Genomic DNA, 68,060 nt, shown 5'->3' with positions numbered 1-68,060 from the left:
GGAGAAAACGAAGTGCTTTGGACTGTGGATGGATGTAACCTTCCAACCCCGGCAATGCCTCTTCCAAACTTTGCGCTCATGTTCGCAAGACTTGCTGATGCCGCTGATTGCTTCGACAACACGAAGACGAAACCAGTCGATCAACGAACGCAACATTTAGCTCGTATTCATAAATCGATGGCTGGTTACCATGGACTGGTCGCTGGTGAAGGTCGATTCGATACGGCGCTCATGGCAGCCTATGGTGGACAAATCGTGGGAAAGATTGGAGCAGACGCCTGTTATGGCGTCGCTGTCCGCGCACCAAACGACGCTGACATGACTGAGGCAAGTCACGGCGCTATTGGCATCGCTGTCAAGGTTGAAGATGGCAATCTCGATGTCCTGTATGCTGCCGTCATAGAGATTCTAGAGCGACTGAAGATTGGCACGAGTCAAGTGAGACAGTCATTGGACGGTTGGCGATTTCCGAAGATCGTCAACACTGCTGGGGCTGTTACGGGTGGTTACAAGCATTGCTTCAAGGTGCGAAATGTGGCGTAGCAGCAGCTGACTTAGGAGCGTGTCGGCAAGGCAACGTCTTTGCAGTCTGCTCGGAAGGTGCTCGTTTTCACATGCCTTGAGTCCAATAGAGTGAACCGACAGGCTTTCGCGGTTCTTTATCGCACAAACAAGCTCTTCATGTCCACGGACGCAATTGGAGGCTACTTTTAGGTAGGGTGAAGTCTATTTCTATCGAGCTTTGTTTGGTTCATCTATACGTACATAAGAATTCCTCTATTCCCCTGACCTGAGTCTAGAAACCTGTAACCATTACAAACCGAGATGAGCGTGGGTAGAACCCTTCAATTCCTTGCCGTAGAGCTGATTGGTTCAACACTGAACCATTCCAGTAGCCGCTTTGTGAATGGTACCATGATGCCAAGGAATTCTTTTAGTTTCATGTCCAATCCACCCCAGCTAATCATTTTCAAAAGTACAAAGGCCACTTCTTTGCAGAAATTGGCCGTAGTGGATTCAAGCTCCTTGGAAGCAGGTTTTTCGAACCACTTTACGATCTCCTGGCGCTTTCTTTGCCGAAGCAATCGTGCTTCTTCTCTGATGGGCGACAGCAATTCCCTGAAGCTCGCCTTTATTGTATCCTCGTCGCCCTCCAGGCCGGTCATCTCGCGGAATTCGACAAGTGTCTTGACACATCCCAACCATCTGTCTAGAGCAATCTTGTGCTTATCGTAGGAGCCTCCAAGGTTTTCACGGAGGCCCTGAGCATCATTGATGACTATGGTGTCGATAAGCCCGGTCATCCGCTTGATAGCAGTAAGGCTGTGGCATCCCGGGTTGCGCGGCGATAAAAGATCATGAAGACATATGCTCAGCTCATTTCGGTCAGCCTTAAGCTGAGTCACCAATAGGTTCATATTTGTGTCAGCATTGCTCTGAACCGACCGCTCACTATGAGTTCCTGTTCTTGTGCGGCGCGGAGTCGTGCGGCATGGAGTTGTCAATCGCAGGGTCTCCCTAGCCGATCCTTTTCTTCCACTCCGTGCAGAACGTGGCACTGTTTTTCCCTTGTCTAGCGGTTGACTTCGTGTTCTACTGGTCGTCTTGGATGGCTCAGTATGCTGGGGTTTTCGTGCGGGTATCACAACCGCGACAGCAGTCTGCTTCTTCTGCCGTTTTGCTGAAGTATGCCGTACATCATGGGATTTTCTTGATCTTTGTGACTGTGGTTTACAAGCAGCATCAAGTTGTACAGCGTGTTTGAATCCAACCGGGGGCTTGGCTGGGTCTTCGAAACCCAACACATTGAGCTCATCGGAGCTTTCAGAGCTATATGACGAAGCCAAGATGGTACTGTGAGTACGCTTAGCCGATTTCACACGGATTGCCTCTATGAAGCTAGAAAAATCTGTTGATGACTTCATGACTTCTTTTTGGGGAGTCTTTCCTTCACGACGGTCATATTCGGCCTTCCGACAAGCGCGCTGGACAGTCCAAGCAGACACTAGCAGCCTTATTCTGCAATGAATGATGTTAGAATCTATAAACGATGATAGCTTAGATTAACATACTTGCGTGCATCACTTGGATGTTCGTAGATCAGGTGCCTTAGATACTTGTCCTCTGCAACCTGAGCATGCCCCTTGATTTTGGAAGGTGTGGTTGTTGTATCGAGAGAAAGAACGAAGTATAGCTCTCTTCCGTTGTTCCAGATTTTCGGACCGTAGCCGACGAGACAGTCTCTTGCGATTTCGTCGAGACAGATGTCCCGTCGTCTAAGTGCCTCGCGTATGGCCTTCCTTGAGTTGTATGTCGCCGCGATCGCATTGGCTTTCAAGTTTGTCGCTTCCCACAAGTCGTCAAGTTCAGGTATTGAAAATTTCGGCTTGCCTGGTTTGTTCGGGTTCTTGATTTCTTTCTCCAGTCCCAGGCGGGATAAGTATAATCCAGCCTTGGTCGTTCCATTGGTGCACTCCTCGATCAGAGAATCACCTGCCGACATTATATAGTTGTAGCAATATCTTGTTGCTTCTAGTTTCATATGTTAGTCAGATAACGCTTTCTCCGCTTGTGCACAGACTGGCAGTTACCACCAAGATAGAGGAAGATCTACCTTTCGTTTCCACCGCTTCTATTGACGCCAAGTTGTATTGAGAACAACATAGATCAGGAAGACAAAACAGGTACTGTATGGTAAAACATTGATTGGGGTAAGTTCTAGCGTGTGCTGCAAGGCTGATGTACAAAAAAGAAGTTATCTCCAATGACTTATAAGGACATAACGAAAGCCCCAGGCTGTAACGCCTTGCATGCCAAGAAGGGCCGTTAGGTATTTACACCGAAAGGCCCGGAGGCACCCTGACGAGGTGGTCGAGGCATACACAAACCTTAGAGGTTTCTCACTCTCTAGTCGTATGACCCACTTCCCCAGTCACTTCCAATGATCGGTGTAAGCGGTGCTGCCATAGCTACTCCCAGGGCAAGCTTGTACCACACATCCTAGCACGAACCCTTTTGCTTCGAGTCTTGAGCCGTTTAGGTGGAGGAAGTGGGTACTTAGCTGAGAGGTCTAATCTCGGGGAACGCTGCCTACCAAAGAGATACGGGAAACACATTACGGTCAAGAGGTCCTCCAAATCCACATACTGCGGAGCGATACTGATTGAAATGACGTTGAGCTGCAACAAAGTGGCCGTGCACTGCGCATCAGACCCAAGCCTGGTCTAAGAACCTCTTCCCCCTGCCACGTGGAGTCCCTGTCGTTCCTTGCAGTGTTTCCCATCTTCGCTTGACAGTCGATGAATCTACGGAAGTTCGGCTGCTCTATATGCATGTTGGCTACGCCGTGCGGGTGTGCTCAGGACGCTGCGGCATTCCCATGCCTTCGGTATGATTTGACAAACCGTCGGGACTCGCTGTATCCTGAGTAGACACTTCAAGTTGGGAACTGTGGATGATTCTTGCACCAGAGCAAGGAGTAAGCTACCTAGATACTTCGCAGAAGCTACCTCAAAAGCGAGTTAGGAAAGTAAGGTAGAACAGGCAGCAATGTGGGCAAGGCTGACTCCTTGGAAGAAGGAAAAAGCAAAGAAAATACGAGTCGTTAGCTCACGTACACGGTGCCACCCGAGCGCGGTAGCATGGCATGTCGAAATGAGACTGCAGGTGTGATGGAAGGGGAATCACGGGCATCCCTCAATCACACACTAGCTAATGAAATTGCGGGATAAGACGGCCGTTGCGACCACCGGTGAGACTCTGGAGTTGCTCCCTGAGACTGCATGTGGCTGAGACGATCACCACCAAGCTAACCATACCAGCTCTAGAGGCAACCACGCCGCAATCCTTCACCCTGACCCAGCCGGTCGATCAACCAACAATATCTGACGGCCCCTTTCCTTCGGCATGTTTTGCAACTCGGGTCGGCTTATTGAATAACACCCTGTTGGCGGCACATATTGCCGGGGCCGAGCAGAGATAGTGAAATCAGGAACGAGACTGCTCAATTTGGTGGCGTCGCAAGCGACCTGAGGATCCAAGACAGGAAGTTTTCGATTCGATCTCCGATGGAAATGAGGAGGTGAGCAAGCTTCATACCTCAGAGAATGCAGTAGATTCCAGTTGTGGGAGGCAATAATTGAGAAGTACGTTTACTTGCGCAGCCATGAATGTTCGTCCATCGAAGAAGATAGATAAGCTGCTATGACGAATTACTATTTATGGATATTCAGAAGGGTACTCTCAAGCCTACCACATCATCGAGCATACTATGATAAAGGTGTCTGATTGCCATTTGATGCGTCTGTCTCGTCAAACGAAGATGACCAATATCGCGAACACAAACATCGCGAACCCGAATATCGCGAACCCGACTGTTGTGAGTTTAACGCATAGATGGGCAAGCGAACGTGGTCGTTCGGAAGTTTCGTCTTTGCGGCCAGCCTGCGCCTGGCTAGTTGCGTTGGTTGTTTTCGGGGCAGGCTTCAGCTCCATCTTCTTATATGCACGGAAGATAATCCAGCAATAGACCAACATCTTAATTCTGTGGACGATATGTCAGCCGATGAAGCTTCTGGCTCGTCAATTACTAACAAGTTGCGATCGTTCTTGTTCCCGTATCTGAGGTGATTGGGATAATTGCCGTCCTTCGTGTCGATGGAAGTCACGAACGGCGTCCCGTCGCGGCCATTAGTCCAGATACCAGGGCCCCATTCCTTTAGACACGCTTCTATGTCCTCATCTTTGAAGCCTGGGGGCGAGTTTGCTATCTTTCGCTCGTTGTCAGCGAGTAAATCTGAAGTCTTTGCAAATTCTCCGCTTACCGTTTCTTTCAAATCTATATGTGATTTGTACTTGACCGCGATCTGGTCCACAACAGCTTGCGTAGCGTCGTGGAAGTCTCCAACTATGCCCGGGAACTTCGGGCGACCGCGATTGGTATCTGGTCTGGTTGAGCTTTTTCTAAAACCCAAACCGTTAGTGTAGGAAAACGCTCGAGCTTCGGGTGTGGTGGAATCGAGCAGTTGGCGCTCGAATTCCGACTTCGGACCGGTGTGCATCTCGGTTGGAGTTTGAGGAGATCTTTGATTTATAAAATGTAATTACTGTCTGACAGCAATGTCTTGACAAGTGTATAGAGCGCAGGCCTACTCAGTGTCCTGAAAAGGTGAATCGGGTCACACTGAGTCGCTCTAGCGACGCTGGTCTTCTGTTCAGGCCCAGAGTTTTCCCGATGTTGCGATCAGTCCACTTTGTGCGATGTTTCAACCAACCGAGCGTTTTGTCTTTACCGAACTCTCATTTGTAAGACATTTTAGACATTTAGATCATGAGGCGCACAAGGAAGAGAATCCTTACAGAGGCCAGAAGGCCAAAGTTGGGTGCAACTTAGAAACAACGACCTTCTTCGTATGTGGCAGCGTCGTACACGCAGAGGTCCTTATTGGCATGTCTCAGATGAACAAAGGAAGCCTCCAGATTGCACCATAGCAACAAGCCTGATGTCTCGGTAAGACACCACCAGCATGGTCCAGCTCATACTAGTCCTCGCCTGTTCAGAAACACTGGCGCTAGATCTTGCTGCCAAAGTAAGTTCCCATATAATGGCGCAGCGCCAGTCTCGGATACGTGCATTATTCCTCTTCTCTCCGCTGGTCGGTTTTGCGATGCGACGATAGTGAGAGGATGCGTGGAAAGCTGTGGAGGCTGGCGATGATGAGCACAAACGCGTGACGTCATGAACAGCCCCCCAGATCTAGTGAAGCTGTGACAAGAGTTTAGTCTTCGCAATGTATTCAAAATCAAACTTGTAAACAAGAGTACTGTGAGTACCCTCGAACTGAATCTTCCAAATTAAACAAACTGCCTTGAACGTCTGACTTCCTGTCAACGTCCATAACACGAAAAACAAAAGAAATATAGATTTTTGGACACTCTCTCAATCGCTCACCTTGCTCTGAAACATTCCATCTCTATACCATGGACTCAACCAGATCGCCCTCCTCTTGTTTGACTTTAATTCTTTTCTGCTTCGTGGTCACCTCCGTATCCCTCTCCTCGGCATTGTCTTTGGAGTTGAAGCGTGCGTTTATTCCAGCCATATCCCCAGACATGTGCCTCGGTCGCTTCCGAACACTTGCCGCTGGAATATTGAGGTACGGCGAGCCTTGAATAGCCTTGTTTGGAATGCCTAGTGGCTTCACATCGCCGTTGACAGGGCCAGGCTCGTAGTGTTTTGGGGGCGTGCGGCGCTCGAACTTGATGCGGCCGTTGCCGATAGAATCTTCCTGTTTCCGGACCGGTCGTGCCGAATAGGTGCCAACCTTACTGCCGATCGGGTAGCCTCTAGGGTCGATGACTCGTTCGTTCGTGGAAGGTGAGGGCGTGACCGGAATTGCACCACTCAGTGAGATCTTAGCGCTATCCTCAACCTCTTTTGCGTGCGCTCGTTCGGCTTCTTTCTTCACCCGTCGTTGAGAAGTCTGTTCCCCGCACGACGAGGCTGCACCACAAAACTCGTACCCTTCTGTCTTTCCACCACGTAGTGGCCCTTTGGCGTATGTGGTACAGGCAGTGTCTAGATAAGCCGGCCGGCCCCTATTAGGCCTGCTCGCCTTGATATTGCCGAGATTGTCAAAGTCGTATGGCCAAAACGTCTTCAATTCTTTCTCGTCGTAGAACTTCGAACTGTAAATAGCGTAACATGCTCGATCGTCTAGGTACACGTATTTTGGCGGTTCTCTTCTGCCTCGGAAGATTGGACTCGGGACGTCTCCCGCGAACAACTTCCAGGTTGGATGGCCTCTGACAGTCGTCTTGGAACGATCAATAAAGCTTTTGGTTGAATCACCATCACCATGGCCATTCACCCAGAGCACTCGCATTCTCTTCCCGTCTGAGATCATTGTGGGTGAGCTACCAGGTACAGTAGCTACCAAATCTCCAGCTTTGATGGCCATGTTGGTGCACGGATGGTGACTTGAAGAAAGAGATAATGCTGGTGCGTGGGCTTTCGCGCATCTGCACTCCTCGACTTACCGATTCTTACCCCAGAGATGACATGCACAGTCGGAGGAAAGTGAAGTAGAAGGAATGAACATTCGTGAGTAGACTTGATAGACTGGATGGAGAACTGATGAAAAGGAGTCAACGGATGGAAGGAGATAGTGGAGTGGAACAAAGGAAGAGTAGTGTAGTGAGACAGCCTGACTAAATAGACTACAAGGTGCCATACCGATAGCGGGGATGAGAGTCGGTGGCCACGTGGAGGTGAGGAGTACCCCATACTCACTGCCACGAGGCTGGAGAAGGATAGCAATACGTATCGATCGAGCAAGTACACCCTAAAGGTATACACCTACACAACTCTGCAAGAATTATTCTATGACCCATAGTAGATACCTTTAGGGTGCCATTTGATTTATATGGTGCACGTTATCCAAACAAGCCTCCTTGCATGGCGATAGTATGCCGCGATCGGATACCGGATCCGATTTCATTGTCCAATCCACAGCAGGTGAACATTGTGTACCCTCAAAACTGTGCCAGTCACTCCCAGTAAATCGTCAGTGAAATAGAGCAAGTCTGCCGGCAAATCGTAAAGGTCGTTGATGGTGGTGGTGGTCGAGTCGGACCTTCTGGCGGATTGATGTCAACGATGTTGCGCGGACCAATCAAAAACGCCAAGAAAAGGGTAGGTCATCCAGATTGAACTTCACGACCGCCACCACTTGCATCGCCAATAACCCACGCTCGCCGGACACCCGAGCATCAATTGCGCTCGACAACACACATACAGCAATCACGATGCTCGCACGACACGCACCTGCCTCGTCGACGCTCAGCGCGGCCGCCCACCGAGCGCTGCCCGCAGCTTCGGCAGCTACCCGCCTTTCGACTGCCGCCCCCCAGAACCGCACACAGAAGAGGACGCTCGCGACAGTACAGGATGCGCCACCAAAGAGGACGTACGGTGGCCTGAGGGACCAGGACAGGATCTTCCAGAACTTGTACGGACACCACGGTGCGGACTTGAAGAGCGCGCAGAAGTACGGTGACTGGCACAAGACGAAGGAGATCCTTCTCAAGGGTCATGAATGGGTGTGTAGAGGCATATGTACAGGGCACATGAATCAAGGCTGACGGATACAGATCATTTCTGAGATCAAGGCTTCCGGTCTCCGTGGCCGAGGTGGTGCTGGTTTCCCCTCTGGTCTGAAATGGGTATGCTATGCTATCGAATCAAATTCAATGAGACGGCTACTGACTTGCAAAGTCATTCATGAACTTCAAGGACTGGGACAAGGACACCAAGCCCCGTTACTTGGTCGTCAACGCCGATGAGGGAGAGCCCGGAACCTGCAAGGACCGCGAGATTATGCGCAAGGACCCCCACAAGCTCATTGAGGGCTGTCTCGTTGCTGGCCGTGCCATGAACGCTACCGCCGCCTACATCTACATCCGAGGAGAGTTCTACCACGAGGCTACTGTACTCCAGCGCGCTATCCAGGAGGCATACCAGGCCGGCCTGATCGGCAAGAACGCCTGCGGCTCTGGATACGACTTCGATGTCTACATCCACCGAGGAATGGGCGCCTACGTCTGTGGTGAAGAGACCTCGCTCATCGAGTCGCTAGAGGGCAAGCCCGGAAAGCCCCGCTTGAAGCCCCCGTTCCCCGCTGCCGTCGGTCTGTTCGGATGCCCTTCCACTGTCGCCAACGTCGAGACCATTGCCGTCGCACCCACAATTTGCCGCCGAGGAGGTAGCTGGTTCGCAGGCTTCGGTCGTGAGCGCAACCAGGGTACCAAGCTCTTCGCCATCTCCGGTCACGTCAACCACCCTTGCACTGTCGAGGAGGAGATGTCCATTCCTCTTCGCGAGCTCATCGACAAGCACTGCGGTGGTGTCAAGGGCGGCTGGGACAACCTCAAGGCTGTCATTCCCGGTGGCTCTTCGACCCCCATCCTTCCCAAGCACATCTGCGACGACCAGCTGATGGACTTTGACGCGCTCAAGGACTCGCAGTCTGGTTTCGGTACCGCTGCCGTTATCGTCATGGACAAGTCGACCGACGTTGTCCGCGCCATTACCCGTCTTGCCAAGTTCTACCACCACGAGTCTTGCGGCCAGTGCACACCTTGCCGTGAGGGATCAAAGTGGACCCATCAGATCATGGACCGCTTCTACAAGGGCCAGGCCCGCGAGCGTGAGATCGACATGCTCCAGGAGTTGACCAAGCAGGTTGAGGGCCACACCATCTGCGCGTTGGGCGAGGCTTTCGCATGGCCTCTCCAGGGTCTCATCAGGCATTTCAGGCCTGAGCTTGAGGCCAGGATAAAGGACTACGGCCTGAAGAACGGTGGTGAGGCGTTGGCGGGTGGATGGGCACACGATGCCGCCAAGAAGGGTCTTCTCGTCTCCCCTGGCCAGTAGAGAAGGAGCCGGGAGATTTGTACTATGCATATTTTCTGTGTTTGAGTTTTGATTTCGGCGTGCAATTACTTGAAGAGCTGAGCTGTAAATAGTTTCTCGGCGCAAATAAAGCAAGATTGAAATTGACCGCACATGTTGTCCCCCTGCGTGAAAGATCCTGCTACTCCGAAAACGCCTTGCAAAGTAAAGTACTAGAAACAGTGTCATTCGTGTTGTAAAAATCAAGTCCCCATGCAGATCTGGATAAACTCCTCCCTCGAGATGGCGTTATCATTGTCCATGTCAAACTCCTCAATCATAGCCACCAGCTCATCATGCGAAAGCGCCTCGCCCAACTCTCTCGCAACACGCGTGAGATCCTGCAGGGTAATCGTCCCCTTCCCACCCTCATCGAAGAGTTCAAATGCCCTAAGAATTTCGTCCCTCGGATCGCGACTCAATATCCTCTGTGCCATGAGCGTCTGGAAAGCCTGGAAACTCAACAACTGGCGACCAGGCGCGTACTGTTGCTGCTGTCTCGAACTCTGCTTAGCATTCTGCTGCTGCGACGTTCCGTGTTGCTGCAGTATTCCCAGGATCTCTTGTTTCGGGAGATCAAAGCCCAGTGCTTTCATGGCGACTTTCAGCTCGTGGTAGTCGATGTAGCCGTCCTTGTCTAGGTCGAAGAGGTTGAAGGCTTCGCCGATTTCCTCTCTTTGCTCTTCTGTGAGTTCGGCGAGGGAGGCGGCGCCGCTGGCCTCCATGCGCTGTGCTGTTTCGCGGGCGGAGCGCTCGCGTTCTAAGCGCTCAGACTCGATGCGTTGGGCGTTCTTGGGGTTGGGTGGAAAGGCGGGAGTGTTGCTGAAGGTGGCTTGTGGTTGTGCTTGTTGTGGTGGTGCAGTGCGACCAAGGCCGTAGCGGGGGCCGGGGCCGAGAGGATTGGAGGATGTAGCCATTAGAGTGTCTTTCGGGGTGGTTGAGCGATGTGGTGTTGCAGGGTTGGTGGGGTGCGCGAAGTAGTGTTGAGCGCGTTTTGGTGGGAGACAGATGGACTCGAGAAAGCTTCTGCCAATTCACGAGCGCTAGGATAGTAGCGTCTGTGGTCGCGTTAACACGGTCGTCGCTGTTGGTAACTCTCGGTTCGGAGGATACGAGGATGTGCAGTTGTTTGGGACGCGAGGCGCGTTTGGGCGTGGAAGCTTAGCTGCAGCTCTAGCGCGATTTTGGTTCTGGTGGGGAATTGTGATGGGTAGGGCTGAGAGCAGGGCTAGGAATACGATTACGATGTCTCCCATGCATTCAATAAGACTGACTGTTATTGCACTATCGCTATAGAGAATTTCGATTGCGTATCATCGTAGTCTTTCAACGAAGAGAACTCGTAGGACTTGCTTCCCCGACCTGTATCGGTAGACAGAAGACTGGGACAATTTCGCTGTATCTATTAAAACTGCCAATAAAACATCAGCCAAGGCCTTCCGTCTGCAGGCAATATGCGCGATGCACGCGGGCCACCAGACCTTCGTTTTGATCGGACTTCTGACTATCACATGATGAGTGACGTGGTAACGAGCGTCAGTCCAGGGAGCGTGGCTTGCAAACAGTCTCACCAGTCACAAAATCAACGTACTCTTTGTCTCACACACCTCGTTTTTCCTCAAGCCCGTAGTCATCCATCTATGGCTAGACCAGTCTTTTACCAGTAGAGCGACTCGAGTCGGCTGTGTAGGAGCGTTCTTGGTGGCGAAGTGCCCTCTAACCGCCAGGCAGCCGTAGGTAGCACCAGGTGTCTCTCAGGCATCTCTACACACAAGTCGCGCCCAAAAAACGTGTCGTATGATTCGTCAATCCCTATCTTGCTTTGTCATATGTGCAGCGGCCGCAACCGTATCAAGGAGCGTGTGCTGGGAAGTGGGTGCGGAAGAGATACACGTGACGCCCCGGCGATGGCTTAGCGCAATTTTGACGTGCCTTCCTCCTAAGTGCAACCTCACCTTTGCTTGTCCCTCCAAACTCTCGCGCCCGTCGCTCTTTCCCTTCCATGACGGCCATTTCACTACTTAATCAGAGCCGTGTCTGACCTCTTCTTACTAATTCCACTCTTTACTCTTTTGCTCGCTCGCAGCAAACCCCACCGCGCCTTGTCCGATCCGCCTATTCCTTGGCGCGTTTTCCGCGAAGCTCTCATCAACACCTGCCTCTCCGAGAGCTCCTGCACTTCGATTCTATCAACCACCACCCGTCCATACGACTGTACGGCGCATTGCTAGTCGCCTAGTAATCGATACACGCGCAACCCGTCGGACAAATTCAAAATGTCCTTCGGCGGTGGTTTCGGGGGCTTCGGCTCCAACAACAACAACCAGTCCACTGGCTTTGGTGGATTTGGTTCATCTAACAACAACACATCGACTGGTATGTACACACTCTTGCGTGAATTTCTGGATCCCTTTGCGCGCGACCGCTCCGATGTGCCCTGCGACATCGCCACGGCCTCCTCGACGAACCGTGTCTAACTTGCCCTCCGCCTCAGGCTTTGGCTCAAACGCGAATACCGGTACGAGCATATTCGGTGGCGGCGCAAACAACACGGGCAGCACAATGTTCGGGGGCGGTAACAACGCCAGCTCGAGCTCGCCTTTCGGGGGCTCAGGTATGTGGAACGATTGCGCTTCACTATCGCGTCGCTAGTTGGACCACTCTGCCTTGGTCGAAGTCGCTTTCAACGTCTTGTTGAGGTCGCCCACGACGACACGCTCCTAGGCGCTCTTTTGCGACGGCACTCAAATTTGCGCGGATCCATGATTTTTAGTTTACCCCGATCTGGAACTAACTTTTACCTTCAGGTGGCTTCGGTGCCAGCAACACAAACAACAACGCTTTCGGCTCGAAACCCTTTGGCGCTTCGACAACGGGCGGTGGCCTCTTTGGCGGCGGCGGCGGCGCTACAGGTGGCAGCACGTTTGGTGGCTTTGGATCAACGAACAACAACACTACTACCTCAGCCTTCGGGTCCAGCACTGCAAACACTGGAGGCGGTCTCTTTGGCCAGAGCAAGCCGGCGACGGGCTTCGGCGCGTCGACAACAACTGGTGGAGGTCTGTTTGGAGGCGGCAGCACCGGCGGTGCATTCGGTTCTACCAGCACGAACACCACAACCGGTGGCTTCGGTAGCGGCACTGGCAGCGCTTTTGGCGGAGGCAACAACCCACCACCCAACAATGGAACCGCCAACACTCCGTTCCAGCCATTCCAGGAGAAGGACGGTACAGGCAATGCCCAATCGCAGTACCAGACCATCACCTTCCAGCAACCGTACACGAACTACTCCCTCGAGGAGTTGCGCGTAGCCGACTACAACCAGGGCAGGCGGTATGGTAACCAAAATGGACAAGCTGGAGCGTTCGGACAGAGCACCGGCTTTGGCGGTTTTGGTGCTAACAACAACACCACCACCCCCGCATCTACAGGCTTTGGCGCATCCAACAACACTGGTGGAAGTCTCTTCGGTGGTGGTAACACAAACACTGCTGCTACAGGAGGATTCGGTCAGAGCACAGGTTCCGCGTTCGGGGCGAACAACAACACCTCTGGCGGAGGACTCTTCGGCCAGGCCAAGCCTGCAACTGGCGGGCTTTTTGGCTCGAACAACAACACCACAACTGGTACTACTGGTGGTCTGTTCGGAGGTGGTGCTGCTGCAACGAACAACACCACAGGTGGATTTGGCTCTGGAGGTGGAGGCTTCGGCTCATCTACGACTGGTGGTGGCGGTCTGTTTGGTCAGAACAAGCCTGCTACAGGCGGTGGTCTTTTCGGAGGCGGTGCCGCGACCACCAACACCTCAACACCATTCGGAGGTGGTGCAACTAACACCGGCAGCGCATTCGGCCAGTCAAACACTGGTGGTGGTGGTCTCTTCGGTCAAAACAACAACCAGACGTCCTCTACCCCAGCCTTCGGTGCCAACAACACATCGACAAACACTGGTGGTGGTCTCTTTGGCGGTGGCGGCGCTACAGGTGGAGGCTTCGGGCAAAACAACACATCCACGACTCAAAACACGACCTCTGGCGGTCTATTTGGCGGTGGTGGTGGATTTGGCCAAAACAACAACAACCAACAAAAGCCTGGTGGCCTCTTTGGCGGCGCAAGCACTGGTACCGGTACCACAGGTGGCGGCCTCTTCGGCGGAGCAAACCAGAGTCAGCCGGCTACTGGCGGTCTGTTCGGTGGCTCTACTGCCAACAACACAAACAACAATACTGGAGGCGGCTTGTTTGGCCAGAAGCCTGCTACTGGCGGTGGTTCCCTGTTTGGCGGCGGCAACAACACCAACACTGGAGCGACTGGCGGAGGCTTATTCGGTGGCCTTGGTAACAACAACAACCAGCAAAACACAGGAAGTGGTGGTCTCTTCGGCGGTGGCCAGAACAACAACCAACAGAAGCCTGGCGGCCTGTTTGGCGGCTCCACGAACAACAGCACTGGAGGCGGTCTCTTCGGTGGTGGACTTGGCCAATCGAACAACGGCCAATCGAACATGGGCAGCTCTATGCTCTTCCCGCAACAACAGCAGCAGCAGCAACCTAGCCTCAACAACAGCCTGTTCGGTGCCTCTGGAAGCTCTTTGTTGAACACATCCATGAACACCAACCCCTACGGCAACGACGCCCTCTTCGCTGGTCTTTCTACTCCAACTCAGAGCCCTGGCCCGCTTGCCACGCCCTTGTCCAGCAGCCAGAAGAACAAGAAGAACGCCATCCTGCCTCAGCACAAGCTCAACCCCGCCGCATCGACGCGCCTACTTACTCCGCAGAATAAGAGCCGCGGTTACGGATTCAGTTACTCCACATACGGCAGTCCAGCTGGCGGAGCAAGCCAAAACGGCGGCCAAGCCCTTGGTGGTAGCCTCTTTGCAGGCAGCCTTTCACGATCCCTGGGCAAGAGCTTGTCTACGAGTAATCTTCGCAACAGCTTCACTCCCGAAACCAGTATACTGGCACCGGGTGCGTTCTCTAACACTGGACGCAACTTCGGCAACGGCAGTCTCAAGCGACTCAACATCAACCGTAACATCACCAACAGGGCGCCATTGTTTGATGAGCCCGCGCAGAAGCGTGTCAGCTTTGTGGGTGGTGACAGCCCGAACGGAGAGACCAACGGAGAGACCGCACTGGTCGTTCGACAAGACGAGGAAGATGCCTCACCCCGGGCTAACGGCAACAACGCTGGTAACGAAGCGCCTCGCCCGGCCATGCAGCAGGTCAATGGAAATGAACTTGCCCGCGTGTCCGAGGACCATGTGCTCTCATCCAAGTCTGACGCATCCGTCAACATCCAACCTGGACAGGACCCCAAGCCAGGAGAGTACTGGTCTAGCCCCTCAATGGATCAGCTGAAGAAGATGAGCAAGCAGGAGCTCAGGAGCGTACCCGACTTCATCGTCGGTCGCCACAACATCGGACAGATTAAATTCCACCACGGCAAGCCTGTTGATCTGTCTGAAGTTGATCTCGATAAGCTGTTCGGTGACATTGTCCAGCTCAGTGCACGCAATGCTACCGTGTATGGAGAGAGCTGCACTTGTCTGCCAAAGCCACCGCTAGGCACTGCTCTGAACCAGCCTTCCGAGATTGTTCTTGCTAACTCCTGGCCTCGCAACAGGGCCGGCAAGAAGGATGTCAAGCATCTCGAGCGTCTCAAGCGTGTGGCCGGAACCACCTTCATCGCGTATAACCAGTCTACTGGCGAATGGACCTTCTCCGTCCCTCACTTCTCATCCTACGGTCTTGACTACGACGACTACAGCGACGAAGAAGATGACGATGCGTCAAGCGATCTCAGCGATGTTCCTGACACCCCAGCTGGCCAGCAACACCGCTCGAGCCAGATGACAAGCACACCCCAAGATGACTCTTTCGACAGCCCTACTCAGACCCAGTCTAGCCCTGACGACACCTTTGACTTCAAGAAGGGAATGCGTGGTAGTCGCGCTAGCGTGCCTGGTGGCTTCGGTGACGACTCGGCGTATATGGACGAGGAAGAGATGGACGACGCACAGGGCCAGTCTTTTTTAGGGCGGCGCTCCGTGGGTTCGCTTGATGGGCAGCAGGATGCTGACTACGATGAAGAAAGCGAATCGGAATTGGCACACGACCAGAACATGGCGGATTCTGTATCGGGACCAATTCGCACCACGGAGCAAGACACCGCTAAGGAAGACCCCTTCAGGAGCACACTGAAGCCGAAGTCTATCTTGAAGGCTAGTCAGCTCATGAAGCCCGGAACAGGGACACCTTCGAAAGCGCAGCCGGTATTCGATGACGATTGGGCAAACCAGCTCCAGCGCACGATTAGTCCAAAGAAGCAGGATCGATATGCTCTTCGCGAAAGCCAGGGCAACGTACTACGAGAACACGAAGCACACCCTACGAACTTCTCGCAATCCTTCGGCGCACGACAGATGACTACTGCAATGGATTTGATGGATTCTCTATTCGGAGAAGCGGAGAAGCAACAGTTTCCCAAGCATGGTGGACATGGTATTGAGGTTTGACTTCCCCTCCCTTTTGGCGTTTGTATTAATGGGGCGCGGTCTGTGGCGGGTTTCCTACGTGGTTCTCCTTCATAGATTGACGCTTGGACCTTACGTCCGCCCGTGTATGTAGTCACAAATTGATACGGGACAAGATTGCTGAAACTCTTGTCTCTAGTTACCCTATTCCAAGCGACCCAAAACCGCCTCCGATCTCGACGAGCTTGCCGATGCCGACAAAGAATTCCACGGCTGCAGCAAACCCCATTTCAGCGAAACGAACGTCCTGATCTACGGCAACAAAGGCCCCTCGCACCTCGAAGGCGGCGTCTTTCCTACGGCTCAAGAACCGCTCGTCGATGCTACGAAGGATATGCGTTTCGTCAAGATGCCCACCTTCACCGATGTAAGTTGTAGCGTTTAGCCGTTGTGATAGTATTAATGCTGACTGGTTTTAGTCTGCGCCTGAAACCTTGTCGCTTCAGAAACAACATACCAAGATTGTCACATCCGATGGTGTACCTTCAGCAAAGCTCTTGACTGACCCTGCTCCGGTCGAGTTCTCCAGTATGGCAAAGGCCGTCGCGCTCGACACTCCAGCTGGCGTTCACGAGCAGCAAGCTTGGCAATTGCTTTCCCTTTTGTTCGACGACGCCGATCGTATCCCAGCGGACGTGCACGAAGAGAACATCAACGTCTACCGGAAGGAGAAGTTGTCGGAATTCTGGAAGCTTCTCGTTTGGGACGATGCGCAGAAGCATGCCCAGCAAGCAGCTTCGGCCGAAGAGCGCGCGATCGCCCACCTCAGCTGCAACAACGTCGCTGATGCTTGTCATACATTGTTGGACGGACTCGACCTACGACTGGCCACGATGGTCGCTCAGATCGGTGGTGACGAGACTATGCGCCAGAGCATGGTAGCCCAGCTTGATGAATGGCGTCGTCTGGATGTGCTTTCCGAGATGGAGGATCCCCAGCGTGCGATCTACGAGCTTCTCTCTGGCAACTGTACCAAGTCAGAAGGCAAAGTGGGGGCTGGCCGGGAGAACCGGGCTTCTACATTCAACATCTCAAGTCGATTTGCTCTTGATTGGCGACGGGCTTTTGGACTTCGTCTGTGGTACGGCACAATGATCGACGAGCCTATCGAGATGGCTATTGCGCAGTTTGCGGACGCTGTTCGAGACGGTAATGAAGATGTCAAGCCGGTGCCCTGGTTCATCCAAGACAAAGCCGACATGGGCTGGAACGACCCGGATGCTGAGCACCGAGAAGATCTGCTCTGGGGCATTCTCAAGCTCTATGCGGCAGAGAAGATGGGACTTCCCGCCAATATTGAGGATGTTCTTGCGCCAGAGAACGTATCCGGCAATCCTTTCAACGCTCGTCTCTCGTTCCAGTTGTTCCAGCTCTTCAAGTCTCGACAAGATGATGAGACCGAAGCGGATGAGCGCAAGGTCGCTATGCCTACCTCTCGCGGCCAGGATGAAGACGATGGCATGTTCCGCCATTCGCTCCAGTCATGGTCCGCCCCAGGTGCTGCAGACGATGTGCAAGCCGCGAACCCGCTTGTCGAGCTGAGTGATAAGATCACGCTCACATATGCTGCCTCGCTACATACACCAGAGCACTGGACCACTGCTATCTGGGTGTACGCACATCTGTCATCTCCAGCAATGCGAGAGCACTACATGCGCTCGCTCGTCAACCAGTTCTCGAGCTCATACTCCTTGCAGGAGGGTGATGCCACCTACGATTACCTCACGAGCGACCTCAAAGTTCCTGCGACATGGCTCCACGGTGCCGCTGCATTGCAAGCGAAGTCAGGTGGCGACGCCCTACGTGAGGCGACGCATCTCATCAAAGCCGAGGAGCTCGAGGAGGCGCACGAAGTGCTGTGCCGCAAGGTTGGCCCAGAAGCTATCGTCTCTCGCGACTACGATGCGCTCCGTGAGCTCATGGGTGGCTTTGTTTCCAAGTCGCCATCCGCGCGCCCGAAGGAAACACTTCAAGGCTGGGCTCAAGGTGGTCAGATCTACTTTGACTACATTGAGTTGATTGATACGACTGGCCAACGCTCCAACTACCGCGTCGACGAAGAGCTGGACAATCGTGTTCAGGAGCTTCTTACCAAGCTACAGCGTGCATTGGAGATTGCTGGACGCGACAGGTTGAGCACCTGCGGTCTGGAGGAGCGTGTGGCGCTCATGGAAATCGCTGGCACTGTCGCCAACCTTATCTCAAAGACACAGGTATGTCACATATGCTCTCTCGACCTCGAACATCTGAAGCTAACATGTACTCAGCGAACCAACCGCAACGCCATTCTCAAACTCCCCCTGACCGAAGACTCGTGGCTTAAGCACACAATCGACCTTAGCACAAGCTACTACCACAATGTCATGGTCACCAGTCGGTAGAACCAGAGGATCATTGACTTACGCATTCTCCTGAAGAAGGACGAACTCGGTACGAGAGAGTGCTCAATCAAGAATGACATCAACTGTGGAGGGAAGGCGTGCATTGGATGCAGCCTTGATCGTTTTATGGGAAGCCCACAAGGACTAAGGAGATGAAGTATTGAGTGTTAGTTGAAACGACTTTGTCCGAACGAAGCATGCAATTGAGGTTTATCGGTTAGACTAGGGAGGAAAAGCAACTTCGATTCGACATGTGTATAATAGATATTCTGCTTGGAACCTCGTTTAATGCATTGCTTATGGTACTTTTTGGTGTCTCGACTAATACTGGCTATGTGTGTTTTCAGAATCGGCTTAACAATGTATGTCTTTTACTCACGTCGTGTCATATCGTCAATCCTTCGGACTGTACCATCGAAAGTATCAACATCAAATTTTGGTGCCTCACGTCCAAGATCGTGAAGAGCAGTCTCACACCTTGGAATTATCCCTCCACTTCCTCTGCCAGTCATGAGAATCTCGGCTCCACGTTTTGTTCTTGTTTCCTTTGTGGGGTGATGGTGTATGATAAGGTTTATGTTGCAGGAAAGACGTGCATCTATATCGTAGGTCTCATTGCACAAGCCCTGCTCGTGTGTACTGTACAGTGAGCCGCAAACACATGTCTTTTCTTGTTTGTTTTTTGTACTTTAGAAACAGGACGAGCTATTGCTCATGGAGCGCTCTCAAAGATGCTGCCCATGTGAACATCGCCAGATGGTTTTCGAGCAACTGAAATTAGCCCCAGCACATACGCCCAGTCTCTTGTGTTTTTGATCAAGGTGAAATTGACAGACATCGTCGTTCAAGCATATGATTTTGGAGATAATGGAACGATGTGATGGAGGAGAGGGAGTGGTATACACAGGATATTTATATACCGCCCTGATTAACCAATGTCCAACAGAGATGACGTCGCGACACTGACGTATACATCGGCCAGTATGTGTCGTACTACAAAACCATGAATAATGCCGTATACTAGCTTTAACCAAGTAATTATACCACATCTACAAGCTTCTGAGGTTCGTTCTTTCTCCTCCGTATCTATTCAAAAACTTGTCTTCAAAAGCTCTACAATGACTGGTGTATGCTGCGCCCTCTCGCAGCTTCCTGAAAGAAGTACCAGGCCTAAGCATGTGGACTGTCTTTTTTGCTTCTATGAACTCTACTCGAAATTATAAGAAAAAAGTTCATATCTCAGTCATAGGTTGCGTGCGTTCAAAACCCAAATCGATCAAATTGCGTCCTCATGACGATTGGAAGAATTCTCAATTGTCATGGGAAAATGGAACTTGAACTGTATTAGGCCGTCCCTGGAAGGTTTCCCACTCGCATCTTTACGGATATATAAAGAAAACTCTGGTTCGATCACTCTGTGCATCACGTTCCCTCGAAAGTCCTGAATTATTTCCAAAAAGAAGGTAAACGCTACGAATGGAGAAGGGCTCGGCGTCTGCGGGCACCGAAAGATGCAATCCTACTAAACATGACTCTGCCGAGTTGCTCCTCCCTCATTTACTCCTACACGCACCAAAACGCTAGGACTATACTACGATGATCTGAGTAGTTCCATTTCAAAAGTAACACACGCACTCACATCTTTCGTGAGACTGCGACACAAAATCAAAAGTTCTAAACGCACGTTCTATGAGATCGTGCTTCCTTTCTCGAAAAGGGCGTCTGACAAAAGGCTCTTTGCAGTCTCATCATCTGAGACGAGGAGTATTATATCATTTGGATATGACCATCTCTGACGATTCCCAAAAACCAAGTCAGCTTGGAGATTTGAGCAGAGCTGTCCTTCCGTCTGCCTTCTGATAGCATTGCACCATCCATTACATGTTTGGAACGCCAGATGGGCTCGACATACTATCCGTGAGACAGTATATAAATACCTTCTCAGGGTGTACCTCCATCCGTTCTTCACTACATCTAAAAGCCAATTCCTTCCAAAAGATTTGGGCCATTTAAGGATGGCGCTAGCTTCCTCGCGCTTTTGAAAACCCAAAAACGAAAATGGCATGGGAAATGCTTCTGCGACTTCTTCGCATTGTCGAACGAAAACAAAAAAACCACATCTTGCATGCATGTTCTGTTCGAGAACCTGCTTCCCAGATATTAAAGCATGCATCTATGTTTGAAACTTTTCAAAATTGTTGATCTCACTCTCATGTGGGCACGAGTTCCCAGGACCTTCACTACTGTGACTTATAATCTGAAAGCTATCAACAGGCCCTTAGCAGATCCGAGTACCTCTAACGAGACATGACACGACCTCTCAACATTGCTCTAAGATGTGCACTGTTCATGTCACGGAGATCTCTCGATAATTTAAATGCTACTGTAAAAGTTGTGGTATAAATATACAAGTCCGTCAGATACTATATACAATGACGATACCTAGACTCATGTCTGCGGAGTTGCGGCTTGCCCCTGCTGCGCAGACGCAGTGGTACCATCTCTCGGCGGGCCTTGTGGACGCCCGCCTCTTGCGGCACCACGACCACCGCGGCCAATTCTGCCACGGCCGCCTCTGCCTGCGCTATCGGGGCCAGATGGGCGACCACCGCCATCTTGTTTCTGGCCCGCTTTAGGTAGTGGGTTTGGCTTGGCGACCGGTCCAGCGCTGACGTCGCGTTTGCCTTTGCCGCGGTCGGCTTCGTCTCCGCCTTCTTTCTTGTCTTGACCCTTTGTCTTGCCGCCGCGCCCACCACGACCTTTGCCTCGACCGCGACCAGAAGTTTTGGAAAGCTTTTCCACCAACTTCTTGGTCTGCTCCTCTTCCTCGATAACACGTCTGCTCTCCTGCTCCCACCACAGCTGGAACTCTTGCTCTTGCTGAATTTCCTGCAGACTGCGCTTGGCTGCTGCATCGCGTATTGAAGTCTTCTCTGCTTCTTGCAAGGACAAAATCTCCATCATGCTGAGATGCTGACTTGGGGACGTTGGCGAGTGCTGTGGCAAGGGAATGTGGCGGACAGATCGAGGCGTTGGGATAGGATCAGTAGAGACTGACATGCCTCTCTCATTCGCAGCAGGACGAGCTTGGGAAGGCGACGCAGCTCCTGCATCATGACTTTGGGACGCCGTCCGCTTGTCCTTCTGCTTCGATCCAGCACCCTTCTTTGCAACAGTTTGTCGCATAGTAAGTTGAGGCGTACTTGATGCTCGGGAAGGCTCAGGCGATGGCTTCAGCGGCGGCGAGCGAGCCACTGCTGGAGCAACAACCGGACTGTTGCTTGGTTTCCTATGTGCAGCTGCTGTCCACGGGGATACGGCTGGCGGCACCGGTTGGGGCTTCTCGATGGCTGTGCCGAGCTTTTGGGCTTGTCGTAGGCGATTCTTTTCCTTTTGCGACATCTTGATAGGCGCAGCCTTGACAGTTCGCTCACTCTCGCTCCGTGAGAGGCCGATCGACAAGTTTGATGGCGTAGCTGAGGACTCTTGAGCCATAATATCCTTGAGTTCAAGCTTGGGACCAGCAAGCGGTGCGGTCACCCAAGGCTGACCAGGTGGCCTTGCCTCCTTGATAGCTGGCGGAGGAAGAGGGCTGACGGACTTGAACGGTATGTCACCCCCTTTGTTGAACGTGTGCGGTGATGGTTTTGGGATCGTGCCCCAGGGCGTCTCGGGAGATCCAACTGGTGTCTCTAGCGCTTTCTCATCTCCGCTTTGCTCTGTGAATCGCGGGGGCTTGATCTTCTTTGGCACGTCCTCGTCGTCCTCGCCATCTGACATTTCGAACATGAGATCTTGGGCGGAGTTTTTACCTTTCAGCGCTGGCGACATTACTGGACTCTTTGCTTCTTTGGATACCCTTCTTCGATTCCGTTGGCGTAATGGGGAAGCTGCTACTTCTTCCAGACTTTGAGCTCTGAAAGAGGATGAGAGGTTGTCGCCGTCCGCGTACTTGTTCGACAGTACTATCGCATCGACCTTGGCGCGCCTGCCACGTTCTATCCTCTCAGCAAGCTCTGGGTAGCGCTCGAAGAGGAGAGCCTCAGCTCGCCCACTTCTTGCAAAAGGCAAGTAAGCGAGTTGATTCTCATGGGCGACTTGATTGAGCTCCAGCAGCAGGTCCTCGTCCAGTTCGTCTAGTGAGCCGTTCTGCATGACTGCCTCCAAACTCAGACATACGTATTCAAGGGCTGCGTCCTTGAACTCAGCGACCGAACTGGGAGCAACTGCTGTAAGAAGGGAGCAAACGTTTCGAGCGTTGACTATCGTCTAATTAGCGAATGCACGATAACATCAAATATGTATACATACCATAGCGACCGATCAGTCTTTGACAGATCTGCGACAGACGGTCTAGCATCAATTCATTGGCGACAGACATGACATCCATGACATGGTCGAGCAACTCGTCAAGTGCCAGCAAATCATTCAGGTCTTCGCTGGTAACATCCTCGAAAATCTCCTCACCAGCATCGGTGTAGAGATGGCGAACAATGAGCTCGAAAAGCTGCGTTTCCACATGCGTCAAATCAATGTGGACGAGCGGAGATTCCTCAGTCCGCCTTCCCGCGAGCCACTGACCGCCAGCACGTCCTCGGAACAAGCTTTCGAAGAAAGGACAGCGCTGGCAGATTACGTCCGAGTGTAGCAGCATCTGGCCATCAGCAAGGTCGACGATGACGTCGCCACTCTCGAAGAAAGACTGCTCCTTGATAGCGAGTTCCATATCCATGTGTAAGGATCTCCGTGGCTTGACCATCTGACGTACAGCAGGCTCGAGCTGTCGCATTTCGAGACGGGAAGCAATCTTCATCAATTCTGTCCGTACGGAACGGTACCTGTGTGCCAAGGTAGGGTAGTGCCGGGTGACGTTCCAGAAGTCCACAACAGAGTCGGTGTAGGCGTAGAGAACGAGGTTGAAGATGGTGAGGAAATCAAGACCTTGGAAGAGTACCAGAACTCTCCCACCCTCTGCCTTGACGGTCAGGAGGTCAGGCACGACATGTTCGCTGCCCTTCACCCTAAAGTCGAGCAGGGCGTCCCGCAAGACACGGCTGCGTCCAGCCAAGATGAACTCGTGAACGGGTATGCGGACGTCAGACAAAGTAGATCCAACTTCCATGTTATACGTCCGATCTGGCGTTGTCAACGAGCGCTGCAGGATATCAGTGATTTCCGCTTCCAGGTCCTTCGACTTCAAGACACGCTTGCGCAGACCTTGCGCTTCTGAAGCTCGGGTCCAGAATCTTGGTGTGGGCTCCTCATCGTCGGATGTTTCCTCGTAGTTTGTCAACTCGTGGAAAGAAAGCAACGGCGCTAGGTCGTCCCACAGCCCGGCTTCGTCCACACCGATCTGGTTTCTGGTAACATCGCAGTCCTTGCGGATGGCAGCGTATGCGCCGAATGCGGAGGCACGGACAGCAATCACCCGAGTCAGGCCTGACACACGCTGGAATTTGTAGTCTTTGGGCTTGGACTCTACAGCAGCAGTGACATTTGCATTCTTGATGGTCGCTCGCTTCGTACGTCTCCAGACGCTGCCAACCTCAGTGGTTAAGATGATAGAACCGTCCTGGTCGACATCAACATCTCGTGCTGCCATGTGGCTTTTCTTAGACGACCAGATACGGAACGGTGCAGACAAGGCTCCTCTAATTTGCTTCGGGTTTGTGGTTGATGTGCCGGCATCTTGGGCACCCTCTGAGCGCCGGCTGACAGCCACTGTGAAGACCTCACCAGAAGTAGACAGCGCACAAATGGTGTCACCACCAGATGTGATCTTGCTGATCCTGTTTGGCGCAGTATCATACTTTGTAGTCAACCAGCTCTCCTTGAGGAAGTTACTAGTGAACCCGTCCAAGGGGAAGCTGAGCTTTGCATAACCATAGTTCGCAAATACCCAAACCTCGCGGTTCTCCAGCAGACATACAGTAGCACCGTCAATGGCCGAGACTGAATGAATAGGACTGGAGAATAGTGCTGCAGCAATCTTCCTGGGGATGACCTGCATCTCCAGCGACCGAGCGTCTGAATCGACAATACCAAGTTGGCCTTCATTCTTGCCGAAGGTGTACAAGGACGTCGCAGTGTGAACGACCGAATGTATCCGAGATGCGGCAATACCTGTGACAACATCTCGCTTCAATGGTCCAAAAATCTGTCGAGGAATAGTTGAGATGGGATCGTCGTCCTTTACGGCGGGTTTCGGCAGCGCATACCCTAGCTGTCCGTATGCATTGTTACCCCACGAGTAGATCTCTCCCTCTTCGGTGATGGCCAGAGTGTGGTTCTGCCCCAACGCAACACCAGCAACTTTCTTCTGACCCAATCCGCCGCTTTCGATGCAGGTAAACTGATACCTCGTCGTTTCATTACCCGTGCCTAGACGACCGCCTGGACCGTGGCCACACATGTACAGATTGGATACAGGGTCGGTAGTCAACACAGCGGTATGCAACTTCGACATCCGCACGTCCTGAATGACTATCGGCGTATTGCGAATGTGAGTTGGAAGATCTACAGTACTGCGCGCTTGGAGAAGCCCGGAATCCTGCATGGGCGCTCCTGTCGCAGCCCAATACTGGTTCTGCCGCTCGCGGTGCTCCCTATAGAAACGCTGGAGGAGGTGATCCGGTCTGCGCAGAGTAATACGCTCCGGATATTGGCGGTCATCTTCGTCACCAAAACCAAGGGTGACGTTCTTGTTGCTGCCGAAAGTGTACACTTCATCTCCCTCAAGAAGTACAGGTGGGGCAATCAGCTTCTTGCGCGTCTCGTCATCCACGTCGCCACTGTCTCCGTGAGCCATCTCGTCGTCCGAGTCAGAATCGAAGGCGGGCGCTTCTTCTGGCCGCAGTGTTCGATCCTTGATAGTCATAGAGAACAAATCCAGGGGACCGTATCCTTCCTTGTCTTTGATCTTGACCAAACCCCGCGCATGCTGGTTGAACCCGCTGGAACCCTGACCAAGAATGTCCTGCGCATCGCGATTCAGAATGAGGCGTGCAATGGCGATGTTACCGAAGTAAAAGGCCCTGTGGAGCGCAGTCCAGCCATTCTCCGCATCTTGTATATACACGTCGGTCCACGGATGCTCCAGCAGTGCTTGCGCGAAGTCTACAGCGCTCTCCGCAGTAGATGACGCAGCATGGTGCAGAATAGTCATGCCAGCTGCATCCCGGCTGTTGATGTCAAACCGACTGAGATTCGCAGCCGCACCCATGCCCATCTTGCGGCCCTTCGCACTTGTTATTGGTGATGCATTATAACTCCCCGGGCTGCCGTTCACTGCTGTGGCAAATCCTCCGCCCTGCCAGCCTGCGAAGCCTTTCTGTGTTGCCGATCGGGCCGTATGCGTGGGGGTTGCGAGGACATGTCGAAAGTTGTCGACATCATCTTCGAGGTAGTATTTCCAGAGATAGCCGCTCATGTGCCGGTAGGAGGAGGAGTGATCCGAAGCTTTTACGAGTAGCACCTGGCCTCAACCTCAAGGGGTCAAAGCGTGTTTAAAGGTGCTGGCTGTAAAGCTGAGGACGACTCCAGGTGAGGGGGCTAAACGCGACTGGTCGGCGGTGTGAGACTGGGTGTGTCGTTGGCGTATGCGTGTTGGTATAGAAGTGGGATGCGTGAGGAAGGAGCAAGGTGGCAAGTCGTCGGAACGCGATTGTCGGTCGTCAGATTAGCGGGCAGGGGGTACGGTGTGGCGCACGTAGAGGATGTGTCGCGACAAGCTGCTTAGGCGATGTGTGCGTTTGTGTTTGCAGAGGGAGGCGCGAGTGGCGGGGCGCGAAATGGGTGTGGGTTGAGGTGCTAGGTATCTATGACGAAACTACCGAGGCGATAGTAGAGAGACGCTGAGTCGTTGTCGCGAGAGTCAAGATGAGTCAGAGTGAGTCTGCTATACTTCCTGAAGCTTCTGCAAATGCGAACGAGGGGTTAGTTATAGGTGGCAGCCGCGAATATGCTTCGGAGGTGCAACTGCGGGCGCAGTGTGGGATGGCCATGTCGAAGCCATGGGAATCAGCCAATGGCGTTCGTCCTCCTCTCCACAAGCTGTCGTCGGAGGTCGACATTGCTTCCAACGTAAGCCGTCTAGAGAAACTACAGTGGTGTATCATCATGTCCCCAAAGTCATGAGACGTCCGACACCGGCTACGAGATGTAGATGGAGGACGCAGAGCTGGGAGGACGCCAGTGTTGCGCGATGACGGCGGGCGCGCCTATGCTATATACCACGCAGCTTTCTCCACTCTGACTGGCGGTGAACCTATACTACGTGACAAACACTCAACTTGGCGCTTGTGGTCACCGTTCGGAAGGGCCTTTTAGACTTTGGGTGCGCTCGAAGGTGAGACTTGAGTGCAAAAGTAACGTGAACTGCTGCAGGGCGGAAGCTAGCCTCTGAAGGCTACTCGGACCTAGCGATGAGTTCACGACAAGGGAGCTACAGAGAAGGTCCGAAGACGCGGCGTCAATCACATCATCGAGCAGGCCATGATACCATATCTTGACTGCCATGCATCGATGACTGTCTCTGAACGACGCGCCAAGGCCAGCCCGTGAATATCAAAAGCAAGTGATGGATGCCTCGCAGCGCGTATGCGGCTGGACAGCCACAGGAGCCAATCCGTCCATTCATGCATGGGACATAGGCAGCAGTAGATGTATCGTGCATTCGACTTGTAGTGTCCAAAGTCGGAAGGAAGTACTGCGCAGACCCGCACTCGGACATGCAGGCTATACCCTTGTGCGTAATTGATCGTTCTCATGCGCTCCCACGACGCTGCCTGTTCTCCAGCCCATGACATGGATGATTTACGACGCGGAATCGCGTCTCACCGGCAACGCTATAGCACAGACGATGAGCAGATCTGGTGAGACCGGTCAGAGGCTGTGAAAAGGTAAGGTGAGGCGTCGAACGGTGCTGCATAGCCGGGAAGGCCAGCCAATGACACAATTGGCGGCTGGGATGGCACGCGTTGCTGGCTACAGGCGAGCAGGATTGCGCATTCGCGAAAAGAATGGCGCACCCCAGACAGGCAGCGCAATCAAGGTGGATAGGACGGTGGATAGGTGGATATGTATGCGCGCCTCGATCGGACGGTCTCGATTCGGAGGTGGTGGTGAAGGGCGCTAGCGCGGATCAAGCAGTGGCACTCGTCCATGCCAGCTCCCCCCATGTCTGTGTGAGCTCGCCGAAGCTTCCACATGTCGATGAGCACCTCCATCTTCCCCGGATTTGGCTCAAGTAAGACTGATTTCCCTCGTTGACCCTCACAGTCGCTAGCTTCCTGCAGCTTCCGATAGCTTTATCTTGCCCGGCCGACTACTGCACAGGTGCTGCATCGTTTATCTCGTGGCCGGCCCTTGCCTGGAGCTTAGCTATCTTCCTCGCTCGTCATTCGAACATCGCCGCGTGACTGACTCCCAGCGCATGCGTCCCAACACTCTCTGACTGTTCCAACGCCATCGCCTGCCTTTTCACGCCTCCGTCTGGGCAAAGACTCATCATCCGTATCTAGCTGTCGTCCCACTGCTCTGCGCCCAAATACATCCTCGACCTTCCAGTCGGGTGCTCAGCTTAACTCCGCTGCATCGCCCCAGGCACACACTTCACCCAACCTCAGGTTCCCACGCTGCAGACCATGGCTGCTGCCTGAGCCCTGCCTGCCTTCTGAACAAGTCCCCGCGTGCCCCAGTCTCCTGAGAGACATTTCTGACGGCTACTACGCGAACCTGACACTGGCTGCACTCGTGATGGCTACGCGCATTCATCCTCGCCTGTTTCCGCCGCTACCATAACCGTACTTGACACGCCCTCTGCCCTCGTCGCCAGGCCAGTCACGCCCTCTGCCCTTTTGTACCTGCAGGAGGCCGCCGCCGCCATGCACCCATACTCGCGCCCCTCGCCGCGGACAGCCTCGCCCGCCAGCAACCTCCAAACCAACCCCGCCCGAACCAACAACCAGCGGCATAGCCAGGATATGACTGCGTACTCAACCACCCCGCCCTACAGCGACCGCGGTGCCGAAGAATCAGAAGGCGAGATGATGTCGAGGGGAGAGCCCTCCTCCGAGTCGGATCAGCGGCACTATCAAAAGGTCAACCAAGTCATCCAGGTACGTACCTTTAGTCCCGTCTGGCACTGGGCGTATGCTAACCTCATCAGAACTTCTTCACCAAGTCAGCCCTTGCTGTGATATCATCTCGAGTATCGCTTCCGCCCGGATACAACAAGGATGGCAAGTTGAAGCACAACAAGTGGGTATGTCATCTATAGATGATCCCGACCTTTACACACCTCACTAACACGCCTCAGTTCAATGTCGTACTCCCCGATAGCGACGTGCTCCAACGCCAACTCACCGAGTGGAAACTCATGGATGCCATGGCCGGTCACCATCCATCGCTATGCATCGACATCTATCTGGACGTACAAGGACTCGGCCACAACCAGTCACTCGTTATACACGATGATGAGGGAAAGAGATGGGACGTTGCTGCAGCGCTGAATTCCGCGGATGCCGCCTCTCGATCGTCAGGCCGCACCGGCAAATCCACACAAATCGTGCTTGAGCGCTGGAGGGTGCACGTCGGAGACAAGAGCTCAATACAGCCATCAGAGCTCAATGATCCGCTTCCCAACGTATACAAAAAGGCCGTGGTCACATTCCGGTCGCTATTCGCCTATCTACGCTTCATGCCCGCTTTCAGATACAACAAGGTCATTGCCAAGCAACCTGCAAATGCACCCTCCCTGAAATTGAACTATCGCGTCTCAAATGGCGATTTCAGGAGTCCGCACGTCGATACTCTGAGTTTGCCGCTCTATCCTACCGACGAGAACGACAAGATTACAGAATTAAACACAATCGAGCCCACCAACTCGCCTGTAGGGCCTCTGTGTGTGACAGTCGAGTACCGCACCAACTGCGAGTTTAGTGTAGAAGACTCAGAGTCTCTGCTAAGCTCCCAGTTTATGGGCCTAGACGACACCTACTTTGAGCAAAGAACCCGCCAAGTACCCGGATCGCTTCCTGTCAACAAGATGAATGCGCAGGAGAGTCCTGATATTGGACAAGCATACGGCAGTCTCTCAACCTTCCATCAAGTTGGTCCGCCTACAGGAACGAGCCCAATCTCAGCTCTCCGCGCAGCCCGAGATATGCCCTCATCATCTCCAATGGAATCGCCGCCACAAAAACTGCCACCTAACCATCGCACTGCTCAAGGTTCCAAATCCTCTTTACGCTCTGTAGATACACCACAGTATCAACGGCGGACTTCGGTCTCTTTCCAGCCCTTCAAAGCCGGCTCACTCTCATCGTCTCCAGCCCTTGGAAGTGCGGTGCCTCCGTCTCCCACCAGCTCGTTAGGAAGGCCCGGTAGCTCACTAGGCCGGACTGCTACTCCAAATCCGCTCACCACACCACGCAACCGGACGTCGCTCAATGCGCTCCCACAAACGGCTCTTCGGGCACCTTCATTACCCAACGAAACTGTCATCACTTCTTCTGCGTCAAGCTCACCAAAGCCTGCACCCATCAGCCGTTACAGCAGTAGCTTCGGCCATCGGAGGAGCAAGTTTTCGACAGGGGGTAACAGCAAAACGGAGGACGACAACCTGAGTAGCGGGAAGGGAAGCCTCTCCTCGTCTATGCAACGCGGATCTGATACATTGAACGAGGGCACCGGTGGTAGCTCCGGCGAAGTCAGGACCGACGACGAGAACATCTCGGACTTCCTGAAGCTTCTCGAGTCGAAGAAGGATCTCAAGAGCTTCACTCGGAGCGATCAATCCGCCAAAGCAGCCACTATGCACAAGACTACTGCTCAGCTCTCAAAGTATCAACGGATGCGGGAGTCCCATACTGGACTGGCCGAATCGGTTTCCTCTTCGACGATGCTCCATCGATCGTCATCTTCCTCCAGCCGACACCTATCCAGTGTTCCCGCCATGATTGCTGGTACATCTGTGTCAACGGCTTCTTCGCCTGGCAAACCTATCTCGCCACACACTCCACATACACCAGCTATCCCTTCTCGACTCAGCGCAAATAGCATCGCTGAATACGACCAGCCAATTCGAAGCCGAAGTCGACCTAGTCGAGGGACGCGCGAACATGACCCGATCAACGTAGAAGAGCAGAGCGAGAGCGAAGACCAGAACATGAATGCCATCGCCATACCGACATCACCACGCCCATGGCACTACGCTCGCCGATCGAGCTCCGTCTCTCAGCAAAGACAGACACTACCTGACGATGAACCAGACGTGTTCGGCGTCCGATCGGCCAGTCTGCCATCGGAGGAGGTCGACCGCACTAACGATCCGCATCGTCTGACCAGCGCAGGTCTTACTTCTAGTGGCCTTTTCGCGCAAACGGAGCTACTCGCTAGTGGCAATCGCGATGGCCAAAATCCCGATAACGATTCTCGTGACGAACTGCCCCAGCCGTCGTCAACATCCAACATGCCTGCTAAGCGCGGCACCCCGGCTGGTGCACGCGGACGAGGCGGGTTCTTCTCGCATAGCTCTTCTACAAGCCTCAGCACAGGCGGCACCAGCTCGACTGAGCGTCAGAGCCGCTACAACTTCAACAGTCGCGCCGCAACCAACATCGACGACGACGAACCCTTGCTCTTCCAGATGAGCGAGATTGGTACTGGGGGCTCCCGGCGCAGTCTCGAGGAAGCACGAGGCGGATCGAGCACCAACAGCGGAGGCAAGCGTGGATCGTACTTCCGCTGATCCATTTCCATTCGACGTGACGCATCAAACATTTGCATTTCTCGACATCTATTTACATCTTTGTCATTGGCGTTCATGGGACATGGAGTCGGGATACCTTTACTGTCCCTTTAGCGCTGTTTACATACGTTGCGTATCTTCTTATCAGATTGAGTACCATGGCGGATGGATGGACCCGGCGTTTACAAATTAGGGTTTGCTTCTTGCACACGGCCGGGAAGGACATCTAACTCTCATGTAAGGAGTGGATTTTACATGTGATTGTCATCAGTGTTTGATGCTCAATGGCGCGGAGTTTTGGCATAGGGTACGGACATGGATATGGGTATGGATTCAGATCATCGAGTTAGCGCAGACGCCTTGATTGATCAGTCGTTGCAGTATAAATGAATATGCTATCACTCCGCTCTATCGCACCTGCTTCATTCATGCCATTCAACTCGTGTATTCGTCTAAGCGTGACATTATGTCATGTTATACATACTAATACAGCGCGTCTCTTAAACACGACTCCGTCTACGCCTTGGGCTTGACGCCCTTGTGGATTGCCGCAATCCCGTTCGTCAAATTCTCATAACCCTTGCCCGGCACCAAAAACCCAGCATCCCGAATCATGTTGCTGAACTCCGTCTGACTAGGGAAGCGCGCGATGCTCTCCACAAGATACTGATAACTATCCCTATCCCCCGCGACCAACTGTCCAATCAACGGAATGGCACCGAAACTCCACCGCTGGTACACGGCGTCGAAAAGCGGGTTGTCCACTTTGCTAAACTCAAGACAGGCGAACACGCCACCAGGCTTCAGCACACGGAATGCTTCCTTCAGCGCAATCTCCTTGTGTGTGAAGTTGCGGATACCAAACGCCACGGTATACAGATCGACGCTGGACGAGGGAATCATATCCAGTTTCTCAGCATTCGCCTCTACAAAGTCGAGGCGCGGGGAGCGGGCGTAGGGAGTCTGCAAAGAGCGCTTGCGGCCTTCGGCGAGCATGTCTGGGTTTATGTCTGCGACGGTGACTTTGGTGTGGGCGTCGTGGTTGATGGAGGAGGCGTGGTCGAGCATGCGGAAGGCGATGTCGCCGGTGCCGCCGGCTATGTCGAGGATGTTCATGCCTTGCTGCTTGTCACCGGAGGAGGTGAGGGGGTTGCGGCCTGGGTTCAGGTTGCGGACGAAGTGGTCTTTCCAGAGGCGGTGGATTCCTAGGGACATGAAGTCGTTCATTGAGTCGTAGGATGAGGCGACGGAGGAGAAGACAGCGCCGACTGTTCCGTTAGCATTGCATCCTGTAGATATCGCAGAAATCAATTGCCTACCTCGCTGCTCCTTCAGGGCCTCGGATATCGTCTCAAAGCCAAAATGCGTCGTTTGCGGGCCATCCTGCGGAGACTTCGGGGGTGGCGTCTGCTGCGCCTGTCTGACGGAGCAGGAGAAACACCTATATGGCTCCCTCGCTACTCTCCTCTTGCTTCCATCGAGCAGCTGGCGCCCTATTCTCTGTCGTGAAGCCTGCATGTTGCGACAGTCTGGTGTTGTCGATTGTCGGAATGGCTTGGCGTCGACTTTCTCGAATGCGCAATGACACGCGCATAGACGGCCGGGGGTGCGCTAGCGGCCGCTGGAGAGCAACCAAAGTACCGCGGCCAACATCATGTTACGCCGACGCTTGCCGCCAATCCATCCTTCCCCAGATATTGATATACCGCCCTCCCCGCACTCGTGAAGATGTAGATTGTCAAAATGTCCTTCCGCTATACTTCGCGGATATTACGCTCACAGAGGCTTTCGAGCCTACAGACTCGCCTCAATGGGTCGCGGAATGCTGCAAACACGCCGTGGCAGACATGTCGTGGTGTTGCCTCGACGCCTACTGCTGAGAGGTGTGTATGCCGTCTGGAGGATGCTGAGATGGAAAGCTGACGTCCTTTGCAGAGTTCTCTTCCCTGGAGCCCTGAACAGCGAGTTTACGAATACTATGGAGTTTATGCAACCCGCTCAAGCCCAAGCGATATCGACGTACCGTGTCATGAACCAGTATGGAGAGATCATAGACAAAGAGATTGGCGTAGAGACCACAGACGAGGAGGCTCTTGTGATTTACAAGAACATGGTTAAGCGTCAGTGAATTTGCTCCTCAGTCCAAACACTATTGACGGGTTGTAGTGAGCATAATGGATCTCCTCATGTTCGAAGCGCAACGGCAAGGAAGACTGTCATTCTACATGGTAGGTCAAACACCAACTATGTGTGGAGTTATATACTGATGAAACAAGGTCTCCGCAGGCGAAGAAGGCATATCCATCGGCTCCGCGAGCGCCCTCTCTCCTGCCGACGTCATCTTCTGCCAATACCGTGAATCAGGCGTCTACCTCCAGCGCGGTTTCACCCTCTCCTCGTTCGTGAACCAACTCTTCGCAAACGCAAAGGATAACGGACTCGGACGAAACATGCCCGTCCACTACGGAAGCAAAGAGCTCAACATCCACACCATCAGCTCAACACTGGCGACGCAAATACCCCATGCAGCAGGCGCCGCGTACGCACTCAAGATGCAAAACATCCAGAACCCAGAGACCGAACCACGAGTAGCAGTATGTTACTTTGGCGAAGGCGCAGCCAGCGAGGGAGACTTCCATGCCGCCCTCAACATCGCAGCCACCCGCCAAGTACCCTGCATCTTCATCTGCCGTAACAACGGCTACGCCATCTCCACACCCACATCCGACCAATACCGCGGTGACGGAATCGCCTCCCGTGGCGCAGGCTACGGCATCGCTACCCTCCGCGTAGACGGCAACGACATCTTCGCTGTCCGCCGCGCAACAGCCGAAGCACGCCGTCTGGCTCTACACGATGGCGGCCGACCTGTGCTCATCGAAATGATGGCATACCGCGTCGGCCACCACAGCACATCAGACGACTCCTTCGCGTACCGCCAACGCGTCGAAGTCGAGGACTGGAAACGCCGCGACAACCCCATCACGCGACTTAGAAAGTGGCTTGAAGGCAAAGAACTGTGGGACGACGCCAAAGAGAAGGAACTTCGAAGCTCGACGAGGAAAGAAGTACTTAGGGCGTTTGAAGAGGCGGAAAAGGAGAAGAAGCCTAGCATCAAGAATGCGTTCGAGGGGGTGTGGGAGGAGCTGACTGAGGAGCAGAGGGGTCACGTTGAGGAGTTAAAGGATATCCTGGTTAGGTATCCGAAGGAGTACGATCTTGGGTCGTTTGAGGGTGGACTGAAGGGGTTGGATGACTTGCTTGAGAAGAAGAAATAGAATATAGATTCTGTACTTGCATAGGCGGTGGCTTCTTGTATGCACAAGGATCGCATCGTTCATTATGACTGTTGATGCTGCAAATATTTCGATATTTCAGTATACCAATTTGCATCCAGCCTGACTTTCAGTTCCCACCACATCCCTCGAGTCAAATGAGACATATCCCTAGCAGATCAACTATTCCTTATCTCAAAGATTGTCGAACATGACGCTCTAGGCCCATGACGTAGCAGCCCTAACAGCCCATCTCATCACACACTACAGATGTAGCACGAAGCCATCAAGGTACCCGAGCACGTGAAGCGGCAGGCAACGGGCGGTCGCAGCTAGCTGAAGCTTTGCACAACATGTCAAAAGCTGTGCGATGTGACGCATATGCACGTTACATTGATCAGGTTTGCAAAGAAAGAAATTAAATTGCGCGGGTATCTAGTGTCATCTGTGTTACGTAGCATCGACCAGCCAGTCGGGATCTGCGTCTTCGTCTTCGGGGTCTTCCATCATGAGTGAACCGGTCTCTGATGGAGATGAGGAGGGTGGAGAAGGCATTTCGGCGTCGGTGTTGGGGTTCGATATGAGCTTGGATTCCTCATCTCGCTCCATAGACCTCTTCTTTGCTTGTTCTTCTGCGCTTGTTTCATTTGTACCTGGCACTTCTTCGGGTATGAAACCTCCCGCGTCATCTGCAGGGCCATCAAGCGGTGCGGTTCCGCCCTCCGATTTGACAGCATTTCCAGACGGGCCGGCCTCATCTGAGCCATCACGGACGAAGCCTCCGCCTTCTTCTTCATCCTCGGAAGAGTAGATCTGACCAAAGCTACTTCTACGCCGAGGGAGCAACTGCTGTGAGTCTAGGATTGAGCTTTCAAAGCTTTGATGTCGATTCAAACTGATGGGTGCTGCACGATCGCTCTCATCTGGTATGAAACCACCGCCACCATCACCATCATCGTCATTGTCCGGCAGGAACCCGCCGACTCCGTAATCCTGCTCTGGTGGTTGGTAGCCACGAGCTGACGGTTCGGCGATATCTCCTTCGTCGGGGAAGAAGCCTCCTGCCATCTCCTGTGCCGCCAGCTCTTTGTCTTCTTTGCTGATCTCCTCTTGCACGTCGATAGCCGGGCCTCTTTCGCCATCAATCTCAATGGCATTGACCCGTTGTGCAATACGTAGACCGAGGAAGAAGCGTCGCCAAAGTCGTAGGGATTCAATCCTGCGCGCTTCGGCCTCAGCTTCTTCCTGCTGGTGCTCCATGCCGTCAATGACCGCTTGCACAGCATCTGCATACTCCTGGGCGACTACAACACCTTGGATGATTGCAGTACCATGGCGACCCTTGAAGGAAAAGCCAGTCACTGCATCTGCAAAGTCTACACCGACGATACGCGCTGCTTTCGACGCGAGCTTGTGTCGGATATGCGTACCACCAGGCGGACACATGGATGGGACGTAGAGGTCAAGGTTCCCGTAGGCATTGCGCGGCACGCGACCTCGGACAACTGGAGGAGGGACATAGAGCTCGGTCTGGAACTCTGCGAAGAGACCAGCCCCAACTTCATCAGCTTCTTCATCGACATCCATATCTGCGCCGATTGAAGGTCTCCTTCCCTTCTTGGGCTTCGCACGCTTGAGTGGCTGTTCGCCGACTTTCACGTCTCGACCCATGCGATACCATTTGTCCGCTGTCCGGACCAAATGTACGTTTGTGCGACGGTAGATAGGTTCCATCTTAGGATTCATAGCGCTACCACAGTTGACTTTGCCGACCACGTTCAGGGGGTGTATCACCTCATTATGCTTGAGATGTCGCTCGAGAACATAGACTGGATGGCCTCTGAAATCTTGCACGTTCTTTGGAATGCCTTCCGCTGCTTCCTTGCGGGCCAAAGTCGCGTCTTCCATTTGGTCTCTGTCAAGAGTGGTTCTACGCTCGAAGAAGCTCATCGTACGGCGCCACCATCTGTTTCCATCAGGAGTACTTTCGACGCGGTATTTCCGCGTCTTGGCATTGTACGCTTTCGCGTATCTTCGTGTGACGTCCTTGGCGGTATAATCTTCATCAAACGCTATCGCATAGGAAAGACTGTTCTGGGAGAAGCTAAGGGGCGGCTCTAGCTTCTCAGGCGAATTGACAGTAAACGTTGAGTGTGTATCGATTGGTACCCACTTCTGGTACGAAGGATTAAGCACTTCGACCCAGTATACTGGATACGGCGTATGGTAGGCTTTCTGCTTCTTAGGCGTTACACCTGTTTTATTGAGGACGGCATGTCGCTCCCCCATCACACGTTCAAGTCTCGAGAGCTTCTTGTTACGAGGACCTTGCGACTTGGGTTTTGTCGGGCTTGGCTCTGCCGGCTTATTGTACGGGTCGATGACTATGGTGTTCTTCTGAGCGCTCGGCTTTTGCGGCGTCGCTCGCTCGGCTGCAGAAGAAAAAGGCAGCGGTTGTAACGAACATACTAGTCTGACCTCAATCCCAATGCCGCGGAGAAGGGCACAAAACAACTGCGTCCCTACATCTTGTGAGCCCTGTAAAGTGTGTGCCGCGGTACGAAACTCGTCCTTGTCCATCGGGTCATCAAGGTCGTCAAAGTCTGAGAACGGCCGGATAACAGCTTCGGCTTCGGCCCATCTAGGCTTGTACATGCCTTGAGCCGTGATTCTGAACCGCTTCGACCACAGCACCTTGAGCTCGTTCATGCCATCTATGAAGTGTTTCGAGGCCGAGTACTGTGACAGGTCGGGATTTGGTACCAGGTTAGACAAGGTTTTGGAAGGCACAATCTTGCGTAGTGTGCTCTGCACTCTCCTGTCGTTACACCAGGCATTTCTGCGATGGACATGGTAGAGCAGACAAAGAATGTGCATCTTATGTATATCGACGCGTCGCTTCTTTTCGACCGATGTTATCGCCCGCCGGCGTACCTTTCTCCTGGTCCCCGTGTCCTCCGTCTTCTTGACTCCCATGGTGATAGATATGTCGCCAATCTGGGGCGCAGCTTCGACACCTTCGTCAGGGTCGTCGGTATCGTCGCCGTCAGCAAGCGCGTCTTCCCACTCCATATCGCTGTCATCTGACTCGTCCGAGTCGATGATGGTCTGTCGCACTCGTTCGCTCGCGTGTGGCTCTTCATTGATGGTAGATTGAGCTGGAGCAGTGGGCCGCGATCGCGTGTGCGACGGCATCTGGGACTGTGATGGCGCATCTTTGGATTGCGATGACGCAGGAGATGATGATTCGGGAGCACCGGTAATCGATCCCTGCTGTCGTACTGGTTCAGTGTGGTGCTCAGGGCTTTTTTGTCTTCCTGGAGGCGCCGTCTTTCTTTTCTTGAGCGGGGGTTCCTTCTCGTCTGCGCTGGTGGGTTTTGACGTCTGCTCTTCGCGCAGCATTTCCTGGAAAACGGCTGGCACACCCTCATCCTCCTGCGCCTTCTTTGCGCTCCGTGTCGATCGCCTCGGAGTAGCCGTTTCCGCGGGCTTTCGCGACCTTCCTCGCGCGCCTGCCATGCTTACTGTCACCTGTAGAGTCGGCGTGATGAGTGTGGATGCGAAGGCTGTGATATTTGCGGTCGAGAGCTACACAGCGCAACAACACTAGTCATGGCTACGACAAGCGGAGATACGGATGCATGCAGTCCTGGCCGTTTGTGGGCGTATTGCCTTGCTGCGGTTCGGCATTGGAGCGGATGAATGCCAACTCTGATGACGCAATCTTTGAAAAGCGCGCTATCACGTGTTGGGCCAAGCTCACGCGTCTGCTTCTGTGCACCACATACCCCACCAGAATCAGTGCTTGAATTACATAGTCGTCAATTTTGGTCCACACGCAGCTAACGCCACGATTTGAGACGAATGCGCGCCCCACATGTCCATTGCGGCTCCCATGTGTCGTGCCCACCACTTCAACAGACAGATCGGTTGGTCGTGATGGACCATGTATCGCACTTATGCAACCTGATACCAAAATGATCCTATAAACTAAAGGTACTCGGTGAACTCAACACTTACCTCATCAAAGCCAGATACAACGACTACCTGCAGACTGGTTTACTTGAGTGCAACTCAGAAGCAATAAGCTTCGTCGTACAGGCCGGCGTGCTCTTTGAGACTGGTACCCGAGCGCCACGAAGGTTACTACCATATAAAACCGGTAGCCTATCGTTCTTACCCAGGTCGGTATCGCTTGTGCGCCTTGTGGAAAGTGTACCACAGGTGTCAGTATGATTGTGGGTATCAGCAGTCTACCGCTACTCAGGGTTATGATCATTCTCAAAGAAGCTTGATACAGAAGTCGGTAGAAGAACGAAGTATGTTGGTCATAGAGGTGTCTGGTATTGGCAGCGTCCATGTTTATGAGTACTACAACGTCGTGGCTACCCTCTATATCACACCTTTGCCCCTACCACATTCAGGAAGACACGATTGCCAAGTGCCTACTGTCTTTCCACCTCTGGTTTGCATCTCTGAACAACACTATCAACGCCAACATCAACATTAGTATTAACACCAGGATCACAATCTATCATTACGAGAACTACTTGTCATGGAGATGTCCATGGTTACCGCTGTAAGTGGGCGTACTCTCCGCACCCGTCTCCAAGGAATCTATCCTACGGACAGTCAAGATCAGACAACAACATCACCTGCGCCCAATCCGCATGAGGACGAGTACCCGGTACGAACACCATATACCAACTCTTCGTATTCTCGGGCTGAAGAGCCGGAGCCTGTTACCTTCCCAACCAACGGGGTTCAATACATGAATCAAGCGTCAGGGTCAAGACCAGAGAACACAGCTTCTTCACATACAGAGTCCCAGCCTTGGCATCTAGCACCATCTAGAATACGCTTTTGTAGTCCCTCATCTTCGGATAGTGAGATCGCTGCGACACCGCTGAACCTTGATGGAGCGCCAGATCTAGCATCCCAATCAGAAGCACCAAACCCACCGTGGGGAAATTGTCCTTTCCCCCACGTACAAACCAAGGAATATATAGAGAATCCAGCACCAGTAGCTGAACCTGATCCGACGCCAATGCCTGTTCCACGGGCCAAGTCACATCATCGACCGCTTTGGGCAGTTTCCAGTTGCTGCTTAGCACGCCGAACCCATTCACCTCCAGCGACGACCCATAGCGAAGATGATCAAATTTCTATCAAGACAGAGAGGGACTCTAGTTTCGATGAACCACATGACCATCATAACACTATGGGTACTTGCTGCTCGGAGTTGCATCACTCAAGTGTGGACTCCTCGCTAAAAAATCTAGGGGAAACCACGATTTCTGGCGAACATGATGACCCTGAGCTCGGTCCTCCGAACTTCGAGCGTGTCGTTCTCCGAATCGATGGCCTCAAGTGTGGATGTTGTGAGTCGGGTCTTTCACGAATCGTTGAACGCGTCCCGAATATCAAGAACTTTCAGCTGAACACTGTACTTGCTCGAGTTGAGTTAGAGCTGGATACCAATCGTCTCTCGGTTAGCAAAGTTATCAAGATGCTAGAAACCAGGACCGGATACAGATTCGAGGAGCAGATGGTATCCGACGGTCAAGTCTTGGAGGTCATCGTCACCGACCCTAGGCGCATGCAGCACGCCGGTCGACCAGATGGTGTCATACGCCTTAAAGTCCCTGAACGAGCGCCGTGGCGTCCTTTCGCTGTGCTAAGTGGGCGCACCAGCACAACTCTGAAGGAAACGACCACAGACGACGCCGATGGAGATTGCGAAATTCCAAAGATCCGCGTACCACCGACCAAGATATACTACGATGCAACCATAATAGGGGCCCGAGATGTTCTCAGGCACTATCGTCAATTTGACCCAGATCTACGCCTGGCGCCTATGGCTGCAGACCCGGGGCTTGATTTAGGAGCAAAGCAGACCATAAGAGCCCTGAAATGGTTTTTGCTGTCACTCATCTTCACGATCCCCGTCCTCGTATTCGCCTGGACACCTGTCGGGAGACGCTCTAGAGGTCCTCCCAACTCAATCTATCTCCCCGGTTTACACACCTCCCTAGCACTCGCCACTGTAGTGCAGATCATCGCCTTGAAAGAGTTTTTCCCAGGCGCAATGCGGTCACTTTACCACTCTCGCGTCTTCGAGATGGACTTCCTGATCGCGTTCAGTACGACAATGGCCTACAGCTTTAGCGTCGCTTCTTACATCTTCCAAGTCAGAGGCAAGCCACTAGAGACGGGGTCGTTCTTCGAGACGTCTACTCTCCTGGTAACACTGATCTTGCTGGGTCGTGTTAGTGGCATATCTACTTACATATAAGACGAAAGCTGACGCCTGTCTTCAGGCCATCAACGAGTTCGCCCGTTTTCGCGCCGCAAAGTCGGTATCGTTCCGATCTCTTCAGGTTGACGAGGTGAGTCCAGAGCGTTCGAGACACAGGTGACACGAGCGCTGATTCTGCTCCTCACTTCTGCAGGTCACGCTTATTGCCCATCCGGAGGAGTCCAACTCTTGGTCCAACGCCCCGACAACCAAGATTGACACTCGGCTACTCCAATACGGTGACTTCTTCACGATACCGCCTCATACCATGGTAGCCACGGATGGTGTTGTTGTGTATGGAGGCTCCAATGTCGACGAGTCCATGATAACTGGCGAATTCAAACCCAATGCGAAAGGCCTGGACTCCGAAGTCTTTGCCGGCACCAACAACGGGGATAGGTTCCTGGTGGCGAGGCTGACAAAGCTCCCTCACGAGAACTCTGTGCAGCGAATCGCAGCTTTGGTGGAAGACGCAGAATTGACAAAGCCGGGAGCACAAGCACTTGCGGACCAGATCGCTGGTTGGTTTGTGCCTGTAATGGCCTCAATCGGGCTCACAGTCTTTCTCATCTGGCTCTTCGTCGACAAGTACCACAACAAGAAGGATTGGCGGAGTGCGGTACTGTCAGCGATTACCTATGCTATTGCTACATTAATTGTGTCGTGTCCTTGCGCTATCGGGCTCGCTGTGCCTATGGTTGTACTCATCGCGAGCGGAGTAGCGGCACGATATGGTATCATCTTCAGAGATCCACAGAAGCTCGAGATCGCGCGCAATGTTACGGATGTCATCTTTGACAAAACCGGAACTATAACTACCGGAACGCTCAAGGTCGTTAATGTTCCCAGGTACCGTCATACAGATCACGCTCATACAAAGGGCCTGCTGATGGGCCTCTTGAAGGACATCAAGCACCCTGTGTCTATGGGGATCTCGAGCTGGCTGGCACAAGATAGGCTTGTCCACAAAGACTTCCAACCTCTGGAAGTCACAAACATTATCAGTGTTCCCGGTCAAGGAGTCCAAGGCACATGCGCGAAGACAGGAGTTGAGATCCGGGCCGGGAACGCCGAGTGGCTGGATATTAACGTGATGGGACCAGAGACCAATACGATGTGCTACTACACGTATGGCGGAGATCTTCGCGCCAGCTTCGAGCTGATGGACCACCCTCGCCCAGGAGCGGAAATGGTAATTCAGAAACTGCTAGCCCGAGGGGTCAAAGTGCACATGCTGAGTGGCGACACTGCCGGCGCCGTTACTAGCATTGCCAACAGGCTCTACATCCCTGAGGGAAACACCAAGGCATGTTGCAAGCCGGAAGGCAAGATAAACTACGTACGCGACCTCCAAACACCCGGAAAAGTCGTCATGTTCGTGGGTGACGGGACGAATGACTCTGTGGCGCTCAAGCAGGCGCATGTCGGAGTCCATCTCAACCAAGGCTCAGACATCGCAAAGAGCGCGGCTGATGTAGTCCTTATGACCACACGTCTCCACGATATTCTGATCCTACTCGACATTTCCTTCGCTGCATACCGACGTATACTTCTGAACTTCAGCTGGTCGGCCTTGTACAATGTAGCCGTCATCCTCCTGGCAGCCGGCGCGCTCGTCAAGGTAGGCGACCAAATCAGGATCAAACCGCAGTGGGCTGGGCTGGGTGAGCTCGTCAGCGTCTTGCCCGTTGTCTTGATTGCATTCCAGATGCGATGGCGGGACTATGGCAAGAATTACAGGATGATCGAGGCGGAGTATCAGAAGGTCGAGGCGCCGAGGCGAGAGCGTCGTATACGTACGCGTGGTAGCTCTTCGGCTGATGGTACTGGGTGCTGTGAGATCCCAACGACGAGGTTGGCGCAGGTTGATGCTTTTACGAGGAGGAATGACAGGAGCAGGCTTCGGAAGTTTCTTCTGGGGAGTGCGTCATGAGGATGTTTTCTTGATGTATTTGTATTTTGCTTTTTGCGGCATTATGAGCATAGCGTAGAATGGACTGGCACCAAGTCTTTCTCCACCAAGCGTATTCTTGATGAGCTGTGGTTCTCACAATTAGAACCCAACCTAAAGGCAGACCTTGCTACTAACTCTATTAGTTGCAACCTGTACAACTATGTATCTGGGAAACGAATCCGTAAAAACAGGTAAAGTTAGATTATACGAGCTTCTTCCCAATCTCACGTCTTCTCCCAACGCTTCTTTTCCCGCACCACTTTTGAGACGCTCGTTCTCCCTTCGTAGTCAGTTGTGCCGTTGCAACAGGTCGTTTGTTACGTTCGCTCAATGGAGGTGAATCTTAACGACATGGTCTTCCCAATTTGGTGGAACGCCTTCTCCATCCATCAAGCCATGCACATATGTATCTCCAACGAGTGTGTAGTGGCCTTGGGACGCATTCAGGACCGGCCGCAGGCAGAGTGGTACGTTCGATCCCAGCAATATAGCGATCGAGTCATCAGGAAGCATTTCCGGTGGCCCTAGCCCCATGCGGCCGTCCTCTGTGATGAAGAATCTTCGATAAGCGCTATTCATATCACAAGATCGGAGAAAGCCACGGATATGATCATCGTCGCTCTCATACCGCGTATTTCTGATCTCTTTGTTCTCCGCTCGAGCTTTAAGCCAGCTCCAAAACGCTCTACTGAGACAAGCCACATCTATGTCTCCGAGCCTCTTGAAGATGTTTCCTGAGTGCTCAGGCCGATGCCAAATATCCCTTGTAAAAGATGACCACATCCAACAATCCTGAGCCATTGTTCTCAAGAACCACTCTTCTTGTGTTTGTCTCCGTGAATGGGGAAGGTGTATTTCCTCTCCAAGCCCAACCATACGATAACATATCTTGACATTCTCGACATAGGCCTTCGGACTAGTATCAGGACTGGAAAGAATCGGACTGACTCGGGAAATTCTAAGCTTTGGTTCAAAGCCGTCAACCATGAGAATATCGTCTCGCCTTTCGACGTTGACCCCGCAGCGACCGTCTGCGGAGAACAGTAAGGAGCAACCGTCTCTAACTCTTGCAGCCTGAGTGTGATCCGGGGTCCTTACGCTTCTCTCAGTAACCCAGGAGGGTACTCCTGGTATTCCGGATATGGTGGTGCCCATCAGAAATCCCAATGAGCCGCCAGTCTCAATGTCGTGGAGGATTGCTTGCATGAATACTTCTTTCGGCGACATGTTGTAGTCAGGGGCTACGGGAGATGCGCCTCGCCAATCATCTACTAGCCCGAGTATCCCAAAGACCTTGTCCCGAATATCCACCGCATCGCGCAGATGTGTTTGACGCATGATCTGACGCAAGCTCAATTTCCGGCCTCGATTTTTCATCTCCTTCATCATTCCTGCACCGCTGTGCATATTGGATAACAACTGATCTATGATCTCGACGTCACTGTATGGTAGCGATGACTTCAGCTCCTCACAGCAGTATTTGTCATGACGATCTGACAGTTCAACTGCATCTGTAACTACCTTCCACGGGACAGTGATGTTGCAGTAAACCACAGTGGCCTCACGAGCAAGAACTGTCTCTTGAACGACCCAGATCCTTGTCCACCAAGGGTTAGAGAGTAACGTGTTCCCAGCTCGAACAACCGCCGGCCATTTGTGCTTGGGGATCAATTTGCGCTCTTTCACGTCAAAGAACGGCACTTCGGATAGATGTATATCCATAGCACGGGTCCCCAGATAGACGAAGAGTCCGAGTGCGTCTTCTGTCTCTTCATCTGGCTGGTGTTCTAGGTCATCTTTCTCGAAGTAAGATTCTAGAACTTTCATGTCTGTGCCGTCTTTGAACCAGTGGATGATATCTGGTCGTGCTACAGGAGCTTGCGATTCACGTCCATAACCCAGCCAGATGAAGACTTCCTGAGCAGAACTGTATATCTCGCCCATAAGCTGCACCTGTTGAGATCGCTCGTTTACATCCGACTGGTTGATGCACGCTGCATCCGCGTAGATAATCAAAGTTTCATCCGTCTTTCGCAGTCTCTGGAGCCCGTTGCATAAGTTTCGTGTAATGGCCAACGGTTCGCCATCGATAGTGATCGGCAATGTAATATTCGGATCACCCCACACATATGAGATGGCGTTAAACTTTGGATTGTCGTTGAGTGAGACCGTCTCCAGGTGGCATTTGACGTCGTCGTTCCAGGCACCTGAGTGAACATGAAGTAGGCGTATCTCTTTCCGGGTGGCGTCGAGTGGGGAATACATATTCCGTACAGCGCTTCACAGTAGTTCGCGAGAGCGTGCATGAGGTTAATGTCACTGTGCCGGTAGGCTGATGAATGCATTTCAGCTGGCAAGGTTGTCTGCAGGTTGCACGTGATTAAAGCGAACCAATCGCGCGGAATACCTACTGGGGCTGTGCTGGATATTCAGCTGAACAGAAAGCGCACATTCATCAATTCAATGTAGCAGAACAAAGGTGTATATTCCGTAGCCGTCATAAACGTCATCGTTATATAGCCGTACGGCCAAAACCATCATGTGATCTTCTTCATACATCTTTGATCTTGCTCAATCATCATTCAAACAGCTGGCTACCATAAAGGAAAAGGTCATCATCATAATATATGAGAGCAATTTCGTAGAGGAGAACAAAGTGCCAACCCAGGATCAAGGACAAGTGTTGCCGATCCGAAAAGCAATAAGAGGAATAGGTTTTCGCTAAAACGCTTCAATGCCGTCGCTATGCAGCCCCGCCGGGTAAGAAGAGGAAGAGGGAAACGAAAGGGGCCGGGGTATGGTAGTCGTTACATATCCCAGACTGTTCGATAACGAGATGGAAAGCAGGTAGCCGGTCCCAAAAGAGATATAACATCATGGGTCGTCGGCCAGGCCGTAAAGGGTTCGTGAAGGATGCAGGTTCGTAGGAATCGTGGTATCGCTGAGCTTGGGCTCTTCAAATCTTTTGGTTCGATGCGCTCGTCGTTATGTTTTGGTGTGTCGTTGTTGCTTGGTACCGGTTTTTATACCGTAGAAAGTGTAGTCTATCAATATGTTCTTACACTCTATATCCCGCCTCTTGAAGACAACCCGAGCATCTCTCGTAAGCACGGACATAACCACGGCCGCAATAGCATGCCGAGGTTCCCGAAGGGGCCACAGAGGCTTTGCTAGGTCGTCTGCCTCCTGCCGCAGCCGCCTGTGCGGCATCGAGACCGCAATCAGAGTTCCTTGGGCTGGTGTTGCCACTGGTGGTACTGGAGCTGTCGTAATCGTTGGATGAGGAAGTGTTCCGTCGGCCTGCTCCTATCGGTGTTGGCAGTCCCTGGGCACCCTGGCCGGGCCGTTGTCCTGGGTACATTCCATCGTTTACCGAAAAGTTGCGGCAGATCATGTAGGCTCGAGTGGCGGCGGCGTTCTTGGCTAGCTCTTCGCTCTCGTACTCCACGTCAGTCGAGTACTCTCGGTTGTTCACTCTGACGGTTGAACCATAACCATAGCGTGTTCGGTAGGTTTGGAAAAGTGGGTCGGGCCAGTGGCGCCTTTGGCATAGGCCTATACCCGAGAGTCAGCAACCAGTTCGCTCGTCAGTCTGCTACCATGCAGCAATTTCGTGGATGACATGTTTTCCGGGTCCCTATCGTGTGGGTCTTCTACACTAGACAGGGCTGTAACCCATGCGTCTTACGCCAGCGGGTAGCTAGACAAGATCCTCATATGACTTGATTGATATCCGACTATATGGTACCATGTGTCTAAAAAGAAAAAGTGTTCTGTTACTAACCTGTCAGGTACATAACGTAGAACATGTTGATGTGTTCGGATGTGATTATTGACGTGTAATTGAGCGATTGGAACGACTGACGGCGCTTCGAGGGTGAGCTGTCAGTCTGAAAGCAGGACTACTGCTGCGGAGTATATCTGAATTGGCAAGCGTTCGTTGGTGGCGACGATAGTAGGCCGAGAGAAGTGTTCGTGGCAGTGGTTGTACGACAGTTGTTACTTTTAGGGTGTGGTTGACAGTTGCCAATAAAGGATTGACAGCTGTACAAAAGAGATAGAAAGCGTTGATGTATGAAGAGCAAGGAAGAGGGAGCGGCTTGCAGTCAGTCGGACGGGGATGGGGGGAGCATATGTGCCTACTGTGGGATCCAGCAATATATTGCAGCAGGCGAGTGTAGCATGTATCCAAGCGCGTCTCGCCCGCCAGTAAAAACCGAGGGGCAATTGGGCTTGTGGAAATGAATAATCTGCGGGTCTTGTTGCGGCTCTGAATGAGGGAGACCCATAGTATGTGCTGGCGGGCAAGTAGCCAACGGTAGAGGTTCCAGAATTTTAGCTAGCAAGAGACTCAAACCTCAAAAGGTACAGTCTGACCGGTTCGCTCTTGCCACCGTGCTGCGCGCAGTAGCGCTGTAAAAAAACGGCTGGCGATCGGAGACAATTGCTGTAACCCGTTTCCTCAAGGCTGGACATGTCTCGATCGGCATTGTGCATGTTTAGACGCCTGAGAGGGACGCATCAACAACGAGGTGGCCAGCATGCGTCCTAACAGCGCTCTTTGCTCGTATCTCCCGGATGTAATGGGCCCACTAATGCAATATGCAAATGAGGGGAGAACGCAAGTACGTCAGACTCTGCACCCTTTGTCAAGTGTACCGATACCATGAAATCTTGGCGACAGAATGCGTGATACCCGCGGATGATTTTGAGGGGCAGGGTCTGAGAGGGATCAGAGACCAGGCCAAACATGCAGCATAAAAATGGGACTGCTAATCGACTAGGGTACCAACCGCCAGAGTCGCGACTGGAGGGGGGTTGGACACGATTGTGTGACTGCAAGACGATGCAAAGCATAGTGGCTCGAAGCGAGCATGCGTCACAACAGGCATAGCATGGAGCTATCCGGCAGCCCCAGGGGCGAACGCAAGATGGTGATTGATGCGTTCGAGGGTTCGAGGAGATACCTGGGGTTGGTGTTACCAGAAAGCATCAAGCGTCACTGCCAACGCATACATGCAGAAAGCACGGTCCTCGGAATATCGCTACTTGGAAATGCGCCTGCAGCTCAAATGGGAAAGGGTCAACGGCTGTTAGCTGTAAGTTAGCTGTAAGCCGTGTGCATGCAGGCATAAATTGGCTGTTGCGGAGACTGTCTGAGCGCGTTTGCAAACGTAGTGGAGTAGAGCTGGCCAGGCGATGATTGACGAGTGAAGGACTGCTGGAGGGGCCAGGCGTTCCTGCGCAAACGATCCCGGTCCATCGAGAGAGATGAAGAGTTCACAGACCTGGGAGTTCACAGACCTGGGACCCTGGTGGTAAGGCATCAAAGGCTCCACTTGCCCAATGTCAACACGTCGAACATGGCAGGCTGCCAAGCTCAACATGAACAGGTCTGGAGAATTTTTCGACGTTGACACAAAGAGGATCATGCATCGGGCGGCTGCAGAGTGTCCTCGACAATTGACCTGCCGAAGTGGATAGCATCAGGACAAAGGTTGAGGGTGCACAGAGCAAGTCGTCGTGGAGCGGACGCAAAATTCGGATGATTCGATAGGCTGGCGCGGTTCACGACAGGCAGCGGTGCATGGCTAGGTCCCAGGTCCCAGTAACGACCGCTTCTGTCTGGCGCCGATCCAAGATGGTGGTTGATACATGGAGCGGGACGATGGCGCTTGTGAATAGCGGCAACGAAGCGCAAGGAACCGCCACTGGCATAGTAGACAAAGAATAGTGTTTGAAGTCGGGCGAGCGCGTCCACGGCCATCAGAATCTGAGCGGAGATGTCGAACGAGCTTCAGAACTATGTTGCACGCGCGGGAGATCTGTGGATGACGCGAGCGCGCCAGCACGGCCACCCGCCCCAAGCTGCAAAACAGGCGGTGAAGAAGAAGCCAGCGCTGTCAACCATGCGCCCCTCTTTCTGCGCAGTAATCTTTGACACTACGCATTAGCAAGAATCGCATTTCTTTGACTTGTTCGACAGCGCGAGGGCGCCCATCTGGACCGCAGAGTCGTCGCTCCTGGAGGCGTCATGTCGTGGACATGTCGTCTTCGAATCGGCCTGATTCCATCCACGGGCTACTGAAGACCCACATGTTCGAGCCCTTTTCCAACCAAGAGCATACTCACCCTCCTGTTCAGCCTCGCGCGGTAAGACGTGGTGCTACAGCCGGGTGTGTGCAGGGTAATCTAGAGGGGCCGGGTTTCGACGTCCATTACCGATGCTCGATGGGACACGACGCTCCGTCCCGAACCTCCGAATCTGTTATTGCACCTCTCAGGGTCCATTCACATTACACAAATCGAGGTGCGGTGGCCAGTCTTTCACGCTCATGTGTGACGTCCAGCAGGAGATATTCACCGGCATCGGATAGCGGTCTACTCACGACGCAAGAACATGCCTAGTGACCGCTTCATCTCTGTAGTGACCGCTCGTCTCTGTAGTGACCGCTCGTCTCTGTAGTGACCGCTCAGTCTCTCCAGCCAGTGATATTCGAATTCATACTTCAAGCCTGGCTGCGTAGATGCAGCCCACCACGACTACTCGTCATACGCGGGGTCAACGGTCGTGCCCACACCATCTACTGAATACGGCATCTACAAAAAAGCAAATGTAATTAGAGCGTACACAGAAAGTGTACTACGACTCGATCCACCTACACTGTGCAAAGCGTAGGGGAACCGAGGTTGACGTTGACGTTTCATATGGCTCTCCGCCTACCGGAAGTCCGACAGTGAGCGGTAATATAACATCTTGAGCAGCTTCATATATAAGATAACCACTCGTCCAATTATCTCGACTATACAAACGTCTACTGAACTTACATTCAAGCCACAAAAACAATCTATCAAGATGCCTAAGATCGTCCGCCTCACCCTCTTCAAGATCCCCGACCAAGACCTGGTCAAGGAAGCCATCCAGATGTACAACACTCTGGCCCAGGACGCGAAAAAGGTACGTCAAAGCATGACTTGACCGCCCAAGTTCTCTTTCCTGTTCCAGAACTACGTACATACCCGCTGTTAGACGGTCATGGCCAGCACATGTAGAACGTGCCACTCGTGCATAGCGCCCCTGCACGTCGGACCATCTCGTCACCTCGGAACCCCAGATTATTCTAATCGCCCTCGGGCTATTTTCTGCCTCTCGATAAGACGAGGCGGACGATGGCGTCAACCCTCTTGAGCGCGCGGAGCAATGTCCCTGGCGGGTAACCGCTGGGAATATTGCCGCGGCTAGGAGAAATGGGGTGGGGGTGACGAGGCGGCTGCAGCTGCTCGTCGCGCGGAAACAACTCCGCCTCACGACGCACATATGGGACGCCTAGAATATCCCTCACCATGGAACAACGCTAGAGATATACCGACAGCATCCGCGCCGACACTCTCCCGAGGCTGTGCTGTTATCGCAAGAGAGCATGCTAACGTCATGTTTGTACAGGACGGCAAGAACTACATCCAGCTCGCACAGGCCAACGCCACCTACGACGACCAGCGCAGCCAGGGCTACACACTACTCGCCCGTTGCATATTCGAGTCCAAGGAGGACATGGACTTTTATGACAACCAGGATGAGGCACATGCTAAGATCAAGGCGCATTTCAAGCCAAAGGTCAACTCACCGCCGCTGGTCATCTACTCGGACATGTCGTGAGATCTGAGATTGGATATCGATTGATTAATTGATTGTGGCTTAACGCCCTAAGATTGGACATCGAGCACGTAGCGGAAGTCAATGAAAGAGTAATAATCTCAGTTTCATCAGAGTGATTCAGCGTGATGCTGCCGAAGCTTTACCAGGTGGCGCATACCTCATGCTTTCACAGCATATCACAATGGCGTCCAGGAATGACGAAAGAAACCATTGCACGATGCATGCACGTTTACAGAAGATGATTGTGCTGTTTCATTAGGATTATAGGATCTATCTACAGTTCAGTCACTCGATCGTCCTTTGTCTCAACTGACACCTTTTGTTCGGGAAATATGTTGGTTCACGACTTCCTGAACAGCATCGCCTTTGGAGTTGCAGTCTTTGAGGGAGTAATTACTATTGAGATTAGACGCCAGCTACGATTGAAACATTTGATGGACCTGTTCATTGACCAAGGACAGAGCCATGTCCACAAAGCTTAGAACAATGCCTTGGTCGAAAGAACTTCACTTCTTTATCCAGGCCAAAGAAACCAGATCCTACCATTGTTTGAAAACACATTTGTGTCAATCACGAACAACGCATCTCACTACAACTGTAAGTATAACCATCGACTGCCTGTCATCTAATAGCGCTTGGGATTCCATACTATATATTGTCTACTCCTTGACGGTTCCTGGTCAAACAACCACTCCAACCAAAGCTACAACTTCAATCATGGGTGGATGCAAAACTCTTGCTCCCCACATATTGGGAGGATATAGCGACTCGGAGGAGACAGTAGACACACAAGTACCAGAAGAACCAACAGAGCACACCCACGCTCCCGGAGTGATGCCAGAATGGTGGAATTCTACCTCTCCTCTATCATCCCCACCATCCTTACTCTGCTCCCCTACTCCATCCCCTCCACCCACTGCAGTTCGAACACGCGGCAGCCGATCACGCACGCCAGCACCAACACGCAACAGCAAGCCCCGGAAGTGTTTATATGTACCCAAGAAGAAAGACCACTTTGAACATCCCCCAGAAGACACAACGTCGTCTTTCTACTGGCCTGAGGATGCGGAAGGTGACACTGAAGCAGACACTGGAAACGACACTGAAGAAGATACGGAAGACGCGAAAGATGATTCAGAAGGGCTATCATCGCCCGCGCCATCAGCGTCATCAGAATTGGCTGATGAGAATCCGGAATCACCCCCTACATCTCCAATCGTCAAAACCCCGACACCTAAAAAGGACAAGAAAGGGAAAAAGGACAAGGCATCGCCGGTAAAGTCCAAGCCAGCACACAAAACCACGGTAGGCGGCAGGGTCAAGAAGAATAAGACACCGCTAGTAAAGTGCAAGGCAACATATAAGACCCCAAGACAACTCAGGCGCGAGAAAGCGAACACTATAGAGAAAGTGCAGTGCAATGGTCGGACGAAGAAGAACGCCCAGTGCGGGCACCAGAAAACTGTGCCAAAGGGTGAGACGTGGAACTGCGGTCGCCACAAATAAGTAGTGAATCAGGTTGTGTCCAATGGCCTGTTGTAGTGAATCAGATGTACGATAGCTTGTTGTAGTCAGTCAGGTCGAGGTAGCTCATTGTTTGAATCATGTCGTGTACCATAGCTTATTGTTTCAATCATCGTTCTTTGCTCATTGTTCAATCATCGTTCTTTGCAGATTTGCATTCATACTTGAAGTACAACATATGTTCTTCTTCACCTGTCTGATGTCATGCCGAAGCATCGCCTTTTCCAAATTCCCATCCATCGCTAAACCCAAGAGACCATAGCATCCCAACCCAGCCCAGACGCTTTTCGTTCGTAAATCACCCCATGCTAAAAAGTGGAGAGACGCCCGTGGAAACACCGCAAATCTATATGCCGGTGGTATGCAGAATATACAAGAAGATACACGTTATTAAAAGGTGTAGAGGATTGCGTCGACATCGTCCGATCGGGTATCTCGCGTTTACATAATGATCGAAGGAGCTGCAGATGTTAGTGAATGTAGTCAGATAGGTATGAATGATCGCTTACTGTCAACGTTCTGCTTGATGGACTTGTGGGGTAGGACGGAACCACCGTTGACGTAGACCTCGTCGCCAATGGTAACGTCGTCACCGAGAACTGTTATGTTCTCGAGACGCGCCCACTTGCCGACGGTGCTGTTCCAGCCAACAATAGACGACTTGACCCAGGCGTGGTCCTTGACACGGCTGTTCTTGAGCAACACACAGCGTTGCAGACGGACACCGTCGCCAATGACAACATCCGGGCCAATAGTGACATTAGGACCGATGCGGCAGTTCTTGCCAATCTTCGCCGAGGGGTCGATCAGGACGTTGCCGCCGTAGACGTATGGCTCAGAGGCTGGTGTGAGCAGCTTGGCGTTCCTGCGCGCCAGAGATGAGAGGTAGAGACAGGTGCCGGACAAGAAGTCCTTGGGCTGTCCAACGTCCATCCAGAAGCCCTCGAGATCGAATGAGTGCAGCAGGCCGTCCTTGACAATGGCAGGGAAAGTCTCCTGCTCGATCGAGGTAGGGCGGAGCTCAATGCGCTTGAGCACGCTGGTGTTCATAATGTAGATACCGGCGTTGATGCGGTTGCCGACGAACTCGACGGGCTTCTCGACGAAACGGTCAATCTTGGAGGCGTGGCCAGGCTTGTGGACTACGACACCGTACTTGGACGGCTCCTCGACCTTTGTGACGACAATGGTGCCCTCGTCACCGTGCTGCTTGTGGAACTCGGCGAGCTGCTTGAAGGGATAGTCGCATGTGACGTCGGCGTTGAGGACGAAGAAGGGCGAGTCGTCCTTGCCGAGAACGTTCTCAGCGAGCTTGAGGGGACCAGCGGTGCCGAGGGGCTCGGTCTCGACGGAGAATGTGATGGTGACGCCGTATTGCTTCTCGTACTGCGCAGCGGGTTATTGTGTGTTCTGAATCGCAATTGAACGGGTATACTAACGGTCTTGAGCGCCTCGGCCATGATTTCCGGGCGGTAGTTGACCGCGAGGACAACATCTGTGACGCCAGCATCGGCAAGGGCCTCGATCTGGTGCTGGATCATGGGCTTGTTCGCGAACTCGACGAGCGGCTTGGGGTAGGTGAGGGTCTGCGAATGGCGTCAGTTCTGCAATTGCTTTTGGCACCGCGGGGCTTCAGCGAGGGAGACATACAAGAGGCCTCAGACGGGTGCCGAACCCTCCGACGAGAATGATGGCTGCATTGGCTGTTAGCGGCGTGTCTTTGGAGCGCAATTGAGTGCGTACCTTTCATGTTGGCGTGTTGTGTGTGTTGTGTGTTGTGTGAGAAAGTAGAAGTGAGAGTTGTGTCTCGGGAAGGTGCAAGCGAGGGAAGATTATAGGTGCAGTATAAGAAGAAGCAACACCAGAAGTAGCAGTGTGAAAGCGCAGGGCAAAGTCAAGGAGCTCGGTGGTGAGGCCAGCTGTAGGTTATATGGGTTACTTCGCGTCCACAATTAGCGGAGCTAATGCTCCCTGGCTTCTAGCTCCCTGATTTCCCCTTTCTTCACCCACCGCATGCGCAACCCCTCGGCCGCTACCCTCGTTAAACTGTCCTAACGTCCTCAGCCCTTGCAGCCACTGTGGCCAGATGCCCCGTTCCTGATCGCTCAGCCTATCCGCTTCTAATTCTAGCATCGTGTTACTGTGCATCTAGCCAGACTAGCATCGTATAACATGCACTGGCTGCAACCTCATCACGAGGTGGATTGCAAGCACCAGCCCGTTTCATTTCTGGTCACTCTGCCTCAGTTTTATGACCCTCCACCACGTGCCTCCAACGTCGTGAAATTGGAGGCGTCGGACCTTCAGAATCTTTTGATCACGCCTCGGTCCCCACGGCGGTCGGAAGCTATCCGCGCCCCTGGAACCAGCGGGATGTGGCTAGCTGTGGCTGACCGCCGTCTTTCTGGGGACACGACCAAGCTTTATCCGCCTGTCACCGTCAATGCTGGTGCACATGATCATTTTAGATCTGTCCATATCCACGGTACTCCCATTCGGCCCCTCAAAGTCACTTCACGATGTTGTTGCTGCAAGTCAGTGGCTATGCGACGCGCGTCGTATTCCCGTGGCGAGATTGACACACGATCATGCGCCCATGACGCTTACGCAGCGGCGGATACGGTAGATAAAATAGAACACTACTTCTTTCAACCATTCAACATTACTCGCAAGCTATTGCTGTGATGCGTTTCCTTGTTTGAGGGCGACATTGGCTGCCAGCGGGACTCCCCTCGGCCATTACGACCATGAGCGTGGAATACCGAGTACCAGACTCTGTTCCCCCGCATCATCAGATTTCGGTTCCGAGTTGCCATCCGAAAGGTTTTTTTGTATTAACATCATTAATATACTTTGACTACATTTTATGCTAATATCCTATCATACAGTATCCAACAAAAAGCACTCTCAAACTCCCAAGACATCCAGTATATACAAAGAGCAATGCCTCTCATAGCTCAACTCCGCTTGCGGAAGCTCATCGACCTCAGGGCGTCGCCTACGCTACTGCCCCGCTTAAACATACCCGGTCTCTTGCCTGGCCCACCTGTAGGGCTCCGGTCCTCTGGAGAAAGAGACATGTGCGAGGTTCTGTTACCCCCCGTCGGCGACGTGTGCGCCTTGGTCGGTGTCTTGACAGAAGCACCGCCAAACACATACTCCCTGGCGAAGATCCAGTTTCCGCGCTCATACCTCCACAGGTCCAGCCCCACAGCTCTCCCCTCCTGGTTGCTCTCGCTCAGCTCCTGTCTGATCGTCGCAAAGGCCCCGTCAACCTTTTGCTCGTCATCGACTTTGTTCATGACCGTCCAATGAGGTCGGAAGCCACCTGCATCCTGCTCACTGAGGAAGGCGGACCACTGTGACTGCAAATCTCCATGCACGTCTTTCATCTTCTTGTACCCTTCATCCACGTTAATTCCAACGCCCTTGCGCATCCGGAACGGTTTGCCCGTTGATACGTCAAACGGCTTCATACTGGTCGCCGTCTGCGAGAGCCCCTGCTCCAGCGCATCCATATGCGAATGTGGCAACGCATGGAAGAGCGTCAAATGCGCCCCAGTGCGATTCAAGTGCTTCGGAAAATACCGATTCCGCATCTCGTCCATGGGTTTAGCCAGGGAGTCCGTAAGTTTGAGCGTAAGAACGTAGACCTGTTCATCTTGGCTCGCCGTGTTCGGCCTATGCTCCTGCCTAGGGTAATGACCTGAGGGCCGGCTTTCTTCCACAACATAGGGTTCATTATTAGCTTGCTTTGGGCTAGTTTTTCCTTCTTTCTTGGTGCTCCAGCCGCGGAAACTCGTCTTTGCGCGGATGCCGGCTCCAGGTCGTTGGGGTTTCTTGGTCTGCTCTTGCTGCTGCGTTTGCGCTGCCTCAAAGGATGCGCGTAGATCCGGGTCTGAACAGGCTCGGGCTTGGATTTGAGGCTGCCGGACCCCACCGTTGGGCGTGCTGACGGCGGCGGCGTAGGTGACTGCCATTGTGCTGAAACGTGGCGCTGCTGCTGATGTGATACCGTGGAACGGTCCTGGTGCGAGAGATTGACCGAGTTGCCTGAGGACAGCAATCCTCATTGAAAAAGGAATGTGGCTGGTGAGTACTGACTTCCATGTGCAGCCGGCCCCTTGAAGATGTTCTACGGAACTTCGGAAGATCCATACGTCACTGAACGGCCGCTAGTGATGCGCCCGCGCTATGTGGAGATGTCTGTCTGATCAAGTATCGGGTTTAGGGGTCAAACATCCTCGTGACTTTGCGACAGATGTCATTATTGTAGGCTTCCAAATGTGTTTAGCAGTGATTGTGTACATGTGAGTTGTATGTTGAATTGAATATTCATAGCTCGTTATGTTCCTTCGTATTGCGATGATCCACAATTCTAGGTTCTACACAGACCAGCTGTGTGCAGTTGATATCCAATACTCCAACTCCATGTTTTTCGACAGTATCGAGCACCTAAAACGGTGTCTGCTGATGATGAGCCATCTTCCAGCCGCCTGTCGCGCCATCTGTAGGCCCCTCCAGCACCCATACGCTCGAACATATAGCCCTGTACGTCCTGTTGTGTTTTGTCACTTCTATGCGATAATAGATCAGAGCGCTGTCCTTGCCCAATATGACCACTTCATCATGACTGAGTTTGTACGACTTCCAGACCGTGAAAAAAGCGTCTTCCAGCATTGCATGAAGTGGTGGATCGGATACCGATGTGAGGACAAGATCACCCGGAAGGATCCAGACTGGATTGCTCGAGAGAAGCGGGAGGAGTTCAGCGCCAGAACTACAATGGGCCGCCCAGGCTTTGTGTTCGAGCGAGCATATCGCGGCGGTTAACGAAGGGTTGGTAGGCGTAGGGGTCGCCACTGCGGGCTTGGATGTCGCAATTACTCGACTCGATCTTAACAACATGTTCGCAGGACTGTTGCTTCCTATCTATTGTGGATATCGTGATGGTGAGTTGGCCAAGATGCCGGCGCTGAGTTCAAGGCAGAGGCTTACCCCGCGACGCGATTGTGACATCACCTCTAATCGTCGACGTTTGTTTGCAGCTTCTTTGACACTTACCGTTGGCCTAATCGCCCCCGTACTATGCGAATTATTGCAATGCGCTCGCCGACTGTCCATGTTCGCATTATCGCATCTCAACATTGAGTACACTCTGCAGCCAGAGCCCTTTCGATGGGCAAGACTGTGTTGCCACGAAGGCTCGCATGACTGGCGCATAACGATTGCTATCGTTGGACATTCCCACGCGATCCAAAGCGATAGTCGCCACTGAAGACGGCTACTTGCCCGGGCGGGCTCATGCCGGTATATGCGGGGTGGTGCTGCGTGTAAGCGGGTCCGTAATCGCGACGTCGTATCGCGCATCCATGCTCTGTTGACTCTGTTGAACCATGCCGGCCTGAGCGACGCGATAAGTAGCGATGCAGCGTGTAAACTCGGACGGCGATTGTTCAAGGTTTGTCGATGACTGTCCTCGGCCGCAGAGGCGCCGTGTTGAGCACCGCAAAGGCGCAGTTGCCTTGGGTGGCGTCTACGTCACATGTCCGGCGCAAGGTGGTCCAGGCTCCAGACGATAACGGGCGGTGGGCCAGGCGGGGAACTGCGCGGTGTACTCATAGTGAATGATGGCCACGACGGTGTGAGAGACACAATGGAGACACAACGAACGATTAGTCAAGTCCGCCGTGAAGAGACAAGCTGAATAATAGCAAACATCGATAGCAAAGTGAGTGACAGTTGCCTGCCGTGGCGGTGGAAGGTCCCGGAATGTTCCCGGGCGCAGGCGCTGATTGGCGCACGGGCGCTCGCCGCATCATTACTCGCCCTTTGACCCCGTCACTGCCTCAGCCTCTCCCATATAAACCAGCCTCTGCCTGCTTCTCTTCCTCTCTCCTCACACCACTTCTACACATACGCTCTGAAACATTCAGAACACCCAACAACTACCGAATACACACAGCACACCCGCAATCATGCAGATCTTCGTCAAGACCCGTACGTAGTCACCGCCACCGCCATGGCCCGCTTGCGCCTCAGCTGCTAACACCTTCACAGTCACCGGAAAGACCATCACCCTCGAGGTTGAGTCTTCTGACACTATCGACAATGTCAAGAGCAAGATCCAGGACAAGGAGGGCATTCCCCCAGACCAGCAGCGCTTGATCTTCGCCGGCAAGCAGCTTGAGGATGGTCGCACCCTGTCCGACTACAACATCCAGAAGGAATCTACCCTGCATCTCGTCCTCCGTCTTCGTGGAGGTATGCAGATCTTCGTCAAGACCTGTAAGTTGCCACACCGCTGTGACGACCCAAACAGCTACTAATACTGCTTCCAGTGACCGGCAAGACCATCACTCTTGAGGTTGAGTCATCCGACACCATCGACAACGTCAAGTCAAAGATCCAAGACAAGGAGGGCATCCCTCCGGATCAGCAACGCCTTATCTTCGCCGGAAAGCAACTCGAGGACGGCCGCACCCTGTCCGACTACAACATTCAGAAGGAGTCCACACTGCACCTTGTCCTCCGCCTGCGCGGTGGTATGCAAATCTTCGTCAAGACCCTGACTGGCAAGACCATCACGCTCGAGGTGGAATCAAGCGACACTATTGACAACGTCAAGTCGAAGATCCAAGACAAGGAGGGTATTCCTCCGGACCAACAGCGTCTCATCTTCGCCGGAAAGCAGTTGGAAGACGGCCGTACTCTCTCCGACTACAACATCCAAAAGGAGTCCACACTTCACTTGGTGCTTCGTCTCCGTGGTGGTATGCAGATCTTTGTCAAGACTCTTACCGGAAAGACCATTACATTGGAAGTCGAGTCTAGCGACACGATCGACAATGTAAAGTCCAAGATCCAGGACAAGGAGGGTATCCCTCCTGACCAGCAGCGTCTCATCTTCGCTGGTAAGCAGCTGGAAGACGGCCGAACGCTCTCAGACTACAACATCCAGAAGGAGTCTACTCTCCACTTGGTGCTCCGTCTTCGTGGCGGACAATAGGTGCGCTGATGGTTATGATGGTTGACGATAGTTCTGCACGGCGTTCACAGGATGGTCTGGTCTGCGGACTAAGATCTGGTCGGTTTTGTTCATAGTTCTTAAGACGGCTACTAAAGCCTATCAATGCATTCAAGCATGCCTACGGGCTGAGAGTTCTCTCAACATCATCGTTCTTGTTGTGTCGTCGCTGTTGTGATGTTGTGTCTGGTTGCGTTGATATTAACCTTCAGCACTACAACCACGGACAGTCAAGGGCATCATCTCGGTGCTCAACACATCACCGACAACTTGATGTGTAGCAGAGGTCCGGTTATGGTGGAACCATGATACTTGTCTACCGCGGCTCATTTCCGACAACCCCACTCCATGTGACGCCATTGCCAATATCTCCGCTAACTCCATCAACTATCTCCATAAACTATATAGGCGACACAACTGTCAATCCACAGGTAAGAATCGGTGAAACCACTTTTGGGCCCACCGATTAGCTTGACACTCCGATCTTACAAAGCCGCGCACTTCCAGCGGTCTTTCTAGCAATCTCCGTCACCTCCGCAGCTACACATATAAGAATCACATCCCGCCGTACAAACATACAACGAAGTACCGTTCGACGAGCTACCACTATAAACGAAATATCCTATCACAGCATTATCAGTTGGAACAATGGCCGACCAGAAGATGCAATACGTCAAGTACGCTCGTCCCGATTCCTGAGCTTTGATTCGTGATAGCAACGACGGTGCTGACAGAAATCAAGCTTGGGCAAGTCTGGCCTCAAGGTCTCAAAGGTCATCCTTGGTGCGATGAGTTTCGGCTCGACCGAGTGGCAGCCATGGGTTTTGAACGAGACTGAGAGCTTGCCGCTGCTCGAGCATGCATACAAGTCTGGTATCAACACATGGGACACCGTAAGCCATCCCCGAGTGCAATTAAACGAAGAATACACGCTTACAACATAGAATAGGCCGACATCTACTCCCACGGCATCTCCGAGAAGATCATCGCGAAAGCACTGAAGCAATACAACATCCCACGAAACAAGGTCGTCATCCTCTCAAAATGCTACTTTGGTGTCAACGAAGAAGATCCCAGCCTAGGGATTGCAGCTGTTTCAACAAATGATGGAGATATGGTCAATCAAGTCGGTCTTAGCCGCAAACACATTTTCGACGCGGTAGAGAAGAGCGTGGAGCGACTAGGCACATACATCGATGTTCTACAGATCCATCGGTAAGTTATGACTGTACGAAATACATGTGAGACATACACTGACTTCACATCTCCACATCTGTAGACTTGATAGGGATACGCCAAGAGAGGAGATCATGAAGGCTTTGAACGATGTCATCGAGAGCGGGAAAGTCAGGTAAGTTGTACCTGAACAAAATGCATGTGAGACATCTACTAACTTTGATCCTCCAGGTACATTGGTGCCAGCTCCATGGCCGCTTGGGAATTCCAAACACTTCAGAACATTGCCGAGAAGAACGGCTGGCACAAGTTCATCTCCATGCAAAACTACTACAACCTGATCTACCGCGAGGAAGAGCGAGAGATGATCCCATACTGTCAAGATACTGGCGTCGGCCTCATCCCTTGGTCACCAATCGCGCGAGGCGCCCTCACAAGACCCTGGGGAGACCGATCGTCCAAGCGCGCTGAGACTGACAAGTTCCTCGACATGCTTGTGCACCAGCGCGAGGATGCCATTGACAAGAAGATCGTTGAGCGTGTGGAAGAAGTTGCGAAGAAGCATAATGTTAGCATGGCATGTATCGCCACTGCCTGGACCATAAAGAAGGGTGTTTGCCCTATCATCGGGTTGAGCAGCAAGGAGAGAATCGACGAGACAGTGAAGAACAGTAACTTCAAGCTTAGCGATGAGGATGCAAAGTACCTTGAGGAAGTATACGCACCCAAGTTCAGGCAGGGTTTCTAAACGGTCATAGCAAGCAATCGTATAAAATAGCCACAAAATACATGTAATGATGATCTGAAGTACTACCAGAAGGCTCGAGAGTCGCTGGGAAGCATGCGTGATGGGTGCTTCACTCTTAAGGATTGGAGATTGGTGTTATACCCTGAGCAGATTCTACAACGCACTTGACAGACTTGTCAACAATCAATCGACATCAATCTGATCAATCAAGCTGTGACAGTTTGTATTGCGAGCCAAGCCAATCCAGCATATCGTAAGATAGCAGTCAATCAAGCTCAAAATTGCCAGATTGATTGATCAGATTGATCGGACTCAGCCCGAGCGTGAGGCTTTTGGATTTGCCGTAGGAGCGATATCGTGATAATTTTCTGGAGTTGTAGCTACCTCAGACGACAACGTTGGCTGAAGACTATCCTCAACACCACGATACAGCTCCCCGAGCGCCTACAGCAGCTTCAATTCACAAAACAAGCTTAGCAGTTACCTAATTAGGTAATTGTAATACTATCAATCAAGCCGATCAATCCAAGCGTTTTTGATTGATCAATCTCATCAATCAAGCCAAATTACGATGAAGGTCAAGCTAATTCAATCCGGGGTGCTCAGATTGATTGGCTTGATTGTTGGCAAGTCCGGCACTTGAACAACGCAATGTGATACACTGAGAGCTTATAGTCCTTCCTACGAGACGCAGTAGCAAGTTAGATATGTTCACAACAGGAATGCAATGTTTCATCCTCATATCAATGTGTCTCATTCCAACACTTACCCATAATCAGATTGACACCTCCTAAGACTCAAATCAACAGCAACAACATCACGAAACCTCTACTCAAGACCCACCTCACCGCCTTACCAAACGCCTGTTCAACAGAAGAGGCAAAAGCAACTCCGACTTTCTCAACACACCTCCATTTCCATCACAATGGGCATTACAAATCCCATACATGCATCACCTGCTCGCCCTACCTCCCACACACACACACACACATGTATACGCCACTAGTTCATCCAACCTTGGAGGGCATGCATATACCAATGGGTAGGGCCAGCCTATCTCGAGACGAGACGAAAAAGCCGTTGAGACCATGCACGTACTCGAACGACGCATGCATGCACATCTGTAACCGGTTTGGCGTTTTTTGTACAACGCATACAGGATGTGATGTTGCTTTTTCCTGTTGGCCCCACAGTGGCGTCTTCACTCCGTGGGCTGCGGTCTTCTAGCTGCTTCTAGGGGAGGAGGAGGGTTTGGTAGCTGGAAACACGGGAAACTCGAGTCTCTGGTAACTGGTATGGGGCGGGTAGAAGGGTGCAGGACGGGTAATTTTACATGTACTCCAAAGAGGTAGCGAGGTGGATAGGGCGTAGTAGTGTACCGGATATCGTGCATGAAACGTTGAGATGTGGCTAAATCGGTCGTGTAGGTATCGGCTACGAAGACCGAGCGATAGGAACGTACTCTGTGAGAAGTGCGTTTGGGAGATCGAGATGAGTTCCCTTCCGGTGAGTATGGATCACCCACACGCCACAACATACTACCAAACCCCGCGTTAGCCCTAGCCCTACACTACGACTACACCTTACTGCTATGGACATGCCATCGCAAGCATACGCCTGTCTGCGAGCTTACGACTGACCTCTGGACTGTACAACACATGCACTATCAATAACAGGCCCATCCCGTCTTCAAAGGCCTCGCCTAGGCACCTTCATGACCCGTTGACGGATCGGCTAGCTATGGGCGTGATCGTGATCGACACAAGCCGGTAGATCATGCTTCTCGCTCCAGGACCTGGTGCAAAAACAACAAACCTGTTCTGCCAGAGCTTGCGACGACGAGTTTGAGGACGCGGGTTGTATCGGACACGAGGGGCAGGAAGAGCGGTGAGGTCCGGTGCTCTTTTTTCCTTCTTGCCGGGGTTCAGCCGCAATGTCGGCCGGCAAAAACGTCTTGCATGATAGGTGAAACACGAGTTGCTGTACTGTATATTCTGTAGATTTGATGCTGTTTTGGGGAAGTGGGGTTCGGGAGGGGTTGGCGATGCAGGCACGGAGATGAGGTTGGGTAGAGATTTTGTCGGTCTGGAGGCTGGGAGTCGAGCCGTAACTGACTCACACACCGTCCAGCCTCACATCTACATCCGAGTCACGAGAATGCCAGATCATCAGTGCAGTCTGATAGCAATAATGATAATTCCCAGTTTTTATTTTGCTTCCCTAGCAAAATAGATGATAGATACATACTCTGTTTTCAGTAATAAAGAAATCCGCCTCACTCACAGTCAAGCACAAACCAAAGTTTGTGCCAGAGCTGGAGGAGTATGTTCGAAGCCTCGAGTCAAGGAAAGAAAGAAAGCCTGCTCGCTCGCTATGCCAGTAACACAATCGTCAAGAAGATGAAAAGAGGTTATTTGTTGCTCGAGAGGTTGTGACATGGATTGAACGTCAACAACACAGAGTGTTGGAGTGCGACACCATACCAGGGACCCCTCCAACAGTTCCAAAAGGAAATAAGTAAACAAAAACAATCCAGAGAACACACGGAACTCACTCCGCGGTTCTGCTCGCTCGCTCGCTCGTACTGCTTGCTCATGTAAAATCAAGTAGTCGTGATCGTTGTCGTAGATCATACGTCAGCCGTCTCGGTCAAGAAGGTCAATAAAAGTCGTATGAGTTCATTTTATAGAAGAATTGGTCCGGTGTCGCCGGGAATGAGTGTGATGTAGTTAGGAGTTATGGAAGCCGAAAGCTGTATCGTTGATCGTAGAGGGATCGCAGGAAACATGGCATCCATAGGACACCGGGGAATCGCAGGAAAATGCAGCAAGATCGTTCATCGTTTAGTTGGGGTCGTCAGCCGTTGTTGTGCAAACATCGGACACATGAGTCGTGATCGTTCTATGTATATGGGGTGTGCCGTGAAAACAAGCTGCTGGGTGGTTGTCGGGGATGAGTCGCGCGTAAAGGATAGGTCGTGAAGAGAATATGCAGCCTGATGATTAAGTAATAGTGGCAGTGCCCTAGTTGGCCCTGATGACAAGCTTCGAGAGGAACTTGTTCGACAATGAGTCGAAGTCAGTACGGTCGAACTTGCAGTCACTTCTTGAACGGAGGTACGTTTCTAGGATCGTTGTTAGCATATTGAGACTGAGCAGAGGCGGACTGTGCTTACCATATTTAGTGACGTGCGCGCGAACCTCGGTCATGGCATCGCAGACAGCCGGGTTCGAGTTGAGCAGGTGGTGGTGTTTCCTCGAATCCCACTCAGTGAAGGAGGGGAGCTTCTGGGAGATGGCCGAGAAGAGACCAACAATGACACCAACCGGTGTGCCCTCCATCTCGCCGCAGAACTTGTTGACGGCACCAAGGTCAGGGACACGGTAGTTGCAGTCGAACTGAATCAGCTCCCAGACTGCGAGGAGGATAGCAGCGAGCATGAAGATGGTAGGCCAGTTCTTCAGCTTGTCGCCACTGTAGACCGACTGGTAGAGGGAAGACAGCTCCTCAAGGACATCCTTCTGCAGCTCACGCCACATGTCGGCAAGAGCACACTTGACCTGGAAGTTGATCATGACAGGCGCGATGGTCTTGCCAGAGAACTTGGACTGTTGGTCCTCGACCTTACCGGGCGTGTTGTCCTCGTCGCCGAGACCCTCAATCATGGTAACGTGGAGAGTCAGGTTGTAGGCAAGGACGAGCTTGAGCGCCTTGCGGATGACGGGAAGCTTCTCGCGGCAGTAGAAGCGGTAGGCGGTCTTCAACAACTCGGTGACGAAGTAGGTGCCCTCAAAGTACTCATCAACAAACTGCTCGAAACCACCGTCGATGTGGCGGTCAAGGTAGTCAGAGAGCATAGCGCGTGAGATGCCCTCCATACCGGCGGACAGCTTGGCGGTGTTGATCTCGAAATGGAGACCGTTGAGGGTCTCGTGCCAGTCGACACCGAAGCACTTCTCGTCACGGACGTAGACGTCGCGGGCCATGATGGGGAGGTAGTGGCCATAGCCGTGGGTAACGTAGATCAGACGCTCTGATGTCGAGAAACCCTTGATGTTACCGATAGAGAAGCCAAGGCTGACGTGACGCTCGTAGTCGGCCTTCCAGTCCTTCATGAAGTACGCAATGTCCTTGATGTCAATGCGTGTGCACGGGACCTGCCAGAGACGCGCGTGGGAAGGCTGGCAACCGGCGCACGGGTCGCCCTTGTCACAAGTCTTCTTGAGGAACTTACACCTCAAGCATGCACGAAGCTTGCGGATCTCGTGAGCCTGTTGTCGCTGGTCGGGCCTGAGAGGTCCCCGTCTCCTTCCGACGCGCTTCTCGCCAGTTGCGTCCTTCTTGGTGGTGTGAGCGGGTGTCTTCTTGACGATGGTCTTTGCAGGCTTCGATCCCGTCGCTGTGGCAGGAGACTTCCTGCGGCGAGCCGGCGGCGAGCTGACGGCGGACGAGGTTGGCGACGCCGTGTTCGATGACGATTGTTTTATGACAATTGGCTCTACTCGCGCCATGGGAGGGCTGACGGACTGTGTGGGGGAGATGTAGTTGGCGAAGTCGTGATCGCTCATTTGGAGCCCGTGCGAGTGGTTGCAGTTTTCCGAGTGGCTGTGCGAGTGGTGCGAATGATGCGAGTGCACAAGCTCGAGATGGTTATCGGTCTCGGATTGAGGCGAGTGCATTGGGAACTGTATCTCCTCAAAACTGCTGAAGGAGTGGGCGGATCGTGGCACGTCTGATTGGTTCGAATTTGACGAGTCGGAGCCAGTGCGGATGTGGAGTGACTGGGCTGGGTTGAAAATGATGGCAGAACTATCGGAGTAGTCGTAGGAGTTGCGGTGACCGTGGCCGAGGCCGACGTCGACCCAGCCATTGTCGCTGCTGGAGAGCGAACGGATTTCCATCCAGTTCTCGCCAGGTGAGCCCGTGCCAACGCTGGCGGTGGGCGCGTTCGAGTGAGCGGTGTACTCGCCGGGCGCGTTTCCGAGGTGTGTGAACTCGTGCTGGAAGTCTGCCATTTGGAAGGGTGCAGTGGTCAGTGTGGTAGGCAATCCGTCCATGCTGGCTGTAGTCATGAAGTTCATGGGTGCCATAGACATAGAGTTCATCATGTGCGAGTTAATGCCGAACTCGACAGGCGAAGTCTCCAATGGCCCTCCGTATGTGCTGTATCCTGCGCCCATTCCCATTGAGCCCTGTCCAAAGCTATCCTGCGCAAAACCATCTGTGTTGATGTTCATCCAAGTTGCGAGCATGGGGTTCATCGGTTGCATGCCCGCGGGAAAGCCGAGGCCCATGTGGAGAGGAGCAATGCTCGTGGTACTCGGGTGTGAGTTGTGCGCGGTAGACGCGGCTGCGTTGTTGAGGCGTCGCTGCTGCTGGTGCGGGTGCTGATGTTGCTGCTGCTGGTGCTGCTGGCTGCCATCGTGGTGTTGTTGTTGCTGTGTCATGGTTCCCGGCGAGATTGGCAGCGGCCACGTCTGTGAGAAGTTGTAGGTTTGTCGGTTCGGGTCGAAGGATGGGTCAAAGGCACCGTCTACACCGTAGATGGCCCCGTCGAAGTCGATGTGTTGGTTCTCCATGTTTGCACGGAGAGTGAAAATGGGTTCGAGTGTTCTCAGCCTCTTCGAGCTGATAGTAAGCGGTGAGGGTAAGCGGACGGGCGATGGGCCGACCAGAGTGTAGGCGGATGATGCCAAGACCCGTACACCGCTTTTTGTATGCAAGTCCCAGCCCCACACACCAGTGGCTCGTCTAGTCCTACACTTGGTTAGGATAGCGCCAGAAGCGCTGCAGCGGACCGCGCGATTCGCAATCGAGGTCAAAGAAAACCCTGACCAGCGTCGACCTGCGCGAGGGTTCCCAGACGGGCGCTGTCGGTGGTGTGCGGGTAGCGAGAGGGTGCTCAACTATCGTGGAGAGGCGCCTCTAGTGGGCAGATCGTTGAGCGACGAGAGAACTGAATTGTGTTCGCCCGCCGAGGCGCTCCACCTCTGTGCTGCCTCCTGGTTAGACCACTTGACCAGCGCCGCTGTTCGGTCTGGCTGTCGTCTGGCTAACCAACCCACGCAAGCTGACGCCTCACCCTGCAGCAGCCAGTGAGACGACGATGCAGGCAAGTGTGTCGCAATACCGCACTTCTCTCGGCACAGGTGTCGCCTACCGAGAGAGATGACCCCTCCTACGATAACGCCGATAAGCGTTAGACTCGGGGTCTTGTAGGATCAGGGTGTGGAGGGGAGCGTTGGGGATGCCGCAAGAAGCAAAGACAGCCTATACTCGACGCTTGAGTGCTATATCTCCCCTCACGGCCGTGCTCGATCATCGGCCTTCACCTCGAACGAGTTGTTCGACATGCAGCCAGGCGAACCGGCGTGCGCTACTGGCGCCCGTCGGTGGATCTAAGAATATAGACCGCGAGAAATGGTTGACCGTCCAGGGGTGTCGTATTTGCCTCACTGGCATGACCCGGCCTGCGACTCTATAACGGCACTTCGCCGTCGACGTCCAGACTCACCGACACGTCCGAAGACGTCTCGCAAATCGTCCTGCCGTCATCATACATTCTTGAGCCCTCGGCCATTCATTGCATGCGCGCCAGACCTGCCTCCACGCGCTGAACCCGCTCTCCGGCGGTTCCTCGCGCTGGCAAGCGTTGCCGCTACCCTGTAATGTCGAGCAGCGCCTTCTGCGTAACATCGCTTCCGATCGTGCTACTGAGCGCCCTGCCTTGCATCCAGATTCTCGTCCATGGCAGCCGTTTCAGGTATTGCCATCTGTCATGCTTCGCCTTTGAGCAGCGACAGCCTGACTGGATAGCACCCTGGTCCTTACTGGTGGGCGTATTACATTGGTGTCACTCTTGCTGTGGCATGCCGAGATCCGTCTACGATACTCGTGACTATCTCTGTCGTCTGTTTCGTTTTGCCACTGTTTGAGGCATGCCGTAGTACAACAATTCTTCACATCTTGAAGACGCTTCCAGATTCTGGTGCACACCGCATCGTGCTGTACAGTCGCATCCTATCTGCGAGGGATCAGTAGCTGCGCAAGCCACCATCATCCCAAGTCATGGGGATAGATAGCGTTGTACCACCGGGCGGCATTGCTGACGTCTTCCTTTGTCCTACATAGTGGCTAGTGTACTGTAGGCGAAAGACGGCCGCCTGTTAGGTCTAGTATGACGCGAGCAACATCTCTTTCTATTGACTGGGGTTGAGTTGTTCGTCGTGAAGAGCACGAAGAAGAAGACGAGAGGACCCGGGGGGGGGGGGGGGGGGGGG

At 52.9% G+C, this 68,060-nt stretch overlaps 19 protein-coding genes across 19 annotated transcripts in view; 9 read left to right on the top strand and 10 right to left on the bottom strand.

Moving 5' to 3' along the window:
* The window catches only part of J4E82_008449 (uncharacterized protein), a gene marked incomplete at both ends in the record, with an annotated part of 1,167 nt that extends 624 nt beyond the window's left edge, over positions 1-543 (top strand). The window contains one exon of the mRNA XM_051734682.1: positions 1-543. This exon is cut by the window's left edge and continues 624 nt beyond it. Coding sequence (XP_051585556.1) covers positions 1-543 — 543 coding nt within the window.
* A 302-nt stretch (positions 544-845) lies between these two features.
* J4E82_008448 (uncharacterized protein) lies at positions 846-2,503 on the bottom strand (the record flags this gene model as incomplete). The annotated part of the gene is made up of 2 exons (XM_051734681.1): positions 846-2,019; positions 2,073-2,503. 2 exons carry the CDS (start codon positions 2,501-2,503, stop codon positions 846-848), a joined length of 1,605 nt encoding a protein of 534 aa, XP_051585555.1.
* Positions 2,504-5,972: 3,469 nt separating this feature from the next.
* J4E82_008447 (uncharacterized protein) lies at positions 5,973-6,959 on the bottom strand (the record flags this gene model as incomplete). Its single annotated transcript, XM_051734680.1, has 1 exon — positions 5,973-6,959. One exon carries the CDS (start codon positions 6,957-6,959, stop codon positions 5,973-5,975), a length of 987 nt encoding a protein of 328 aa, XP_051585554.1.
* An 847-nt stretch (positions 6,960-7,806) lies between these two features.
* On the top strand, positions 7,807-9,433 carry NUO51 (NADH-ubiquinone oxidoreductase 51 kDa subunit, mitochondrial precursor; the record flags this gene model as incomplete). Its single annotated transcript, XM_051734679.1, has 3 exons — positions 7,807-8,100; positions 8,152-8,223; positions 8,276-9,433. The coding sequence occupies 3 exons, from the start codon at positions 7,807-7,809 to the stop codon at positions 9,431-9,433; spliced, it is 1,524 nt and encodes a 507-aa protein (XP_051585553.1).
* Positions 9,434-9,654: 221 nt separating this feature from the next.
* Positions 9,655-10,368, bottom strand: J4E82_008445 (uncharacterized protein; the record flags this gene model as incomplete). The annotated part of the gene is made up of 1 exon (XM_051734678.1): positions 9,655-10,368. One exon carries the CDS (start codon positions 10,366-10,368, stop codon positions 9,655-9,657), a length of 714 nt encoding a protein of 237 aa, XP_051585552.1.
* Positions 10,369-11,727: 1,359 nt separating this feature from the next.
* On the top strand, positions 11,728-18,370 carry J4E82_008444 (uncharacterized protein; the record flags this gene model as incomplete). The annotated part of the gene is made up of 6 exons (XM_051734677.1): positions 11,728-11,827; positions 11,946-12,065; positions 12,259-15,965; positions 16,129-16,356; positions 16,409-18,202; positions 18,257-18,370. The coding sequence occupies 6 exons, from the start codon at positions 11,728-11,730 to the stop codon at positions 18,368-18,370; spliced, it is 6,063 nt and encodes a 2,020-aa protein (XP_051585551.1).
* Positions 18,371-20,818: 2,448 nt separating this feature from the next.
* On the bottom strand, positions 20,819-25,799 carry J4E82_008443 (uncharacterized protein; the record flags this gene model as incomplete). The annotated part of the gene is made up of 2 exons (XM_051734676.1): positions 20,819-22,632; positions 22,682-25,799. The coding sequence occupies 2 exons, from the start codon at positions 25,797-25,799 to the stop codon at positions 20,819-20,821; spliced, it is 4,932 nt and encodes a 1,643-aa protein (XP_051585550.1).
* Positions 25,800-28,254: 2,455 nt separating this feature from the next.
* On the top strand, positions 28,255-31,121 carry ATG13 (autophagy protein 13; the record flags this gene model as incomplete). The annotated part of the gene is made up of 3 exons (XM_051734675.1): positions 28,255-28,488; positions 28,539-28,634; positions 28,689-31,121. The coding sequence occupies 3 exons, from the start codon at positions 28,255-28,257 to the stop codon at positions 31,119-31,121; spliced, it is 2,763 nt and encodes a 920-aa protein (XP_051585549.1).
* A 516-nt stretch (positions 31,122-31,637) lies between these two features.
* On the bottom strand, positions 31,638-32,639 carry J4E82_008441 (uncharacterized protein; the record flags this gene model as incomplete). Its single annotated transcript, XM_051734674.1, has 2 exons — positions 31,638-32,389; positions 32,441-32,639. 2 exons carry the CDS (start codon positions 32,637-32,639, stop codon positions 31,638-31,640), a joined length of 951 nt encoding a protein of 316 aa, XP_051585548.1.
* A 225-nt stretch (positions 32,640-32,864) lies between these two features.
* Positions 32,865-34,399, top strand: J4E82_008440 (uncharacterized protein; the record flags this gene model as incomplete). The annotated part of the gene is made up of 4 exons (XM_051734673.1): positions 32,865-33,004; positions 33,057-33,241; positions 33,288-33,349; positions 33,398-34,399. The coding sequence occupies 4 exons, from the start codon at positions 32,865-32,867 to the stop codon at positions 34,397-34,399; spliced, it is 1,389 nt and encodes a 462-aa protein (XP_051585547.1).
* Positions 34,400-34,846: 447 nt separating this feature from the next.
* Positions 34,847-37,915, bottom strand: J4E82_008439 (uncharacterized protein; the record flags this gene model as incomplete). Its single annotated transcript, XM_051734672.1, has 1 exon — positions 34,847-37,915. The coding sequence occupies one exon, from the start codon at positions 37,913-37,915 to the stop codon at positions 34,847-34,849; it is 3,069 nt and encodes a 1,022-aa protein (XP_051585546.1).
* A 1,702-nt stretch (positions 37,916-39,617) lies between these two features.
* Positions 39,618-42,563, top strand: J4E82_008438 (uncharacterized protein; the record flags this gene model as incomplete). Its single annotated transcript, XM_051734671.1, has 5 exons — positions 39,618-39,621; positions 39,679-40,664; positions 40,717-40,785; positions 40,849-42,490; positions 42,535-42,563. 5 exons carry the CDS (start codon positions 39,618-39,620, stop codon positions 42,561-42,563), a joined length of 2,730 nt encoding a protein of 909 aa, XP_051585545.1.
* Positions 42,564-45,706: 3,143 nt separating this feature from the next.
* On the bottom strand, positions 45,707-46,457 carry J4E82_008437 (uncharacterized protein; the record flags this gene model as incomplete). Its single annotated transcript, XM_051734670.1, has 2 exons — positions 45,707-46,203; positions 46,433-46,457. The coding sequence occupies 2 exons, from the start codon at positions 46,455-46,457 to the stop codon at positions 45,707-45,709; spliced, it is 522 nt and encodes a 173-aa protein (XP_051585544.1).
* A 3,047-nt stretch (positions 46,458-49,504) lies between these two features.
* Positions 49,505-50,305, top strand: J4E82_008436 (uncharacterized protein; the record flags this gene model as incomplete). Its single annotated transcript, XM_051734669.1, has 2 exons — positions 49,505-49,606; positions 49,892-50,305. The coding sequence occupies 2 exons, from the start codon at positions 49,505-49,507 to the stop codon at positions 50,303-50,305; spliced, it is 516 nt and encodes a 171-aa protein (XP_051585543.1).
* Positions 50,306-51,022: 717 nt separating this feature from the next.
* J4E82_008435 (uncharacterized protein) lies at positions 51,023-51,811 on the top strand (the record flags this gene model as incomplete). The annotated part of the gene is made up of 1 exon (XM_051734668.1): positions 51,023-51,811. One exon carries the CDS (start codon positions 51,023-51,025, stop codon positions 51,809-51,811), a length of 789 nt encoding a protein of 262 aa, XP_051585542.1.
* Positions 51,812-52,270: 459 nt separating this feature from the next.
* MPG1 (mannose-1-phosphate guanyltransferase) lies at positions 52,271-53,579 on the bottom strand (the record flags this gene model as incomplete). The annotated part of the gene is made up of 5 exons (XM_051734667.1): positions 52,271-52,290; positions 52,339-53,215; positions 53,269-53,415; positions 53,480-53,523; positions 53,573-53,579. The coding sequence occupies 5 exons, from the start codon at positions 53,577-53,579 to the stop codon at positions 52,271-52,273; spliced, it is 1,095 nt and encodes a 364-aa protein (XP_051585541.1).
* A 1,207-nt stretch (positions 53,580-54,786) lies between these two features.
* J4E82_008433 (uncharacterized protein) lies at positions 54,787-55,902 on the bottom strand (the record flags this gene model as incomplete). The annotated part of the gene is made up of 1 exon (XM_051734666.1): positions 54,787-55,902. The coding sequence occupies one exon, from the start codon at positions 55,900-55,902 to the stop codon at positions 54,787-54,789; it is 1,116 nt and encodes a 371-aa protein (XP_051585540.1).
* A 3,602-nt stretch (positions 55,903-59,504) lies between these two features.
* Positions 59,505-60,780, top strand: J4E82_008432 (uncharacterized protein; the record flags this gene model as incomplete). Its single annotated transcript, XM_051734665.1, has 5 exons — positions 59,505-59,533; positions 59,599-59,749; positions 59,806-60,071; positions 60,136-60,207; positions 60,264-60,780. 5 exons carry the CDS (start codon positions 59,505-59,507, stop codon positions 60,778-60,780), a joined length of 1,035 nt encoding a protein of 344 aa, XP_051585539.1.
* Positions 60,781-63,803: 3,023 nt separating this feature from the next.
* J4E82_008431 (uncharacterized protein) lies at positions 63,804-66,359 on the bottom strand (the record flags this gene model as incomplete). The annotated part of the gene is made up of 2 exons (XM_051734664.1): positions 63,804-63,904; positions 63,956-66,359. 2 exons carry the CDS (start codon positions 66,357-66,359, stop codon positions 63,804-63,806), a joined length of 2,505 nt encoding a protein of 834 aa, XP_051585538.1.
* Positions 66,360-68,060: the final 1,701 nt, after the last annotated feature.

This window comes from Alternaria postmessia (assembly GCF_024291825.1).
Source record: "Alternaria postmessia strain BMP 2775 chromosome Unknown scaffold_68, whole genome shotgun sequence".
Taxonomy (NCBI): Eukaryota; Fungi; Ascomycota; class Dothideomycetes; order Pleosporales; family Pleosporaceae; genus Alternaria; species Alternaria postmessia.
The sequence above is the reverse complement of the archived record's forward strand: the minus strand, read 5'-3'. Positions and strand labels throughout refer to the sequence as shown.